Source organism: Vulpes lagopus, chromosome 2 (assembly GCF_018345385.1).
Source record: "Vulpes lagopus strain Blue_001 chromosome 2, ASM1834538v1, whole genome shotgun sequence".
NCBI classification, from domain to species: Eukaryota; Metazoa; Chordata; class Mammalia; order Carnivora; family Canidae; genus Vulpes; species Vulpes lagopus.
In genome coordinates this window covers 54,087,342-54,158,699 of record NC_054825.1, presented here as the reverse complement: position 1 = coordinate 54,158,699, position 71,358 = coordinate 54,087,342, and the positions used below count along the sequence as shown (strand labels likewise).

The 71,358-nt window shown below is 45.4% G+C and overlaps 1 protein-coding gene and 1 long non-coding RNA gene across 19 annotated transcripts; one reads left to right on the top strand and one right to left on the bottom strand.

Moving 5' to 3' along the window:
• Positions 1 to 36,600: 36,600 nt before the first annotated feature.
• On the top strand, positions 36,601 to 64,819 carry TPM1 (tropomyosin 1). 18 transcript variants are annotated; one of them, XM_041736975.1, is made up of 10 exons: positions 36,613 to 36,822; positions 37,616 to 37,741; positions 37,951 to 38,076; positions 50,627 to 50,760; positions 53,014 to 53,131; positions 54,404 to 54,474; positions 55,237 to 55,312; positions 55,775 to 55,837; positions 56,114 to 56,183; positions 63,922 to 64,819. In XM_041736975.1, exons 1-10 carry the CDS (start codon positions 36,709 to 36,711, stop codon positions 64,002 to 64,004), a joined length of 981 nt encoding a protein of 326 aa, XP_041592909.1. In that variant the 5' UTR covers positions 36,613 to 36,708; the 3' UTR covers positions 64,005 to 64,819. The 18 variants fall into 18 exon arrangements, with proteins under 18 accessions (XP_041592851.1, XP_041592793.1, XP_041592833.1 ...); XM_041736893.1 differs by lacking the exons at positions 37,616 to 37,741; positions 55,237 to 55,312; positions 63,922 to 64,819 and adding exons at positions 54,731 to 54,806; positions 57,607 to 57,685; positions 59,095 to 59,293 and having other exon boundaries at positions 36,614 to 36,822; XM_041736867.1 differs by lacking the exons at positions 37,616 to 37,741; positions 63,922 to 64,819 and adding exons at positions 57,607 to 57,685; positions 59,095 to 59,293 and having other exon boundaries at positions 36,616 to 36,822.
• Positions 39,790 to 43,371, bottom strand: LOC121480442. Its single transcript, XR_005984970.1, has 2 exons — positions 42,611 to 43,371; positions 39,790 to 41,384 (listed from the first exon to the last, which is right to left on the bottom strand). It is a non-coding gene; the product is annotated as an uncharacterized LOC121480442 (long non-coding RNA).
• Positions 64,820 to 71,358: the final 6,539 nt, after the last annotated feature.

Genomic DNA, 71,358 nt, shown 5'->3' with positions numbered 1-71,358 from the left:
GACCCTATAATCCAATTGGGTTGAATAGTGTCCCTTCCCCCTACAAAACTCACAACCACCTGAACCTCAGAGTGTGACCTTCTTTAGAAATGTGGTCTTTGCAGATGTAATTAGTTAAGGATCTGGATGAAAAGTGGGGCCTAAATTCAGGGATGGTGGCCTCATGGAAAGAGGGGAGGACACACTGAGGTATAGGGAAGAAGGCTGAGTAGAGGAGGAAGCAGAGATTGGAGCTCTGGGACCACATGCCAAAGAACACCAGGAGCCACCAGGAGCTGGAAGACAAGGAAGGATTCTCCCCTAGAAACTTCAGAGGGAGCATGACCCTGTGGTCACCTTGATTTCAGACTTCCAACCTCCAGAATGTGAGATAATAAATTCTCATTGTGTGTAGCCACCAAGTCTGCAGCAATTTGTTGCAGCAGCTGCCTTGGGAAACGATACACCAACCGTGGGGTGTACAGAGAAGGAAACTGAGTCCCGAGGAGGGTAATCCCTGTCCACCCACAGAAACGTAGCAGCACTGCAGAAGCCACAACCAGTGCCCTGATCCCCATCCAGGGCTCTTCCCTCATTTTAGGGAATCCTCCAAGCCTTGGACAGAAAGCCCTGTTCTGACAGGGCCACTTACCCTACTGTGCGCATGTCCTCCCCAGAGAGTGTGCAGGGAGGGGAACCCACTTCTCCTGAGAATGACTTATCGCTCCCTTGCAGGGAAGAGCTCTGACTGGTTCATCACCCTGAGACTGGTGAGTTTGCTCAACAGCTGGTATAAGACAGAAAATGCCAGAGCGCTCCCTCCTCCTGCTGAAACCAATGGGCAAGAAGTTAATTCCAGAGATTTTGCTGACTACCACATGGTAAGCATTTCATAATAAATGAAAAATAAACAATCACATATGATAAGTATCTATTGAATCAGTAAGTGTTGTTGGATAAATATGCCCAGCTAGTCCTTTAACAGGACACAGAGTTTTCTACTCTGCATGTAAATAATTGCTTCCACTTGTTGAGCACCTACTTCGGGCCAAGTACTCTGCTAAGTTTATCAGTCGGGCTCCACAGGAGGCAGGCTGAACACTCAAATCAGGTCATTTAAGGAGAGCTGGAAAAAGGGGCTATTTACAAAAGTGTGGCCGAATGTGGGGGACCCAAGTAGGAGAATGCAGTGCTCCAAGGTGGATGGCACAGAGCTCCCTGGGCCATGACATGGGGTAAAGGGACACAGCCTACTAATGATGATGGTACCCAAAAGGGAAGTCAACTTTGCCATCTCAGAATCTGACTTGCCTTAGATCATTTAACTTCTCACTGCAGCCCTGTGAGGTAGGCACTTGTATCAGTAGCCCATTTCAGACGTAAAGAAACTAAAGGTAAAAGATAAAGCAACTTCGGTGGGTCAAGACTTGAACCCTAATCTCTCTGACTCCTTGACCCACAGAGATCTTCTGTGCTCATGTGTTGGGCCATACTTTGCTGTGAAATTAGCCAAATGAGGTTTTTTTTAAAAAAAAAAAAAAATTGGGGCAGCCCGGTGGCTCAGCGGTTTAGCACTGCCTTCAGTCCAGGGCATGATCTGGAGACCCAGGATCAAGTCCCACATCGGGGTCCCTGCATGGAGCCTGCTTCTCTCTTTTTTTGTGTCTCTGCCTCTCTCTCTCTCTCTCTCTCTCTCTCTCTCTCTCATAAATAAATAAATCTTTAAAATAATAAAAATTAAAAATTATAAACTTAGATTATCGCTTCGCCTTAGCTTTTAAAATCAAATATATACTTTGTTGTTTGGGGATGGGAAGACTAATCCAAAAAGTAACTGGCGAGCAATGTAAAAATATATTAAGTCACTAAATAGTGGGGACCTGAATGTTCTGTGTGATATTCAGAGAGAAACGAGACAAAGAACAGATGAAGTAAGATGTAGGCTGAGGGCACCAGAATGGATCTCAGTGATCTGCAAGCTCAACCCCCTCCCTGCGTAGGGAAGACCCAAGAGGGCGAGTTGAGAGTCATGAAAGCCATGAGCTAAGACAGCATTTGAACCTCACCTTCCACCAGAGTATACCATGGCCTCACTACATGGAGCAGCCTGTCCCAGGCTTTGGGCTTTGCTCACGTGTTCTCTCTGCTTGAAATGACTGCAAGGAACAAGCGCTAAGGCTGCTCCAAGTGCTGTCCACACCTCTAATTTCATCCCTGAAACGACCTATTAGATAGGTACTATTTCTGGCCTCGGTTGACAGCTGTGGAAAGAGGCACAGAGCAGTTAAGTAACCTGCCTAATACTTCACAGTTAATAAGCAGCAGAGCAGGAATTCCAACCCAAGGAATCTGATCCAAGCCCTTGCTCTTTTCTATTGAATTCTACTTTCTAGAATCCCCTCACCACTTCTTTCCAGCCTCTCTTGAGTTCATTCCTATGGATATCTCCAAGACCTGTAGCTCGAGGATGCTCAAATTTTTCAAAAGACAATGTCAGAGGAGAAGGAATAAGTACTCCTGGAGTCTAGAGCTATAGCTGAAGAGGCTGTCATGGAGGAAAAACCTCTTTGCATCCCCTGTTCTAATTTTAGAATTCATCCAATTTTCTACATAGTGTTTTCATGTGTGTTTATTGGGGGTTTTTTTGCAAGTTTATTTTTTTAAAGATTTTATTCATTTATTCATGAGAGACAGAGAGAGAGAGGCAGAGGCAGAGACACAGGCAGAGGGAGAAGCAGGCTCCATGCAGAAGCCTGACATGGGACTCAATCCTGGGACTCCAGGATCCCACCCTGGGCTGAAGGCAGGCGCCAAACCACTGAGCCACCCAGGAATCCCATGTGTGTTTATTGTTAAGACAATGTTTTTAGTTACTTACCACTGAGTAAGCTGATGCTCTAGAGAGATGCACCAGGTTTATCCTCCGACTTCACCCAGCCTACCACGCAAACCCATACCCTCCAGGAACAGGAAGTCCCCCTTAGCTCCAGCACGGTTTCCTCAGGCAAACCTGCCTTAAGTCTACTCCACCAGGCTGAACTAAGGCCTGTGCTCACCACGCATTCAACACACATCTCTCATTTCTAGAACAACTGTCAACTCTCCCATCCCCTAAGATAGTGACTCAGCCCTTCCTTGAGCAATTAAGGCAACTGCCGTTAAGAGCCGTTAGTTCCAATAGGCACCAGGCAGGACAGGCAAGAAGCCAAGTGCAATCCTGCAAAATGACGTGGCATCCTGAAGAAGGCGGAGGAGTGCCATTCCTGCTGAGGAAACTTTCTCAGTTTCTCAGGCTTCGCTGAGGCCTTTCTCAGCGAAGAGCAGCTAAAAGTTTAGCAACCAGCTGAGTGGGGGGTGGGGAGCCCTGATGGGTGATGCCTGCCACTTGCCATGGTGCAAATATTCCCACCATGGCTGACTTCAAGCTACCCATGTGATGTCACTGAATGTGGAGTGAGATAGTGATGCACAGTAGCACACATGGAGCATCCCACCACACAGAGCCAATAGATGTAAATAACTTCAAGAACACAGATGATTGTAGAGTAAAACAATTAGAAAGTACTAAATATTTATTACATTTGTTTTTAGTATATTTGCTTATGTTTATAAAAGTTACTACTTCGTAATGGCAATGTTTAACAACTGGCTTGCAAAATTCCTAACAATGCATCCACCAGCTCTTGCAAGCCAGGAGGAGCTACCTCCAGCACACTCCTAAATGGCTGGATTTGTCTTGCATGGTTTAAACAATATTATCTCCCAAAATCAATTGTTTTAGGGAGAAATATATATTCATAATATAATAGCTCTATTGGATCACAGAACCCATGTGTTGGCAGCTCACACTGATGGGAATGTTGAACAGAAATCCCAAGAGAAGGATCCTTATCCACTGCTGATCGTGGGCTGCCGGACTTGGAACTTCTCCCACCTTGGTCCTGACTAGTCCCTAGGATTTGAGTGGCCCTGAGAGGGTTTAGAGAAGAGAGGATGGCTAAATGGGAAATACTCCAGAATGAATGTCCCAGGGCAGGCATATCAGGAGGATGGAAGTTAGAAACTTCAAGGGGGGAGAGAGATTCCCAAAGGAGTTAGGTAGAGAGTTGAAGACTAGACTTGCCAAAGCATGGGAGAAACTCCAGGTTTGGTGAAACAGGTCAGGTGTAAACAGATGTCATCAGGGACCCCTGCTTGTGATAAACTTAGTTTTAAGTGCCTCTCCTTTAAGATTCAGGGAAAAGTTTAACAAGAAATTTGGGGTTTTTTCCCCTATATCATAATAGGGGAAGAACCCTTCCATAGAGAACTCAGCTCATGCCTGTTCAGCACGATGTGGCCATTTTAGGAAGCCCAACAAGATGGGGGTAGCAAAGGAAAACTCATCTAGTCACTGGCCTCAGAAAGAGGGACAATTAGGTTCTCAAGTGTCCAGTGGGTGAGTTGGGGTTCACAGAGGCAGACCCACAATACCAGGGGAGGCCCTGAAAGGACAGACAGATGACCCAACCTTCTGCTCACTCCTATAGATGAGTGGATGCTGCCTTCTGAAGGAGGTAGAAGGGGCCCCCATGTCTGCGTGGCACCCCTGACTCTACCCAGCACATGATATGCCATTGTTGCTTTTCTTGCCTGCTCCCTCTCTTAGCTCCTACACTCTTTGAAGGGAAGAGAAGATGCCACTCTTAGCATAGGCTGGTATGCAGCAGGTACTCAATACACTAGAAGAAGGTGCCTTCAGTCTCCTCAGGAGAAGAAAACCCAGAAAAGCTGGACTAGAACCATCTGTGAGGCAGCGATGAGCAAGTCCAATGCTCAGGAGCTCATAACGAAATGTACTAGTCAATGGCCAAATGTCGTGTTAGGCCCCTAATGAGCTCAAGGTCTTGAACTTCGTACTGGGAGAAGACAGAGAAGGAGAGAGTCAATCCTGGCCTTCAGGGAGTTTCTTGAAGAAAGGAACCGTGTACACTTGAGGAGGTCAGACCAGTTCAAGGCAAGCTCATGGGCATCCCTGTGAAGTTGGGTGACACCTAAGGTCTCAGGGGCAGGACAAAGACTCTGCCCAGGTTTCTTGCTCTTTTGCCAGCTCTGGCCTTGCCCCCCTCTCTGGACCAGGCAGGAACGCTGAAGAGAGCTGGCAAGATGCCCTCCAACTGAGGAGGCTTTTAAGACATGCAGGATTGTCCCAGGGCCCTCTGGGGGTGGTGGAGGTAACTGGAGGGGAGAAAGGAGGAAAGGGGGAAGGAGGCAGCCCAGGGGAACCGGAGGCAGGAGAAGAGAAATCATACACAGGGCAGTGCATTGAGGGTCTGGATGGTGCTGCGGGCCAGGTGGGAGACCCACGTGGGTCAACATAGAGAGGAGCCCGGAGCTTGGTAGCCGAGAGCCTCGACTGCCCCACTAAGAACCTGGCACTTCCCAAACCAGTTTCTTCATATGTTTCAGGGGAGGAGCGAGTCAACATGTATTTGTGTCATTATTTAATTAATGTCCATCTCTCATACCACAGTGTGAGCCCCATGGGGGTGGGAGGAGGGCTGTGCTGGTTTTGCTCACCGCTGTACCCCCTATGCCTGGAGAAGGGCCAGGTGTGGAGCAGCCACTTAGTAAGTGTTCATCTAATAAATGTGATTTTCAATTTGTATTTCGTGATACGTTCCAAGGCAGCCTCAGGAGCCGGGGAGGCACTGCCAGGAGGTGCCAAGCCTTGCAGCTATTCCTCCTGCATCCTCTGTATGCAGTAGACACCCCCAGTCACTCATCTGAAGCAAGAGTTCCTTAAGTAAAAATCAGAATAAGTTCAGTACCCACTGGAGCAGTGTCTCCCAAGAACTTCATTGCTCTATCAATTGTGGGCATCACTAGCGGCCATCAGCCAGAGGTCTATGTCATGTTTCTCTGGGCTAGTCTGTCCCTAAAGCTGGTTGGACCAGGACATTTGCCCACTTTGGCACCTTTCTCTAAACTCAGTGCCTAATCCCCAAACTGGGCCTCTCCTCTCCTGTTGCCAGAGACCCCAGGAAAATGATGCTCCAGTCCCTGCTCTACCTCTACAGGCCCACTGTGCTCACCCCCTCAGGCTGGCAGTTGCCCTGGCCCTGCCGGAAGGTCACCCTCAACCATGCCAGCTCCCTGGATTTTTCAGATGTAGACTCAGAGCAGCCAAGTTAGTTGAAAAGAAAAAATTATATATCCTCCCTCCATGCCCAGACTCCTCACACTCGAGCTGGGGAAGTGCCAACAAAAATAGTATGATGTCATCCCCCCTACACCCCCCACACCACTGATCCTGTTAATCCCTTTCTGCCAAATATCGAGTCTTGGTTTTTATTTAAAAGTGATTTTATTGTCAGAGGCTGGTTAGAAGCCTCTGAGGGCTGTGCTGGGAAACCTGGTGGTGTCTTTGATGTGTAGGGTGCTGCAGACCTCAACCCAGTGAGCCCCAACAAGGAAACAAATGGGATTTGCAGAAGGCCCGGAAGCCAGAGGAATGCTGTGTCAGACAGTATGCGTTACCAATGGCATCTGGTTTTGCATTTCACAACCAGTGCACCTCTGTAAGGCAGCCTATGGGAAAGGATTTCTCAGCCTCTAAGGGGCCTGTGTGGAGCACTACGGTTCCACTCTGGACCACCACCTTTCCTGCCCCCATCATGAAAAACATTTCTACCAGGGTGCCCTGCCCCCACTCGCACTCCCATCACCAGGTATCCAAATCCGAACCTATTCTAGAAGGGTTGACTTCAAGAACAGAGGTAAACCAGGAGAGAGGAGGCAGAGGTTTGAGGCTCAGATCTGGGCAACTCTGGGCAATCTCTCTCTCTGTGTCTATAAGAAAGAAAGAAAGAAAGAAAGGAAAGAAAGAAAGAAAGAAAGAAAGAAAGAAAGAAAGAAAGAAAGAAAGAAAGAAAGAAAGAAAAGAAAGAAATCTTAAAAAAAAACAAACTGCTCTAACAGACAGTGTGAGAAGGGACGGTGGCCCCATGGGCTGGAGGGGTGGCCCAACTAGAGACTAGATGAGAGCTGAGGTTCAACCCACCTCCGCCACTCTGTGATCTCATCTTTCCAGTTGTCCCAGGGATGGGCCCCAACTCTGAGCTTGAGGCTGTTGCCATTGCTTGGTTTCTAATTTCAGGTAGCTGTAATAGGCCTGCAAGTGCCTTGACCACAAAATGCTAAAAAAGGAAATGGGTACCCCAACCTTCCCCAGAGGTCTGAGCACAGACACCTGAAGCCCACCCCAGAGGGAATCAGGAGGGGTCTAGACTAATGGAGAGAGGGAACATATAGAAGCTCCTCGTTCTCAGGGCTCACAGCAGACTGTGGAGTTGGAGATCTTCAAGTTGGAGGTAATACTGCCTTTTCTGCTGCAAATAATAACAGCTACTACTTATTGGGCACCTTGTGTATATTAGGCATATAGGCATATTACATGACCTGGCTAATTTCTTTTTTTAAAAAAAGATTTTATTTATTTATTCATGAGAGACACACAGAGAGAGGCAGAGACATAGGCAGAGGGAGAAGCAGGCTCCCTGTGGGGGCCCGATGAAGGATTCAATCCCAGGACCCCAGGGTCACGACCTAAGCCAAAGGCAGACACTCAACCCCTGAGCCACCCAGGCCCCCCCTGGCTCATTTATTCTTCACACCACCTTAGGGAGGTGGTATTCTCATCCTTGTTCTCACAGATGAGAAAGTTGAGGTCCACAGAAATGAGAAATTGGCTAAGTGGTGGGGACTTAACCCCCATGCCACATTGACCTGCTTGCAAAAGATTTTCTTATTCACGGATGAGAAAACTGCAGCTCCATCACAGATGTGGCCTATCCTAGGGCCCTCAGAAGGTCAGGGGCAGAGCAGAACTGATGCTCAGATCTTCTGACTGCCATCCCATAGTTCTCTCCATCCCACCATGCAAAGACCACTTAGAGTATCCGTCTCTTTCCTTATCCAAAGGACACTTCCTACCATGCGTGAGTACTCTTATTTGAGGGGAGATGTGTGGTATCCAGCCTCCAAGACAGTTCACAATGAATCTTGCCTTTAGGTATTCACCCTGTTTGTAGTCCCTCCCTGCCTACTAGGTAGCTAATAGGATGTCATAGAAATGACAGGGTGCTTTCTCTTAGGAAAGTCAGCCACCATGTTGTGGGGACCCTCGAACAACCTGTGGAAAGGCCCATGTGGGGTAGTAGTGAAGCCACCTGTCAACAACCAGCACTGACTTGGTAGCCATGTGAGTGAGCCACGTTATCCAGCCCCAGTCAAGCCTTCAGGTACTACAGCCCCAACATCTTAACCTGATGAAAGACCCTAAGCCAGAAGCTATGTCTGGTATGTTCATCATAAGCATCCTTGCTGCAAGGATTTTTGCCACATAATTAATTAACCATAAGGCAATTTTGATGTAAAAGATAAAATCACAAAAAACAAAAGGGGGCATTCATTAAGAAGGACATAATGAAACATGAAAAGTGAATAAAAAAAAATTTTAACTCCCTTGTGAAATGCAAAACATTGAATACATCTAAAATGTGTATAGATTGGTAGCAATTCTGTACCCAAACAAAAGGTTTTATGTTGTGGATTTTATCTAAACACTTGTCTTCAATGTCTTTCATTCATAACATCATACATTTTGTTTGCTTGTTGATTCATCTTCTTGTTTAGCACACACTTTTTTTTTTTTTTGCTACAATTTCTTTCTCCATTAAGAGACGTATCCATTTCCAAATACTAGGATGTATATTTGTAACTGAGCTTTGAATTGTTTCATGAAAGCCTTCTACTCTCCTGAACTTGTTTGTTCACTGCTGTTACATGTCCGTTGATAGATGGTCTAAAGTTCTATGGGAAATGTAGGTTCAAAACTCTGTGCCACTGTACAAACCATTGTAAGGGCTGAGAGTATCAATGGGAGAATGAAACCAAACTTTCCACTGGTGACAAAACCAACAAACTGTCAACCAATTATTTTTTCTTTTACAGCAAAGTTGCCTTACCACCAATGACTTATGTTGCAAAAATGTTTGTGGCTTACAGTGAAACTTCTAGAATTGCCAGAACAACCAAGCTAAGCCATTCCTAGATTCCTGACCTACAGAAACTGTGAGAGATAATAACTGTTTACTGTTTTGAGGAATCACATCTTGGGGTAATTGTTAAACAGCAACAAGTAACTAACACAGGAGGGCAGACCTTTATTGGCTCACATGTCAGGATTTGGTGAGATCCTCCTTGCTATTTCTACTCTCTTGTCTTGTTGGAAAGTCCTGGTTCTGATAGAGGTAAAGAGAACGATGGTGCTTCCTTGTCTTCTGTAGAGCTGGGAACAGAGACTAGACACCACAGCTGCCTCTCTGGCTCTCAGCTGTGCTAGCCAACAATGGTTTGGCCATTTCTACCAGGAGTCAGCAAAATGTTCTTTAAAGGTCAGAGAGAATGTATTTTAAGCCTTCCAGGCCACATAGGATATTTGCTACAACTACTCAACTCTGCCATTGTAGCACAAAAACAGCATTGGAGGATACACAGACAGGCGTTTTCTAATAAAGCTTTATTTATAAAAACTAATGAGTGATTCATGGGCCATAATATGCTAATCCCTGGTCTACACAGAGGGAAAACATAACACACAAAGGTCTTTGGTCAGGTGGGCTTAGGGAAGGACACTCCCCATAGAGAGAAGGCTATTCCTCAACTGCCTTACCCTGGGCCCTACGAATCCTTACCTTTGTCCCAGGATGCCAAAATATTTGGCAGCTCTTAAAATCACAACTACATATGAAAAACAGATGAGGGAGCCCCAGGTTTGCTGAAAACCTGGGAACCTGTCACAGCTATTACTGAGGAAATGTCCATACCTGCTGGAAGATCCCTTTCAACCCCAGTAAAGACTATGTGCCGTCATTGGTTATTGCTTTCCTACTTATTACCTCCTTTCTTTCTCACCTCTAAATATTGTTTTGTGTAGCAAATTACTCCAAAATTCAATGGCTCACTCATGTGGCTAGTATGTGGCGCTTGAGTGTCCTCACAACATAGCAACTGGCTTACCCCACAGCCATCTATGTAGGAAACCAAGGAAAAAGCTGCAGTGCCTCTGTGACCAAGCTCTGGAAGCCACAAGTTATCACATCTATTGTACTTCATTGTTCACATTGGCCAACCTTGATTCAATGTACCTGGACTATACAAAGAGGCAAAAATCCTTGGGGGCCATCTTGCAGGCTGGCTAGAGTGAGTAGGTCCTGAGGTCAGCACCACACTAGGGGTGGTCACTACAAAAGGTCAACCACTTGAGGCCCCTGGGTGGCTCAGTGGTTGAGCATCTGCCTTGGGTTCAGGTCATGATCCCAGGATCCTGGGATCAAGCCCTGCATCAGGCTTCCCTTGGAGAATCTGCTTCTCTCTCTGCCTGTGTCTCTGCCTCTCTGTCTCTTATGAATAAATAAATAAAATCTTAAAAAAAAAAAACACCTCAACCACTTAAGTTTGGTTGTTGCATGAAGGGGGGCAAATAGAAGGGACACTATCACCTGTTCAAATCTATATAAGTGACTTGTATTTTTAGGCCCTGTATCAAGGTACTAAGGCTCAGGTGCCAATGGTTGTGGGTTTTAGCTATATTTGAGCACATTATTTTCATTGGGGCTCCAATACCACCAACCTTGATGCTCTACCATTTCCAGGAGTCTGAAGTAAGTGTTTACCTCTCTATTTAGCTTCCCAGCATCCAAATACTTTCCCAGAGGAATTTCCCATGTGTAAGTCTTCATAGGGGCAGGTTCCTACCTGGGTCTTCAGCCTTTCTGTCAGTACTTGATTCATCCTATGACTCTCCAATAAACCCCTTTGCTGTTTAAATTAGCTGCACTCAAGGGAAGCTCACTTGATGCCAAAGCCGCTACACCTCTGCTGTTGTTGTGGAAACAGTCACCAAAGTAGAACATCCACTTGAGAGTCAGACAGACCTGGGTTCCAGCCCCAGCCCTGACTTTTTAATGCAATAAATTAATTTACAACAAATTATTTAACATTTCTGAACTTGAGTTGTTTCCCTTACAAAAGCAACTTTTAGCTTGCCAGACTGCTATATAAGGATCAGCACATAGCACCGTGCCTGACACATAGGTGGTGCTTAATGACTGCTCTTCTATAACAAAGACGATGCTAACAATAATGGCACGTGGGTGGTGGTCCCTCCTTACGTGACCCCTTTCAGGTTTCATGAAGAAGCAAAGTGATGACATCTGATGACAGGCCTTTCACACCGAATGACCTGGTCTCTCAGTTATAATTGCTCTTTAGAACTCTCAGAGCTGGCCCTACTTGTGAAGTTGACTCTTCTAACAAGGAACTTGCTAAACCCCCCCCCCACCCCCACCCAGAGACTAATCCAGAGCGTGATCAAGAAACAGCCTACCCCCCTCATCTGCAATGCTTTGCAAATGGAACTCTTCTCGGCCTATCCTGAGACCCTAGAGCATCCAAAATGGGCTACTTTACACCCCATTGTGGTCCTTGCAGTCTGGTTCCAGGTCAACCAGAACTTTGGGCCCCCTGCCTGCTGTAACCACATGGCTGCTCGAGACACATACTAGATGGAAAGCCACACTCTGAGATGCTTTGCCCCTGCAGCAGCTCTTTCCCTTCTCATCCCTTCTTTGAGCTGAGGGAAGCTGTAACATGGTGTGTCACCTTTCCTAAGGATTATCCCAAGCCTAGCGTGTTCGTAAGAAGTGATTTGCAAGTCTCATCCCAGGCTGCTCTAAGAATTACAATCTCATACCCAACTGAGCAAGAGACTATCACCTCTCCTCTGCCCCGTACCCCAAATCCTGGCAATCGGGTGGTGCCACCTATCCTGGTTACGGGGTGTCACTGAAGATAAATGGGCAACTGCAAGGTCAGAGAATCACCCTAACACAGCAAAAACCTCACTTGTTCTCAGATTCCCTCCTAGAATATCCCAGTTGACTCTATGGGGCCCCTCCTTCGCCCTCCAAAGCATTCATTTGACACTTAGGACAGACATTTATTACATTAACAGCTGACCAGCACCCTGTTATCTTTCCCCAACTCGAGTCTAGGCTACTGGGAACAGAGAGCCTTCTCACAGTCTTCCTGTCCCCTGCACACCTGGCATAGCGCCTGGAGATGAATCAGAGCTTAGAAATGTTGCAGTGGCTGCTCCACTGAGGGCACAGAGCACGGGCTGCAGACCCTGCCTCCCAGAGCCCGAAAGAGGCAGCTGCTCACCCTGCTGTGGTGAGTGGGATTTGGGAAGCCAAGGCATTTCTCAGGACAAGTCAGCTGACAGATAAGAACACACCAGCCCATGACGGCCTGAGTGTTTTTCCAAGTTGCAGAGACAGGATGTGTCCTGTGCCTGACCAGCAGGACACAACCATCGTTGAAGCACAGCTGAGCCCCAGCAAGTCTGCTGCTCTCAAAGCTGGTGCTATCCTGCTGAGATTTCAGGCCTGCCAGGATGGGGTCTCAGGTTACATCCCCCTCTGGGACTCCTCAGCTTGTGATGGGAGCTGCCTTAGGACAGGGCCGTCACCACCACCCCATTAGTGCAGGAAATATTTGCCAGAGAGGGTCACTGTCCAGCAGGAGAATGACAACTGAAGAGCTACATTTCATTTGTTCCAGGACTGTTTTAGCCTAGCAGATTCCTTCATCCTCTCTCCTTCCCCATCAGCTCAAAGACCTGCAGACTTTCCATACACTCAGTGTCCCTTTGGAGATTAGAAATCGACCTAACAATAATGCCTCCTTGCAATATTCTTGCAAGTGCTTGCCCCAGTATGCACTACCTGGTGTGTCTGCATGTCAACACTGTGAGGCAGGATGAGGAGATGGTTTGGTTGGGATTAATAGTGGGAATGACTGCAACACCTAACATCGTACTAAATATTTGACAAATACCGTAAGTCAGCCTCAGAACAACCAGATGAGGTGGGAATGCCACTGGCCCCATTTTTAGATGAGTAAACTGAGGCTTAGGGACATTAAGAAATTTCTGAAGTCACCCAACTGGGAAGTGGTAAGACCAGGATTCAAATCCAAGAGTGGCACCAAAGCATAAGCTCTTGACACAGTCCACTTCTGCCCACATGCCCATCATACATCAGTGGCTGTGCTTCACACAGGAAACATAGGGACAATTAAGATACCAACCTGATTCCCAAGTTTTCAAACTAGCCAGGGAAACAAATATTAACATATTATTAAATTATTTATTACAATGTGATATTTGGAATAATAAAAAAATACATATATGAGTGGTTCGAAGGATGATCATTAATCCTGTCTATAAGGGAAGAGGAGAGATTAGCTAAAGCTTCACAAAAGGACACTCAAGAAAATGGAACTTTCTTTAACTGTGGTTCAACTTCTTTTCTACTTTGAATGTGTCATCTTTAGCCAGCATTCACCCACACTGGCATCTCTTAACTGTACCATCCAACATCTGGGCAAGACCCAGGCAAAAGGGACCCCTTCTCTGAGCCCTTGCATTACTGGGTCTCATATGTCACTAACACAGAATAAGTTAATGTATAAAACAACACAAGAGTGCTTCTGTCACTCAGGATCCTGAGCTCAGCATTGCCACAACACAGCCGATAACCCTAAACATCCACTCTCATGAGTAACACCATTCAGGCCCCAGGGAAACATTTCTCCATATCTCTTGGCTTGGGTCTATGAATCAAAAGGAAAATCTGCCCAAATGCCAGGGTTTGTGGGTTATGCTGCTGCCAGCATTGGAGATGGACTCCTCCCTTCAGGGACTGGGCAAGCTTTGAACAGTGGTTGCATAGATAAGAGTAAAGGCAAATTAATTTATTTTCTTCTTCTCTGATATGAACACAACAGATTCATGCAAAGTGAATGTGGTGCTGAGTGTCTGTTTCTTCTACGCTCTCTTGTGTGGTTTGAAGACAAAAATTACTGTAGTATTCACAACAGTTATGCATGATGGCTAGAGAACAAACCATAATATTTTAAACTTGTGTATTTGCAGGCCTATCCATAACATACTGGAAACATGATACTAATTCTTTATGTTGACCACAGGCAGACACTGAAAGGAAGAATTTAAATAGTTTTATTTTTATAAAAGTAATTTTAAAGATTTAACTACATTTTCAAAGGGCTATATAGTAATTTTTACCTAAATATTGATTTTTAAAGTTGACATGAATTTATTATCATTTATACTTTGTCTTTTAATTTCAATAGATTGTTTTGCATGTTTATTTGCGTAACTATTTAGTCACTTGAAAACATTAGATGGGCTCCCTCCCTACTCTCTTATCTCCCATAAGACCCCTCTTGGGCCAGCTAACAGAATTGGAATTGGCCAGTGTGGTCTCATCATCAGCCCTGGTTCAGCAGGAAGCATGTAAAAAGTTCCCTGGCTAAGGCAGGAGAGGCCTCAGTTGCAAGCTAGTTTGCTGTTGCTATATATACTACTCAGTTTCTCACTTTGTCTTGCTTTGACCTTGACCTTCTAACTGTCTCCTGATATCTAAGTATTCACCTGGCTACCTGGTCTACCTCTACTGATAGCTTCAGCCACTGTCTTCCTGAGCCAGGTCCCCATCAATCTTCTTTGGTGATCACATTGCCTGCTTCCTCCCCAGTAAGTACCCCCCATTGACATCCATTGGCCTGGACTGATGCAGTTCACTAATACAAATACATGCTCTAAAGGTAAGTCCTCTTTTTTCCCTCCAAGAATATTCAGAGAATGGGCTTCTCATCACTTATTTCATGTAAATCATTTTACAAACTATCCTGATTTTTGTCTCGCCTTGTCCCCTTCAGAGTGAGTCATATAAATCATTAAATCTCAAAAGGAGGGACTCCTGGGTGGCTCAGCGGTTGAGCCTCTGCCTTTGGCTCGGGGCGTGATCCCAGGGTCCTGGGATCGAGTCCCACATCAGCCTCCCTGCATGGAGCCTGCTTCCCCTTTGCCTGTGTCTCTGCCTCTCTCTCCACGTCTCTCATGAATAAATAAATATAACCTTTAAAAAAATATTTTAACTTAAAAAATAAATTAAAAAATAAATCTAAAAGGAAATCAGCAAAGTCACCACATCCTTTTTATAATTGGAGAAACTGAGGCACAAAAACAGGAAATGACTTGCCCATGATCACAAAGCAAGAAACTCAGATTAGAGGCAGTTCTCCGGTCTCTGAGCCTAGCATCTATTCTCTTGCTCCATACCACCTTTTTGGATAATCATGTGGCATTCCAACAGCACCCCTCTCCACCGACCCCAGTAAATCTCCCCATGACATCCCAAAGGGATGTGAATTGTTACTGCGAATTCCTGAATTTGATGGTGGGTGCACAGAGGAAAAGCAAGAGAGGTCATTTCATAAATGACATAATGGCACTCTCCAAAGTTGAGTTGCAGGGGTTCTGCATGCCTGTCTGGAGACTAAACATTTTCACAGTTCCTTTGGCCCAAGGATTATTTTCTTGTTGGAAAAAATGGAAAATCCTCCTTACAGATGGTAAGAAAACTAACTTCAGCTGAACTAATCCAGAGACAAAGATTCTTGTGAAACTGGAGAAGGATAAGGGAATGAGGGGGAGCAAATATTTACTTTAACTACATACAGAATGATTCTTCTGGGTTTCTTTTTATTTTCTCATGCCCAAGAACCCCTAACTAGCTCATTAAAGAGAGGCTGGGTCGTGTAGGTCATAGGAGGAGCTAGGTGGTCATAAGCCTGCAAGAATCCCAGGCTCACATGGGGTCTCCACCTGGCCAAGACTGTTAGGAGCTGCATTGTATACACCTTGGCTGAGAAGAAGACTATCTTCCAGGGGGAACCTCCCTTCACCCAGATGAACCCCTCCCTAAAGATGGGATTGTCACCAGTCGATGACCCTATTTGTTACTTATCTTCAAAATGTACTTCTTCTTAAACAAAAATCGCCTCTGACACAGAAATTTCAGTTGTTAAAATGCGTTTCTTGATATCAGAATAACTTATGCCCATTTCATTGATTTCATAATATGTTAATTTTTTATCTGATTTTCTCTCAGTTATTTAGCTAAAGAAAAACTAGTTTCTTTAAGGAAAAAAATCCCAGTTTTAATATTTATATTTTACATAGCCCATCTATGACACAAACCTGAAAAGAAAAAAATGCAACTATTGGCAAATGCTGAAAATATCAATAACTTTAGGTATCATGGAAGGGAGATTTCTCTGTGAGACCAAGGAAATCAGCTGGACCTAGCACCTATCCTGAGAGCTCTTACTGCTTTCACAGCACACTTGTAGCTACATTGTCAGGGTGTCTGCAAATGTTGTTAAGAGGGGGTGACCATCTTCTATAATTTGTGTCACAGAGAGACAGTTTGCACCTGGCAAAATGTTTGGAATTGACCTGGAAAAGCCCATGTAAGTGACTGGCCTAAGTGTCTCTAGTTTCACAGTAAATGACCCCATCAACCAGAAAAGGGGGTTGACCCAGCCTCTGCCGGGTCATTTCACCTCTACTTTAAGATACCCACCTCACAGCCCATGCTCATGGACAAAGCCTATGAAACAGGGGTCATGGGCAGCCCAGGTGGCTCAGCAGTTTAGTGCCGCCTTCAGCCCAGGGCATGATCCTGGAGACCCGGGATTGAGCCCCATGTCGGGCTCCCTGCATGGAGCATGTTTCTCCCTCTGCCTGTGTCTCTGCCACTCTCCGTGTGTGTGTGTGTGTGTGTGTGTGTGTGTGTGTGTGTGTCATGAATAAATGAATAAAATCTTTTAAAAAATGAATAAACAAATAAACAGAGGTCACGTCCTAATTGTATAGATGAGTAGAGCATGCGGGAAAGAGCAATAGGTTCGGGACCATGTCTCATCTGATTGGATGATACTTTATGTATCATACAGAAAGTATATTAATAATACTATTAATGCTTCTATAAAATAATATTAATAATACTATCCTTACCTACCTCACAGTGGTGAGGATCAAATTGTATAAGATCGAGAGAAGTACTTTGTAGTTTATAAACTACAAAGCACTTCCTGAAAGCAATGTATATTGTTCATGCAATCATGTGTTCACTAAACGTTTATTGAGTGCCTACTATATGCTAGGCACTACTCCAGCACTGGAGATAAAGCATTAAACAAATGCTATTATCTTTTTAATATATAAAATTGATTCTCTTTCTGGTCTTTAAGCTGAATGGCTTTTTAATATGATGAACAGTCTCCAAGATGACCCGCCAATGATCCTCGCCTGTTATGGGATGTTGTCCCTACCACATTGATTCTGACCTATGTGACCAATAGAATATGGTAGAAGTGCCAGTCTGTGACTTCCAAGCTTAGGTCAAAAAACACAGTACCTCTTCATCCTTGGTCTCTTAGATGACCTGCTCGGAAGGAAGCCAGCCATCTTGTCATGGGGACATTTATGAAGTCACGAACAGGCTCGTGGGAATAAATGTGGTGTTCTTTCAGAATCCAGCACCAAACTGCCAGGTATGCCCCACTTTGGAAGCAAATCCTTCAGCTCCAGCCAAGCCTTCAGATAACTGCAGTCTAGCTGACATCCTGACTACAAGCTAATGAGAACCTCAAGCCACTTGCCCAGCTCGACCACTTCTTAAAATCCAACTCTTAGAAACTGTGACAGATAAGTATTTATTCTTGCTTTAAGCCATTATACTTTGAGGTAATTTGTTATGCAGCAATATCTAACTAATACATTCATCAAATAGTTCTTCCAAAAGGTTAAATGAAGATAATTTCAGATTATATCTCATATTGCTACGAACTGACATTTGTTGCCTATTACGTGTCACTTGTTTGAGGAACTTTGCCCCCATAGCACCAACCATGTAGCCTGAGCCTATGTCCCATAAAGAATTATTTTTTGGCTGCTGAATTATTGATTTTAAAACTGCTTAGCACAACTATGGCTTATAAAGCAGGGGAGAGGTCATCCAAGAGAGGTGACTGGCCAAGACCTACCAAGGCAGGCATGGTGTTCAAGAATGGTCTTAATGACGGGTAATCCTGGAAGTCCAGAGAGGTGGGCTGGTAGTTTGGAAACAATCAGTGGACATCCTGGTGGCTGGCAGAACACAACATTCAGGTAGATCCAGGCTTGAGGGTCTGGACAGAGGAAAGTAATGGACAAGTATAATTTGAAGGAAGGGCAAAGGACAGGTACTGAGACTCCGGGCCAAGACTTCAGACCAAGACTTTGAGGCAGGTTATTGGGGGGTTAGCTAGAGGAACCCAGTCTCAGAGACTTAGGGAGTCAAGGTAGAAATGGTAAGCAAGTCAGAAGCCCACACCCGGTGCTGAGGCCTAGATAAAGCTGACGGGTACAGCAGATTACCGAAGGAATGGCTGCCATGCTGACTCAGTAGGTATTCATAGAACTGTAGCTCCAGATCCCTGCCATTCTCCCTATTGAAGATCCAGCTTGATCCCAGAGCCCAGAACATAGTACAGTGTTCAGAAGAGACGGCTAAAGAGGCTCCTGTCAGGTGAAGTGTAGAGAAAAGAGTGAGTAGACATCAGACTCATCTGTACTTTGGGAGAAAGCTCTGACTAGTATGTACTTCTAGATCTCATTCCTCAGAGTAGAAGCCAAGGAGACATAAACAAACCATGAGTTGAAATGCTTGCTTATTTCAACCTCTGATCTTCCATTAAAACTGTTGTTGTTGTTGTTGTTGTTGTTGTTACCGGTTGGTGGCCAAGGGGACTCTTTCTCTGTGCTTCCTTCTCCCTGGTCACTTTGGGATGGGCGGGGAGGAGGGAGTCAGGTAGACAGATGGATTCAAACATTTGGAGAACAGAGCATAGACAGCAAGCTGGCTAAGAAAAGCACATAGGCATGAAGATGAGTTCCATAGATTCTCAAGGGACGAGAGTGAATGTTCAGCTTCTGGCCCCTGAGGATCAGCACTCTCCTCTGGGGAATGAAGCAGCTACTGAGTGTAATGGGTGCCCTAGCACACCATCTCACTTCACAGATTTGGTCCTGACTACAACTCAGCTTCTTTCCCTCACTCTCCCTCACCTTTCTGCTCCTTCTTCTCTTCCATCTCAGCCACCTTTTGGATTTAACATCCATTATGGTGCCCTTTGGCTTTGACATCCTCCCACTATGATTCTTCATCCTCAACCTTATAAAATATCCTTGAGCTCCTACCCTAAGGAACATCCTTCCCCTCTTACCTGGCACTTGGAACTTCTTACCCAGACCATCTTGCCTTCCCACTAGTAGAGCTCCCACCATATTCACCTTGCTTATATCAAACTCTGATCCTCCATCATACTGGCTCCTAAATCTGAATTCACCCTGATTTAGGATAGGGGACTTTAACACAGTCCTTCCATATCAAAATAGCAGGGGAAGCTGTCTCTCCTTAACCATACCTTCACGATTTCCCCTTTAGTAGACCCTGGATTCCTGGAGCAATAGACAATGTCCAAACAGGTGACAATGACCATCTAGTGATGACACCAGATTGTGAGAGTCTGGTGGGGAACCAGGCAAGAAACTTCACTGACAAAAGAAGGACTTAGTGTTGGAGCTCTGGAGATAAGTGAATGGAAACAAAATATAGAGGAATCAAAGTAAGATCCTCACTTCCCAAAATATCCTTGCTTTCCCCTAACGCTGGATACTCTAACCACAAAATTATAACACAATGTGAAATGATAACCTCAAATCCAAATTCCCTCCTATGGTATCATAGAGACTACCTGTGGTTTTGTAGCATCTCCTAGTTTTTCAAGTATATCAAAGATACAGATTTTCTAGGCATTCGTCCCAAAAGTAAACTCACCAAAAAAAGTTTATCACCCAAAGATTATGCAGATTGATGCTGAGTTCTTTCATGTCAACATCTGCCCTCTCCCAACCTCCACACACAATATTCTGGTCCAGGAGAGTTTTTCTATAGCAATCTCTCTACACAACATTCACCACTATTAGCTTAACTGACATGGATTTTTTTTTTAAAGATGTTATTTATTTATTTATTTATTCATGAGACACACACACACATTGAGAGAGAGAGAGAGAGAGAGAAAGAGGCAGAGACACAGGCAGAGGGAGAAGCAGGCTCCCTGCAGGGACCCGATCCCAGGTCTCCAGGATCATACCCTTGGCTGAAGGCGGCGCTAAACCGCTGAGCCACTCGGGCTGCCCTGACATGAATTTTTGTTCCTTGCTTGAGCTGTAAGAATTGTTCCTGCTGAAATGTTTTTGAATTAAATCAAATCAGGCTCCAGTTCCCGATTAAACCAACCTCAGTGGGAAGTCCCATGTTGATCATGTTTTGTGTCTCCCTGCCCCTTCCCCAGGGCTTTCATGAACCCTGAGAAGATAGGAGCAAGCCCTCCAGTTGTGGTCCATCATGGTTAGTTAGGATCCCTGGTCCAAGCTTATAGGATTCATTCAAAGGAGGGCTGCTCCACAAGCATATCCATCACCACCATACCAAGCTCAGCCATGGGATAGAAGCCAAAACTCCATTAAGTGTAGTGTTTGGGCCATGGTCCTTAAGCATCCACCAACCCATCCAGGAGCCACCCTCAGGAATGAAGGTCTTCCATCCTCTTCCCCACCCAAGCCCTAAGCTTGATCCCTACTCCTCTAGGACAATCAAGCCTTCCTTCTACCTGAACCTAATCCTTCCAAAAAAGCCCTGATGCTTGATGTTTTTCCTCTTGATCTTTTAATCACACACACAGAAAGCTTTTACCAGCCTTCCACCCCAGGCCCCAGGGCAAGTGGTGCAGACTCAAGAACAGGAAGGTTGGTGCCCTATACTATACAGTGAGGCTAGGGGGTTGGGGAGGGGAGTGAGGATTAACTGTTCTGCTGATGAGCCTGTAGCAACAAAAAGGACAAGACCCTCATTTTTTTAATAACTTGATTGTTAATTTATCATCACCTAAACACATTTCAAGTTCTTGATTCCAAAATAATCTATTTCTTTAGAGCAGAAGACCCAGTGTAATAGGACTCTCTCATGGCCAGGCATGAGACCTGGCTTATTCCAATCTCAGGAACTAACTAAGGTAAAGCTCCAAGAAAACTACACCCAAGGACGGGCATGCCATGGATAAATATGCCTTACTAAGAATTTTTCCATTTTGTTTTTTGAGACAATTTGTTGTGTGTTTATCAGGCACTGTCAAAGATTAAAAGAAGAAGATGACATGGCCCCTACTCCCCCAAAGACTGTGATTTTCTAATTGGGGAGGTATGCACCCATGAGAAGACTGAAGCTTAATAATAGTATAAAATAACAATGAAAGTAATGTCATGAGACAAATTGGCACATCTCATTGGTTTCTTGCAGCAATCCTGAGTGGTGTTATGACCTCCCATTTTGTAGATGAGGAAACTGAGACTCAGGAAAGGGATCCTGCCCTCCCAATAAACCAGATTTCTAGCAGTGGAAACTAACATGGGACCAGAGAGCTGTTACAGCCCCCCACCACTCCTCACCAGCTTGCTCCCCACCCGCCCTGACCTGCAAACTTCCCAGCACTTATACACACAACCTGCCTCTACCTTATGGTGCAACTGACTCTGCAACAGTCTATAAAAGTTTTATTGTTCCTTCTTTTAGAAAGTTGCTGGACCTCCCCAGCACTTGTAAATAATATGGCGCTGTACCCCTGCCCCCACCCCATCCCTAACCACAGGCACCCAGGGAAGTTGAAGAAACATGGCCAGGGAATTCTGAGATCACAGACCTCCACCTGTAGGTTGTTGACACACTGTCCCATCTGCTCCCACCTGTCAGAATATTCCCACTGTTTCTCCTTCTCCCCAGGCTCTGGCTCATGTCCTTCCCTCCCAGAGAACACTTCCTTCAAATTATGCCTGTCCCAGTAAAACTCTGTATATGAACTCACCAGTCTCTGAAACACCCAAGTTTTACCAGGATCATTCGAAGGCATGCTTCCCCATCTGCTGCAGCTTAGTCATCTGTGGATTTGCCGTAGGGGATGGAAGTCTGAGCTCTGAATCTGTGTCCCCCCTCTGCAACATATGACCTATAGAAAATTGGGAAACTGAGCCAAAAGAAGTTCATCCACAAAATGGGGTGTCTCAAGGATGAAATGAGATAATTGGGAAGAAAACATTTTGTTAATGGTAACAGGTTTTACTTGTGTTATGCGTAACCACTCTCTGCCCCAGTTTCCATATTCAGAAAATTGAAGAGTAGGAATAGTGTCTCCCTCTTGGATTTGCAGCACGGATTAAACGGGCTCTCGTCTGTAAAGCAAACTGAGCACAGTTCCCTGCCCCCATCTCGGTTCCACCCATGCTATAAGCAGAGCTGGACCCATAAACCCAGCATTATGCTCTTCAGTCTGACCACGAGGTTATGCAGGATTCAGGACGCCTTTGCAAACACCCCTCCACATGGGTGACTTTTGGCATCTGGGCAGGAATTCCAATGCTGTGCAATAATCATCATCATCATAAACAGTTGGTGGTCCCTGCATCTAGGAAATTAGTTTTTAGGGGCCAGGTCTGGCTGTGATAGAACACGCACCCCACCCCCCAGAGGAGAGACTGCAGAGCATGTGTGTCTATAAAACCACAGCTGATCCTCAGGGCGAGATGAAAGAGCCGCCATCCTGAGTGGCTGGCCCCTGCATCAGAGCCAGACGTGCTCCCCCAAATGAGAGTTTGGAGAGCATCCGCCTTAGTCCTCCATGAGCATTGTTCTCTCTGAAGTGCTCCAGTTCAAATTTGGTACAGAAAGTGAATAAATCAGTTTGGACTTTGGGTCAAGGATCTGTATATGAGAAGGAAAAGAAATCATAGACTATCAGAGCTGCAAGGGGCTAGTTTGGACCATGGTCCTTGTTGAGAACCTGAGCCAAGCCCCTCCCCCTTCCTCAACAGCACTCCCTCTTTTCAGGGATGGTTCCCTAACTGTCTAGCTACAGTTGGTGTAACCAAGAGTGGGCCAAGCTAGGCCAACCAGATACTTGTCCTGGAATTCTGGAGTTAGAAATCAGACACACTGGTAGGTTTCCATTGGGACCTTTACCAAAAAAGACTCACTTCCACGGATAGAATATAGAGTGAACGCCAGACAAGAGAGAAGAGTATGGGGAACTTGGACCTCATTCTGGAGAGAAACAGCTCAGGGAGGTGGCCCTATGCAAGGAAGATTGCAAAAATCACTCTCCAAAGACACAATTACTTTTGCCTCACTGCTTTAGTTAATTAACACGTGTCTTGCATGTAGTCGCTGCTGAATAAAAGCTTGCTGACACTTGAATTAATAATCAAAAACACAGGACGCCTGGGTGGCTCAGCGGTTGAGCCTCTGCCTTTGGCTCAGGGCGTGATCTCAGGGTCCCAGAGTCAAGTCCTGTATAGGGCTCCCTGGATGGAGCCTGCTTCTCCCTCTGCCTCTCTCTCTCTTTGTGTCTCTCATGAATAAATAAATAGAATCTTTTTTAAAAAAAATAATCAAAAACAGGTGGAAATCTAATCACAGGGTAGATTTTGAGGAGAAACAAATAGGCACTGAGCAGCTCATAATCGAGACAGATTTATATGAAGTTCAAACCCAGGAAACAGCTAATTAGGATAGTGGTTATCCTTAGATAGTATATGGAAGGAGCACAAGGGGCTTCTGGAATGTTCTGATTCCCAATCTGGGTGCTGGTTACACAGGTGTGCTGAGTTTGTGAGAATTCAGTGAGCTGTTTATGATCTATGTACATCTCGGTATGTATAGTACATGTCAATACAACATTTAAAAATAAAATAAATAAGGGTCAGGTCTTGACTTGCCCCCAGAGCCTACCTGATACAGCCCTGGCAGGACTTCAAGGATCCACCTCCCTAGTATTTCATGCAAGTGATTAAAAGCATAGGAATCAGAAGGCCAAGTCACAGAAGAGCAGCTTTGTTCTCAGAAGAGTTTGGGGTGAAGAGCTCATGCTAGGAAGCCAAACCCAAATTGGTGTGATAGCAATGTGTTTAATAGCAAATGTGTGATGGCTAATGTTTTATAAACAGACCAACAAACACACATATATGTGTGAGCATATGCCTTGGACCTTTTGATAATTTCAAAATAATTATGAAAGTAGTACTTATTAAACCTTTCTAGATGGCAGGCACTTGTGGTTTACATTCGCTAAATAGTTGAAGTATCACAACAATCTGATGAAGTATCATTATTTATCCTCATTTTTCAGATGAGGAGACTGAGGCACAGACAGGTTTTAGTGACTTGATTAAAGTCAAAAGCTAATAAATGGCAAAATCAGGTTGGTCTAATTCCAAAACCTATATTTTTAAAAGAATAATTCCCACCCCCTAAAAAGGTATAAACAATGGTTTGTACGCTTGACTTCTCCATGTAAAATATAAGAGAAGAAATAGTTTCAGGGCAGCTGGGTGGCTCAGTCAGTTTAAGCGTCGGCCTTCGACTCAGGTCATGATCTCAGGGTCCTGGGTTTGAGCTCCTGCATCGGGCTCCCTGCTCAGTGGGGAGCCTGCTTCTCCCTCTGCCCCCCGCCCCCCACTCATGCTTATGCTCGCTCTCTCTGAAATAAATAAAATCTCAAAAAAAATACTTTCACTTATCAATGCCTTTTACTGAAGGCACATCTGATAGCAAGATCAGTGAGCTTGTTTGTTTCAAGGAGTAAATAGGAAATCATTAATTTGCTGGTCATTTTTCCATATGTGAAAGTCAGTAGGGAAGCAACAGACACAGTGGTTCTGTTCTCACACTTACTCCTCCTAACAAATTTATGAGGTGGGTGTTATGGTCTCTAGTTTGTAGGAGAAACTGAGGCTGGGAAAGATTAAGGACCTTTATCCTCATTCAGACTCCTGCCTGGATGGCTCCAAGCCCAAGAAGGCATCCCCCTTCCCCCAAACACGGCAGTCTACATCCTTGTGTTGATCTCTTAACTGGACTCTCTCGGTTGGTGTGTGGGACAGGACGGTTAGTGTGTGGCCTGGCCTTGCACTAGACTAAGTATGCTCCAAGGCTGGGCTCTTACCTCTTGGCTTCTATTTGTCTCTAGCAGTACCAGGAGACCCAGGTCCATTGGCTCAGCAAGCACCAACGAGAAAGGATCACACCAAGGAGCAAACTAACAATGGGTTTGCTGGAGTGGATGGACCCAGAGAGCAATCACCAGCACTCATACCTTGGAAGAATCTGGTGGATGACTGAGAAGAACCCAAGTAGCAGCTTCCACACTAACCACACACCTGGGAGAAGCACATCATTCCCAGCCATTAGTTCACCCTCCTCGCTCAGACTTCCAGGCTGACAGAGAATGAGCAGAGGTGAAAACAAGCTCCAGTGAGCTTTGCTTTCTCTCTTCTCTTGGCTGAGAAGATCCTGGCTGTTGGCTTTCCTGTTGTCATTAATGACGTGACTGCACTTTTTTTAATGCACACACGGAACATTTGTTCATTTTATAAACATATGTTGCAGGCATATTCCCGGCAAACATTAGGAGGCGGGATACAGTCTAGCAGTCAAGAAAGGGAATTCTGGTGCCTGTCTGAAATGAGTTCAAGTCCTAGCCTTGTTCAGTCCCGGTCTAGTGAGAGTCTGCTGCTATACTTACTCCTGTTACTACTCAGTGGAAGTCCTAAGCTGGGTGCTGGTGGGGAGAGGGACAGTACTCAAGGAGCATTCCTGCTAGAAGAGGCATTAAGACAAGTACACAAATAGCCCACGATTGTGAAATAGGAAAGATGCAGAATATGACAGGTAACCTAATAGGCTATTTAGAATTATAAGCACTGTCTCTTTCAAGACTGTTCCTTGGGGAGGCCTCATATTTACATATAAAGCATTGCTGCTATGGTTATAGGAGCTTTTAAACATTTATTGCTTTATCATTATTATAAAAGTAAAACATATTCATTTTTTACTTTTTTTTTAAGTAATCTCTACCCACAAGGTGAGGCTCGACTTCATGACCCCTAGATCAAGAGTCACATGCTCTACCTACTGAGCCAGCCATATTCATTTTTTAAACTTTGGAAAGTACAGAAAGTATTTCAGAAATGTCTCATAATCCCATCATCCAAGAAACTATAGTCAATATTGTGCATATGTTCTTTTATTTGAATTTTTTCCAGAAGTCGTCTTGAGCTCCACGTTTAGAGCCTCTATTCCCTTAGACTCTGTAGCACATTCTTTTGACTTTGCCTAGTAAAACAGATCTTTATCCTTTGAAGGTAGGTTGCGTTTTGGAAACATTCGTAAGTCATCAGGAGCCAGGTGCGGCGAATTTGATGTGATCAAGCCAAGGGCACGTTGCTTTGGGTCCAGACACAAGATGATAGAGTAATGAAACTAATTTTATTGGGGGGCTTGTAAAATAGTACTGACGGCAGTTCCAGTGAATTGCTTGAAATTTGAGTTTGCCACAAGCAGTGATTTAGAAATAAAAGATCTTGAGGAAGGTCAGAATGTTGGGTTGTTCATTTTTAATTTCTAGTGCCCAGTGTTATGCCTGACAAATAACAGGTATTAAAAACAGTTGGGTGCCCTGATGGAGCTCCACCACTTTATTTTTTAATTGATTTTTAATTGCTGTTTGGCTCTGGCTAGCATTCTTTCCTCTAAGAGACTCAGGCAATTATAAACCCTCCAGAATTTTCCTTAACATACTCAAGAATATGTATATATTTTGAAAGAAAGGTAAAGGGAAAATAAGAGATTGTTAACACTTTAATTATATTATTCATAAAAATATCTCATAAAAATGAAACCTTAAATATATGGCTATAGTCCCTTTTGGCTACCATATTCAATCTTATTCCCCCCCCCCAACTCCTCAGAGGAAATGAATTCAGTTAACAGATTGATATGCAATTTTGCAATTATTTTATGTTTGTGTATGTATCCATATATGATGTGTATTACATAAAGCATACCTATTATTTTTTACTAACTTGTATCACTGCATGTATGATTCACTGCTTACACTTTTTAGCCAAGTGAATTAAAACTGACCACTTTAAAGGGGACAAAATCCATTTAAATATGTAAGTTCTGGTTCACTTCCTTTGGAAATAAGCTCTTGACTTCATAACCAAGCCTTCTAAGGCATCTGGGAGAATTTAGAGAAGGCCAAGATGTCAACAGATGGACATAAGAACTTACCCCACAGGCTAGCCCTAGAATTTATCAACACAGTACTGTACATGTGACAGGCACTGAGGAATGTGGTGGATAACATGGGCTGATGTCAAACTCCAGAATTAGAGACCTCCTAAGACTTCCTCATCGTCCTTCATGACCCATGATGCATCTGTCCTCCACAAATGTATCAGGCTCCTTGAGAACATATTTCTATTTCCAGCTTGCACCATCTTTAGGGGGATAATGAGCTCAATGAGCTCTCTCTGCAATAAGAAAGATGTTTGCATCCCCATCATCATCATCATCTGATCTAGAGCATTAGCTGGACTTTGTCTCTCATCTTCACATATTTTCATGGATAGCAAAAGAGGATTTTGCTTCAGGGAAATATGTGTTGAGAGTCTTGTTGCCTCTGTCTGGCAATAACAGTAGGGAAAAACTGAAGATGGGAGTCAAGAGTAGACTCATTATAACTAAACTGGCTGCCATCAAGGTAGACAGATCCAATGGTTTTCTCCAACCTCTTCCCAAGGCATATGTCACACATCTGGCCAGGATCTGTAATAGCCGTAGTTTGGGGAGGAATAAGAAAAGGAATGGAGCTAGAAATGGAAATGGCTCTTGCAAGAAAAGCCTCCCATGGGTGATATTTTAGGACATTAGCTCAGGCTGCCTTGTCCTCAGTCATCTTGCTAGCATTTAAGTAGCCCCTTGGGTTACAGATCACGGCAGGTGCTGGGAAGGAAAGAAGGCCGTGCTAAAAATAACCAGCCTCTTCTGGAACTCTGCCTGCCACCGGGAACTCCCTCCTCAAGCTGCAGCACCTCAGAAAAAGAACAGAGTTTCCTCCATCTCAAGCAGTAAGAAAGGTCTGGCTCTTTCCTCTATTGAAGTTACTGAGGTGGAAATGGTCCTCTGGAGAACATACACTCAAAGAAGCATTTCTACTGAGAAATAGTGATTTCTATTAAATTAAGAAAATGGGCTCTCTTAAGGAGAAGCCAGGGGCCCAGTAGAAAGTGCTGGGGAAGGGCTTTGCTAGTCAGTCAAGAAAGGGTCCTTACAGGGATGCTTGAGTGGCTCAGTGGTTTAGCACCTGCCTTCAGCCCAGGGTGTGATCCTGGAGTCTCAGGATCGAGTCTCATGTCGGGCTCCCTGCATGAAGCCTGCTTCTCCCTCTGCCTGTGTCTCTGCCTCTCTCTTTCTCCCTCTCTCTCTCTCTCTCTCTCTCTGTGTCTTTCATAAATAAATAAATGAAATCTTTAAAAAAAAGAAAAGAAAAGAAAGAAAGGGTCCTTAAAAAACAAGGAAGTCCGCTGCTTCTTTTCAGTAACCTGGGCCCACCCACAGGCCTCCAAACAAAATAATCTCAACTGAAAATTAAGCTGTTAGCAATGAGTATGGCCAAGTCACAGGAACAAAAAATTTTAGAGATCCCAGGTTTGAGCATGCCTAACACAGCGGCCCTCCGAGAACCTGGATGAGTGGTAGCTAGACGTCAGCTAGGGCAGGAGGCACTGGCTTGCCCACCTCCACAGGTACTTTTTGCATCAGATTTCACGGTCTGCAAAGTAAGAGTGGAGTTCCGCCTGCCACTCGGGAGGCTGCAAGGGTCACTTTCACATATGTTCCTGTTAAGGACATCAGGGGAAACTTGAGAACCAAGTATAAAAATATAAAAATGAACAGGTGGCATCCAATACGAAAAGAATGCGGGGTTTGCCGGGAAGTAATGATTAAAACCATTCCGAAGCTGAAATGTGGCCCTTGAGGCTGGCTCAAGTCTCTGGACTGCAAAGTCTGCCGATGCTTTTTTCTGCACAGTCTGGGGCTTGAGGAAGCACTAGCTGCTGTCCTGACCGCATATTTTGTCTTCGTTTCCCCCCAAACATACTACTTGGATTGACTGATGGCTCATTCCTTTGTCAACCCAAGGGTTTTGAAAGAAGTAGGTGTCGATTCCTAACGATTACCTCCAACTCTTCCCTGAAGCTACTAGGAACAAAATTAATGTACCTGCCTCTCTCTCTTCATGAAGATGTCCTTCCTGTCCCATCCTGAGCCATAAATGTGAGAGCCGGGAAAGGTCTACTGGGCCCAGCCACACCTCTTCACCAGGTTCTCCCAGCAACCGAGGGTGCAGGAGCTGGGGCTGCTGTACGGAGGCTGGCCCATAAAACATAACACACCCTTTTAGTCCCAGCCTTGTTACTGTCACTTGTTAACCATGGTCATAAGCAGAAAGGACCTCTGGTGGCCCTCTGTTCTCTCTTCATCTTGTAATGTGTTGCTTTGAAATATGACATTGAATATTCATATAAACATGGCTGGGGAAGGGTTAATGGAAAGAGCACCATTGCTGGGAGCTGGGACATCCATGTTCTTGTCCCTGCACTGCCACCTCCCAGCTGGGTGATCCTGATATTCTAATCTGTAGAATGGGAATAAAAGTCCTTATCCTGATGCTGTCATAAGCTGTAAGGAGATGATAAACATGAAAGTGCTTTTTAAACTGTACAGACATAGGGAATATCGCCGTGCTGGAGACTGCTAAATTCCACAAGTCAGGCTTGATTAATCCTATACAGAGTTGTAAGGAGAGAAGATGTAAGGCAGGAAAAGCCATATGCCCTTTTTCGTCCTGGGAGAACCATCTTGCCTATGCAAGCCCTCCAGGTAGTGAGTGCACTCAGAGGGCCTCTCAGAGTTCACTCAACAAAAGGAAGGAAGCATCCACAGAGCTTGAACCCCTCCTGGAAGCTGAGCATGTTCTCCTTGGGTCCTTGGTGGTAGCATCACAAGCCCTTGAGAAAAAACACTCCCTCCCCTGTGGATGAGGAGAACATGCTGTATCTTGTTCCGTGAGACAATGAGCCATGAGCATAATAACACACTGCATTCCAAAATCCAGTAGAAGAAGCAATTGTCTCTTGGGTTAATTATAGATTCTTCACTTTCCCTTAATTGCTTGAGTCAGCACTGTTGACTCTAGGGCAGTCGCCATACACAGGTAGAGCTATTGCTGTGAAACAAGGTGTGACTATTAGGTAATGAGGTTTTTGTTTTATATTGTGTTTTTAGATAAACAAACCCACATGTACATATCCAAGTAAGTGTTCCCGTTAAAGGTGTCCCGGTAGCAAGCTTTGCTTATGTTAACTCTCTTTTTTGACCAAATATTGGGAAATGTAGTGTGGCAAGTATGGGTGCTCTTATGGGGGTAAAGGGACAGTATATGTAATATTAAAGTTCTCTTAGAAAACCTAAGATAAAAAAAAAAAGAAAGAAAGAAAACCTAAGATATGTGATCCTCATAGCTATAGGGGGCTCAGATAGCATTTGGGAAATTGGTAGTAACATCATTGGAAATACACATTAAATGACTCCCAGAGAAAGGAGAGAAAATGAGTGGGAAATATCAGAGATGGTGACAAAACATGAGAGACTCCTAACTCTGGGAAATGAACAAGGGGTGGTAGAAGGGGAGGTGGGCAGGGGGATGGGGTGACTGGGTGACGGGCACTGAGGGGGTCACTTGATGGGATGAGCACTGGGTGTTACACTATATGTTGGCAAATCGAACTCCAATAAAATAATAAAATAAAATAAAAATAAACATCGTTAAGATTTGTGTGGAATCAGAAAAGACCCCGAATAGCCAGGGGAATTTTAAAAAAGAAAACCTTAGCTGGGGGCATCACAATGCCAGATTTCAGGTTGTATTACAAAGCTGTGGTCATCAAGACAGTGTGGTACTGGCACAAAAACAGACACATAGATCAATGGAACAGAATAGAGAACCCAGAAGTGGACCCTGAAATGTACGGCCATCTAATATTCGATAAAGGAGGAAAGACTATCCATTGGAAGAAAGACAGTCTCTTCAATAAATGGTGCTGGGAAAATTGGACATCCACATGCAGAAGAATGAAACTGGACCACTCTCTTTCACCATACACAAAGATAAACTCAAAATGGATCAGAGATCTAAATGTGAGACAAGATTCCATCAAAATCCTAGAGGAGAACACAGGCAACACCCTTTTTGAACTTGGCCACAGTAACTTCTTGCAAGATACATCCACGAAGGCAAAAGAAACAAAAGCAAAAATGAACTATTGGGACTTCATCAAGATAAGAAGCTTTTGCACAGCAAAGGATACAGTCAACAAAACTAAAAGACAACCTACAGAATGGGAGAAGATATTTGCAAATGACATATCAGATAAAGGGCTAGTTTCCAAAATCTATAAAGAACTTATTAAACTCAACACCAAAGAAACAAACAATCCAATCATGAAATGGGCAAAAGACATGAAGAGAAATCTCACAGAGGAAGACATGGACATGGCCAACATGCACATGAGAAAATGCTCTGCATCACTTGCCATCAGGGAAATACAAATCAAAACCACAATGAGATACCACCTCACACCAGTGAGAATGGGGAAAATTAACAAGGCAGGAAACAACAAATGTTGGAGAGGATGCGGAGAAAAGGGAACCCTCTTACACTGTTGGTGGGAATGTGAACTGGTGCAGCCACTCTGGAAAACTGTGTGGAGGTTCCTCAAAGAGTTAAAAATAGACCTGCCCTACGACCCAGCAATTGCACTGTTGGGGATTTACCCCAAAGATCCAGATGCAATGAAACGTCGGGACACCTGCACCCCGATGTTTCTAGCAGCAATGGCCACAATAGCCAAACTGTGGAAGGAGCCTCGGTGTCCATCGAAAGATGAATGGATAAAGAAGATGTGGTTTATGTATACAATGGAATATTACTCAGCAATTAGAAACGACAAATACCCACCATTTGCTTCAACGTGGATGGAACTGGAGGGTATTATGCTGAGTGAAATAAGTCAATCGGAGAAGGACAAACAGTGTATGTTCTCATTCATTTGGGGAATATGAATAATAGTGAAAGGGAATATAAAGGAAGGGAAAAGAAATGTTGGGAAATATCAGGAAGGGAGACAGAACATAAAGACTCCTAACTCGGGGAAACGAACTAGGGGTGGTGGAAGGGGAGGAGGGCGGGTGTTGGAGGGGAATGGGTGACGGGCACTGAGGTGGACACTTGACGGGATGAGCACTGGGTGTTTTTCTGTATGTTGGTAAATTAAACACCAATAAAAGTTAATTAAAAAATAAATAAATAAATAAACATCGCCTACCAAAAATAAATAAATAAATAAATGACCCCCCAGAGAGAGGGTTTTTTATCTGCAACATACATATTTTCCTGGAGGAAAAAAAATCCATGTCTCTTATCTACCTTCCCTGACCTTGTAAACTTTAGTTAAATGCCCTGCACACCAAAGTGTTCCATAAATATTTGAGGGACATCGGTCCTATTCTATCACAATAATGATATTTATTCTTCCAAAAATAAACCATGGAGTCCATGTATTCAATGGAAATAAATCTTTTTGCACCTAGTTTTGTTATCTTTCCTTCCCGGTATTGTGTCTCCTACTTATTCATATGACTAAGAGCCAATAAACAGTCATTCAGCAAACATTTACTGAGAAATGACTGATACCAAGCTCTGGAGAAATCTGGAAATTCCGCGGACGTTCTTAGTGTCCACACAGAAGCTTGGGGCCAAGGATCTTGTGCAGGCTTCTACACCAGCATGATTTGGTCAGCTTTTTTACTTCCAAAGAACACAGATTCTCTCATGTACCCCAGGAAAGAAGGAGAGTTATTATAAGGACCCTTGAACTGAAATGTGATCAGATTCTCCCAGTCACTTTCTCTCAATGGTCTGTTTATCTTGATATGTCTGTTCCATTCTTTCTCCATAACCAAATTTCTCTGCTTCCTCATAATTTAGAGGATGCATCAAGAGAAGCTAGTTATGCTCCAGGAGACTCCGATCTCAGTGGCCAAAGGTAGCAAAGGTTTATATCTCACTCGAGCTACTTGTTCACCAAGGGTTAGTTGGGAGAGAGGAGGAATTCCTCTTATCATAGCAACTTGGGAACCCAGAATGACAGAGCAGTGACAGTCTTTAAAAAAAAGAAATGAGGATGCATGTGCTCTTAAAGTGCCCACCTTATGTCAATTCTGCTCACATTTCCTTGGCCAAAACAAATCAATGACCACAACTAACTTAGCTGGGTGGGGATGTGCAAGCCTACCAAGACCTTGATTGGAGAGAAAGCCCAAATATGCCTCAATAGCCTTAATCACCCTCATTCAAGGCATCTCCAGCCCAAGACTGCAAACCACTTTTGTTTCAGCAGCCACAGCTAATGATTCATATTTTCCATGTTCCTTCATTCCAAGTACAGTAAGAGAGAAGCTGAGTGGCCTGCAACCTAGGTCCCTGGTTAGCCTATGGATCTTTGTGTCATGGCCAATCTGCTGGGAACAGGCATGTACACGGTATTACATGACTGTCTAGCCCAATCCTCTTGATCCTCTCCAGCCACCAGAAGACCTGTCCAGTACAGTCATGATGTTTGAAAAAAAAAAAAAGTCATGATGTTTGTTTGTCCTAGCTCTTGATGACAGAGAGGCCATGAATGGTACAGTCCATTAAGCTGGGTGGGGTCTGGCTGTCAGGCTGTTTATGGGGCAAACTCAACAGCCCCATATGACTGAGCCCAGGGACCTGCTATGTTAGCCCACCAGTCTAGAGATCAATGATGTGGTACTACAGGATTTTTAAAAGTTGGTTCTATGCAGCTCTATTGCCACACTTGGACACAGTCTTCCTCCTCTGAACACAGACTTAGGTGGGAAGGGCAGACGGGGGGAGCAGAAGTGAGTGGCTTCAACCCACACAAGACGACCTGAATGTGTGAACCCAAAATCAAGTTCCATATGCCCCCTCATCTATCTTTCCAGTCTCATGTCCCAGTTCACCCCCAAATAAACCTTCTGTCCAACTACTGTCAAACATTCCTTGTTCTTTTTTTGGCTCATTCAATACCCTCCTCTCTAAATGCTACCCTTCCTCTAAAATCAGTTTTAAAACTACCACTTTGGGATTCCCGGGTGTCTTAGTGGTTGAGGGTCTGCTTTTGGCTCAGGGCTTGATCCCGGGATTCTGAGATGGAGTCCTACAACAGGCTTCCTGTGGGGATCCTGCTTCTCCCTCTGCCTATGTCTCTGCCTCTGTGTGTGTGTCTCTCGTGAATAAATAAAATCTTTTTTTTTTTTTTTAAAGCCACCACTTTTCAGGAAAGTGTTTCTCTGACGGCTATGACCTGTGGTCCTTTCTAGATCTTCCTCCTCTGAATTCTTGTGCCCCTGCTCATGCTGAACACCTGGAGGGCATGAACGTGTCTTACTCATTTTGGAATCCCAGAGCTTAGTGTCTGCCTAGTACATAGCAGGTGCTCACCAACTATGTGTTTAATGAATTCTCTGTAGCACCAGACATTTAAGGAAACTGTAACCAGTTCCTCTGCTATATTAGGCACAGTGGAGAAAAGTCGGTAATAGATGATCTCTCCAGGAGTTTCACTAGTTCAGTAGCCTGGTTTCATAGATGAGAAAATTGAGTTCCAGAGAGGAGAAATGATTTGCTGTCTGCCACCCAAAAAGCCCCTATCGACCAAGCACTTCGCTATGTGCGAGACAAATGCTTTTCACTCTTTATCTCATTTTCATCCTTGTGACAACCCTTAAAAGGAAGACTTTTTACACTTACTTTTACAGAAGAAGAAATGGAGGCTTAAAGAAGTTGTAACCTGGCCAGGGCATTTGAAAACGTACGGTCCAACTCCTGAGTCCCTACTCTTGCCCCCTGCACTGAGCCCCACGCTATGGAGTCAGTTCCCTGTGGCCCATGAAGGTGCGTATTGCCCGGAGGGCTTGAACCTTTTCTGTGCTCCAGTGGCTGGGTTGACATAAGGTGATTAAAGGATCCTGGTGAATTTCTGTGCCACCAGGTCCCGTGCACACCGGTCTAACGTTCTGACCATTAGGTCAGGGTATTTCTTCCCACCTGGGCAGTCGGGTTAGTGGAAGAAACCCGATAAAATCCTGGAGAGGAACTTGATCATCCTCTGAAGGACTTACAAGTTGTTTGGCCTGCCTAATCTGCTCCGACACCGTCTGGGGAATATTCGGTATCCATGTAGTACAGGTTGTGAATTACTCTGTGGGGACTGTTAACAAGACCCTCACCAACTCCGCCTTGGCCAGTGTCAGACAGGGCCCTAGGGCGGCCCCCTTTCTTCTCCTCCCACCAAAGTTCTAGAAAAGAATAGGCTTCCCTCCCCTCCCCTTGGGGGCAGGGAGGAGTGAGAGATGGAGGGGAAATCCATCTGCCTCCAAGCAGAGCTCACTCTACACAGCTGGACCTGATCCCTCCTCAGAGCCAAGGCTGTGGATACAATGACTTAGCTGGGATAACACTCAGCCAGCGTTCTGGCAACCTGGTATCTGAGTACCCAAACATGGAAAGAGGCCGACTCCCTAAAATCAGTGCAAGAATAATGACAGGGAGTTAGATTTGGAGGCACCGCAGGATCATCCACCCCCTGGATTTAAAGATACTGAAGCTAAGTTACTTGTCAAGGTCGCACAGCTCCTGGCCTTAGAGAGGAAGACCACGGTGCCTCAGTCTAAACTCAAAGTCCCCTTTCCTTCAACTCCCACCCAGCCACCCACACAAGCCCACCCTTTGCCATATCGCCACACACAGGCCCAGCACACCTAAGCCGACCGGGTCCTGTGTTCCTGAGGCTTTGACTGTCCCTTCCCTGGGGAGAAGCTCACGCAGAAGACAGAGCCCCCTCCCCCGGACCCGCACTAGCAGGAAAGTCTCAGGAGGAGCTCCCCCAGGCCTTGCTCTCAACGCTCCCTTCCCTCTTCCAGAAAGGGAGCCCCCAGATGACACCTGGCCGGCTGGGAGCTGCGGGGGAAGGACCTGGAGGGTGCAGGGAAGGCGCAGGCCTGGGGTCGGGCACGGCGGCTGCCGCCCCCCCACCCCGCACCCCCCGCACCCCTCGCCCCGGGCCGGATGCTGAGAGCGCAGGGGTCTTGGGGCTCCCTCCGGGCCACGCGCACCCACTACCTGGCCCGCTCCCCGGGCCTCCTGGGGCTCGGGCGGGCCCGGCTGCGGTCCCGGAAGGTGGGGGGCGCGCGGGGCGCGCGGGGCGCACGCGGCAGGGGTCAGCGCCGCCCGGCCCGGCCCCAGCGAGGCCTCGGCGCCCTCTCCCTGGCGCGCAGGTTTGGGAACAGGGCGGCCTCGGCGGGCCGCCGCCTCGGCGCTCGGGTCCCCATATATAGTCATATCCACCGTCAACTGGGAGGCCGGCAGGCGGCAGCGAATGGGCGCGCGGCCCCCGCGGGAAGGCGCGGGGAGGGGGCAGGGGCGGAGGGAGGAGAGGGGGGAAGGGGCAGGAGAAAAGAGCTTTTCCAAAAAAGTATTGGCTGTCTCGAGGAATGCGGTCGCCCCCTTGGGAAAGTACATATCTGGGAGCAGCAGGCGGCTCCGCGCCCGCACTCCGCCTCGGCCGCCCCGCCGCGCGCTCGCCTCGCCGCTCCCGCCGCAGCCGCAGGGCCCCCAGCCGCCGCCACCATGGACGCCATCAAGAAGAAGATGCAGATGCTCAAGCTCGACAAGGAGAACGCCTTGGATCGAGCCGAGCAGGCGGAGGCCGATAAGAAGGCGGCGGAGGACAGGAGCAAGCAGGTCTGCGCCTCCCCGGCTCTGCGCCCGCGCCGGCGCCCCCGAGCCCTGGGCGCCCCGCGCTCCCCCTCGCGCTGCCCCTCGCGCTGCCCCCGGGGCTCCCCCCGGGGCTCCCCCCGGGCCGCCCCCCTCCAGCCCCGGCGGCGGGGCCGCGCAGCTCGCAAGGCGGAGGGGGCAGCGAGCGAGACTCCGGCTCATTCTAACTTTTTTGGTCTCCTCGGGGGACGTTTATTTCCCTCCTCCGCTTCCCAGAGCCCTCGAAGTCCACTCAAGTCCTAGAGGCACTTGATCCTCAGGATCGGGGATCACGGGGGGGGGGGGGGGGGTCAGTCCCGAAAGTGCTAGTGGTTCTTCTGGACTTTAGGCTGGAGAGAAGAAAAGCTTCACCTGGGTTAGAGGCTGGGCGGGGAGAGGGGAGGGTCGGGGAGTTTTGTTTTTGGTTTGGGTTTTGGGTTTTGGGTTTTTTGGGGTTTTTTTCCCCTAAGAACAAAGATGGAACAGAATAGAGAGTAGGGCCCGAAGGCCAGGGAGACAGCGGCGTGTTTCTGCACCCCCAGGTGTGGAGCCTTGTCCCCGCGGGGGTGGGGGTGCAGGGTGGGCCGCCCCTGCAGCGCGGTTCCAGCTTCGGGGGAGAAGCGGCTACCGAGGGTCCCCCGAACCCCGAGTCGGCGGCGCCCCGAGCCCCGGGGCCGCAGCCAACCAGGCGCTCGTGTGTGTGTGTGTGTGTGTGTGTGTGTGTGTGTGTCTAACACCCGGTCCGTGCCGGCCGCCCGCGCCCGCCCGCCGCTGCCCCCAGCTGGAGGAGGACATCGCGGCCAAGGAGAAGCTGCTGCGGGCGTCGGAGGACGAGCGGGACCGGGTGCTGGAGGAGCTGCACTCGGCGGAGGACAGCCTCCTGGCCGCGGATGAGGCCGCCGCCAAGGTACCCGGGGCGCGCGGCGCGGCGCGGCGCACGAATGGCTAACTCTGTCTCTCTCTCTCTCCCTCTCCCTCCCTGTCTTTCCCTCTCTCTCTCCCGCTGTCCCTGTCCTTCTGGTTCTGTGCACCCACACCCCTCCCCTGCGGGATCACGCTGCCTGCTGCACCCCCACCCCACCCCACCCCTCCCCGTCCCCCACGGCCAACTCCCAGCTGGAAGATGAGCTGGTGTCGCTGCAAAAGAAACTCAAGGGCACCGAAGATGAGCTGGACAAATACTCCGAGGCTCTCAAAGATGCCCAGGAGAAGTTGGAGCTGGCGGAGAAAAAGGCCACTGACGTAAGTGCACGCTCACACTACCTCCCTCACCTCCTGCCCGGTGGCCACTCTGCGGTCACCACAATGGCCAAGGAGCAATGGAGGAGGGTCGCCTCCTCCTGCTGGACACCCGCACACAGCCCTGACATGGCCCAGAGCACTGGATGCTGCCTCAGACTTCTGTTGCACACATTCACTTATATTTCATCCACTCCTCTTTCTTTTTCTCTTTCTTTCCCCCACTCCTGGGGGGTGGAGGTGGGTGGGTGAGAAGCTGGGAGTGGAGTGGCTGAAATTGGATGCTGGAGGTGAACCTTGCCTCCCTGGTGGCAGAAGACCTCTGAGGTGTCATCTCATCAAGGTTTGTGCAAACAGAATACCTCGGTTTCTTTCCTTTCCTTTGCCGCCTCTGATGGGTGGGAATGCCTGGTTTTCCATGGTGAGTCTGGTCAGAGTACCCAGGGCCCAGTCTCTGAATCGAAGGAAGGACATGGTGCTACTACTTTTACTTAGAAGGCTGAGCTTGATGCTGGGGTGCAGAGACACTTGAGGCCTCCTTTCTTACTAGGGGAACCTTAATCCAGCCCTTAAGATCTGCCTGGGAAGATGATACTTGCTTGGGTCTGCAGTCTGACAGCACTAGATCCTGAAAGTACCCTGGGAGTTATATATAGCTCAGTGCTTTATATGGTATAGTGAGCTAACTGCCCCCTGCCCCTCCTGCTTGCCCCACCCCCACCTGTCAGCCTTCTGACAACCACCACATAGTTTCGGGGGTGATGCACACACTGCAAAAACTCTACCAGCACTTTGTCCCCTGCACTTTGGAATCTTTTTAGCCGAAGAGCTTGCCTTGTCTGCTCCCTAAGTCAAGCCAAGCATTAGATTTCCAAAGGAACGACTTCTTTTCACACTGTTGGATTCCATTGTAGAAGCTCATTAAGGCTGGAGGCCCAATTAGGAAAGAATTCCTTGGGAAGTTAGTAACAATTCCAAGAATGTATGAGCACCGGGGAAAGCTGTGCCCAGAAGTTGAACTACCAAGCACAATGGCAGAATTTCTTGTAGGAGAGTAAGATGCAAATTGCTGGAGGGTCTTGGGTTCTTGAAACCAGTAAAGGCTTTTTGTGGCACGAAAGGCTTAAAATGTAATCTCCAGGCATGCTTTATAAATGAGAAATCCAGACATCGGGCATTTAGAATCAACAAAAATACTCCAATGGCCGTCAAGATTACTGGAAAAGGGGTTCACAGAAGCACTGACTTAGCTAAAACATTAAAGCTACAAACTACCTGGCTTTAGAAAAAGAGCCAAAAAACACATACAACTGCGCCTGCTTTGTATAATGTAGATCAGATGTCTGCTCCGTATAAGGTTAAATGGAGGATGTCTGTCTCCCCCAAATTGTCCAGCAGGACGTTTATTTGGCTTTTTCAAAAGAGCCGCTGATAGATCAAGGAGAGATAGTCCTTATAAGGAAAAGAATGCAGAGAATTTGAAAATAGCCCTGTAAGACTGAAGGCAAGAGAAGGAGAAAAAAGCTACTACAATTCTTAGAGGGGAAAAAAGATCATAATTATTGTAACTATGCAGCGCTATCATGTCTTTATTGAAAAGTCTTGTTTAAGGGAATGCTGGTATGAGGTGGGGCAGAAATGGAAATGAGGATATTTAAAGCCACCTTGGGCAGGGGCGTGGTTAACAGGGGAGGGGAATTTTTGAAACTGTTTTGGTTCTTTTTTTCTACCGGAAAACTATGCTTAATATGGCACTTTTTTTTGGGGGGGGGGGGTAGTATATATTGATCATCTTCCCTTTTAAGACCTTTTAGGTTGTTTAGAAACTGTAGGGATGTTGAAGAAGAACATTTGCGAAGAAATGCTATGTTTAAAGTGATTCCCAACTAGTAAAAATAGTCAAGACTTAAGGAGGAAGAGACTGATAACACTAGAGAAAGAGGGAGGTAGGTAGGAGGTCAGCTTCCTGAAGTAGAATCGTATTACATTTGGAATTAGGACACTTCGCTGTCATTACTCAGCAGTGTAAAAGCATTTCCATATTTTCCTACTACTAAAAACATTTTTCTACTTATTTACCAACATACTTTGTAAATCTTATTCCAGACGTAGGGGTCTTCCTAGCTTAAAAGATTGTGATTTACAAGGTAGCACCCTGATGGTTTTGGTCTGAAATTTTTTTGGTGTTCTACCTAAATGAGGCTGAACGTTTTCTATCTGGCCTCCCACCGCTGCCCCAATAATTGTGATGTGTCAGTTATCTGCAGAATGTGAGTCTTTAGTCCTTGTAGGTCTTTGCTTCCTACATCAGCGATTCTCAACCTTATGTAAACAGAATCTCCTAGGGAAGTTTTAAAACCCTAGAATCCAGGCTGCACCCCAGCTCAATTAAAGCAGAATCTCTGGGAGTGGAACCCACGCATTAGTATTTTTTAAATGTGCAGCCAAGGTTGAGAACTGTCCTAAACTCTTGTGTAGTGACATCAGCATGAAAATGAACTCACCTGAAACTGTCTTTCCCAGGTGTTTGAAAAGCAGGACATTAAGTCATTAGTTGGCTGCGGAGAGCACTTGCAAATGTCCAGCAGTTTCCCTGGCTCCTCCGGGACGTCCCCAGACGCCCCCATCCTCCACTTTCAAAGTTGGAGTCTCACTGTGTACTCTAGGGGAAAAGTTGTAACCTCCCGCCGGACTAGATGAACTGTGTTGGAAACAAAGCAGGAGGCTCCACCTACAGGACGTGGGGGCACCTGCAGAGGTTTCTGAGACTCAGTAGAGACCGTGACAAAGTCCAAAGATAATGAGTCTGGAGAGCACAGGAGGTTCGTTGTTAGGGCTTTGGAGGAGGAGGAGGAGGAGGAGGAGAGGGTCCTCAAGTATGTTTTTTCTTCATTATTCCCACACTTAAACACATCAGAAATTGACTTGAAGGGCTTCCTGCGAGAAAGGTGAGGAAGAAAGCCATGACACATAGAAAGCATTTATTCTTTTTAAAGATTTTATTCATAACAGAGAGAGAGAGGCAGAGACACAGGCAGAGGGAGCCCAATGGGGCCTCCATCCGAGGACCCCGGGATCACGACCTAAGCCTAAGGCAGACGCTCAACCACTGAGCCACCCGGGTGCCCCTAGGAAGTTCTTAAACACATGGCCCAGTGGAAGAATTGGCTGAGGATGGTTCCCAGAAACTGGGTTTTCATCCAGCTGGAGCCAGAGGCTCTATTAGGGTTCTGCAGCCTTCACGCTTGTGCCTTTTAAAGACCTCCCAGTCCAGCCCAGAATTGGTCAGATTCCAGATCTTTGAGGCTGACCTAAAACCAGAGAAGTTTGTAAGTATAAGGGATCCTCGAGATGATTGTTTTTACAGAAAACGAGCCCCAGAGAGGCTCGGGGCCCTGAGAACACAGCCGGGTGTGCGCCCCGCCTGAATCTTAAGCCAGTGCCTGCATTTTTTTATTCACTTAAAGCCATTTAACTATGTACAACGTATTGTGTTAAGCGCTTTGTATTTCATGACCCTCACCACTGCCCTATGAGGAAAGTACTCCTGTTAACCCATGCTTACAGATGAAGCCCAGAAAAGTCCAGTTATTTGGCCAAAGTCAACAGCCAGGAGAGACCTAGGAGCGGATTCGAACCCAGGAAGCCCGCACTTGGCAGGTCTAACCACAATGCAGTATGTTAGTGGTTTTCGCTTCGTGAGCGCGGCGAGGGAGGCAGGTTGCTGTGGCTCGGCTCGGGCGTGCTGGGCTTCTTGGCAGCGAGGCACGGCCCTTTGGGGACGCGTCTCAGGCCCCAAACCTCTCGCTCCGCTTCTCTCCCTCTCGGGCGAGGGCACCCAGAACTCCCGAGCGCCGTGCTCCCGTCGCCGGCAGGCGGCACCGCCGCGCTCCGCAGCCAGGTCCGCTCCCCCGCGTCGCCGCGGAGCCGGGGAGGGGCGCGGGGAGCCCCAAGTCCTCCCTCCCGGCCGTGCGCGGCTCCGCAGGCGGCCCCCGGCTCGCGCAGCACCTCCGCGGGCCCCGCCGCCGCGAGCATGCGCAGTGTCTCCCGCGGCGCGCGCCCCGCCCCGCCCCGCCCCCGGCGCTCGCGCACCGGCCCGCGGTTCGCCTGCGCCGCCCGGGAGCCCGCCACTTCCGGGCTGCTCCTGGGCCGCTGGGGGCGCCGCGGTCGCGCGGCGCGGCCTGGGCGGGGCGGGGCGCCGGGCGCTCGGGAGTGCGGCCGCGGCGGCGGGAGCGCAGCACCGGCCTCTGCCCGCGCAGCCCGCCGCCGCCCCGAGCCATGGCCGGGAGCAGCTCGCTGGAGGCGGTGCGGCGGAAGATCCGGAGCCTGCAGGAGCAGGCGGACGCGGCGGAGGAGCGCGCGGGCAGCCTGCAGCGCGAGCTGGACTACGAGAGGAAGCTGAGGGAGACCGTAAGGGGCCCACGCATCCCGCCCCCGCCCCGCCCGCCCCGCCCCGCCCGCCGGCCCCCGCGCGGTGCGGGGCCTCCCGGAGCCCACCTGCCCCTGCCCCACGCCCGCGGGGGCGCACCTGGCGCACCTGGGGCAGCCGGCTTCTGGCTCTGGGGAGCGGCCCCGCCTGTTCTTTGCAGCCCTTCCTTTGCATCTCAGCTGCTTTAAAGTAGAAGCCCCAAGGGAAAGCAGCAGTTGTCTTGAGAAGGTTCTGGAAGCAGCAGTTTCCCAGAAAAGGCTCTACTCTGGATTCGGCCCCGGTGTCTGGGGTCCCCCGGGATGTGCACTTTGCGCTGCTGGCAGTATTTACTCCGAGGGTGGGGAGGGAAGAGGGAAAACCTTGCGGAAATCTGTCCCTTTGGGAAAGGGGCGCCGACCGGGCGAGTCTGGGGTGCTGCTAGACTTTGGGGCCTGGGGATGCTTAAGTCCATCCCCAGTGACCATTGGTTTTCTGGAAGCCTGTTTCTTTGTGGTGGTGGAGACCTTGACAGCGCCGGGTTCAGACGAGAGTATGTGACCCGTTCACCTTTTCCCTTTGTATCAGCCATCCCTCCTCCCTAGTGGTCTTCTACAGACATTCCTTTGTTGCCGAGTATTGAAAAAAGTTGGCTGAATGTCAGCGATTATTGGGTGTATTCTCCTGCCGGCTTCCCCCTCCCCCATGGTGAATGTAATACCTGGCTTCCTTCCTTTCTCCTAAGGCAAACGTATCCAACAAACAGGAATAGGATTTCAGAGGTAGTCCAGGCATTTACTATTTGTTGGTTTTTGAGCCTGTGTTTTAAATCAGGATGCTCAAACACCTTGGGAATTTTACAACAAACATAATAGGGTGCCCAGCTGTGCTTAATATGGACCCATTCAGAGTTGAGTAAATTGCATTCGTTAGGTGTTTGTAACTGCAATATGGCTGGCTGCAGAAACTTCAAGACCTGTTTTGCATAAAATGCCGGGAAGCAATGGATTCTCTTAGGAGGAAGGCCTAGCTGGAGGAGATTTCAGATGAAATGCAGACGGGAATCAGGAAATCAATCAGCAAAAGATAATTTTCTTGAGAACAGGTCAGCAGAGACCGCATAGATACGTCTGAATTTGGCAGGGCAATAAATTGATTCCAGGGCCCTCTCTGACTGGCTCACAGCTGTCCTTGAACTATTAAAGCTAATAGAACAAGATGGATAAGAATGAGAACTCTGGACCCAGACTGCCAGAACTTGAATTCTGGCTTCTGCTATTTACTACCTGTGAGACACTGGGCACATTAACTTCTCAGTCTCTCAGATCCCTAACTTTAAAATGTGGGTAATACTAGTACCTGCCGGTTAAGGTAACGAGAGGAATTAGTATGTGTAAAGAAGGTACAGCAGTGTCTGGGCAACAGATTAAGTACTAGGTGTCAGCTGGTGTTAAAATTGCACAGCACTTGGCTTTGCCCCTTTGCCTTCATCTATCAGAGGGTCTTAAAAATGGCCTGCACGTTTCACTGCATTTTAAAACGCTCCATGTAAATGCTTTTTTTTTTTAATCAATTTTTTTTTCTTTTGGAACTTGAATGGAGAGAGGACATGGACAGACTGGAGGAAACATTTGGTTGAAGTGGCATTAGTGGCAGAAGTCAGTAGAACTCCCCTCACCGTCCTAAGAAAGGAAATATGTGGTCCTATACAGGAGAGCCTTGCATTAACTTCTGTCCCAGTGACTGATGTTAGACACAGAAGATTTAATTTTTATGAAGGGCATGTTGTTACTCTTCTACTCCTCTGCATCATTTTCATAACCGTAGTCTTCCTGTGTCTGTTGGCTAGAGATGATGCTTTCATTCTTTTCAAAGTTCTGTGCTTAAAGTGGTTTAATTGGGCCGGGTTTTTAAAAGTAATTTGGAAAACACTCCATCCAAGTGACTGGACACAGAACCTTTTAAGATATTAGTTTGAGAACTGAATCAGACCATTAAAGAGACCACTTCAGATTGAGAGTTGCTCTGACTTCTGCAGCTGGACCTTGGAAGTAGCTTATTGAAGCCAGCCTCTTGGTAGTTGTCAGACGGAGCTGTGAGGTAAGCTAGTAGTCACAGTTTCTCTTGGCAGCAAAGATACAGGTTTAGAGTCAGAATCATGAGCCACTGCAAAAAATATTTGACTGGAGAGTTGGCCCTAAGTTCTTATTCTCAAAAGTTCAGACATGCTGTAGTTAATTGGCCCTATTATGGCAGCACTTACCTTGGAAAGTTTGGCTATCACTTATTTCCTACTGGTTTGTTTTTCCAAGGTGTGTGGGCCCTTGAAACGGTTGGAATGAGGATACTTTGCTTGATAGAATGATTGACTCTAGGTCTTGTGACCCACCAGGGTTTTGTATGTTTGTTGTCATTATCAAAGGAAAAAGTAGCAAGAAGGAGCCAGTCTTTCCTCCTTTGTGGATAGCAGTCCAGTAAACAAGGAGACTTAAAGTTGTAGCCTATAGGTTTTGAACTGATAGTTTTATTAAATTGTGGGAAATAACCAATTTATAAAAATCCCCTGCCCTCTTCCAATTCCAAGTTGGTAAATATCTCTGGGACCAGGAAGCTTGAGAGTGTGCTTTGTGCTCACACTGGCACCCCCAGTTACTGGCAGTAACTGGAATATACACTCATGATGTCTGTTTTGATATGTAGGCAAGGCAAGGGCACTACAATGCCCTGTTCTTGTCCGTTCTCCCTCATTATACAAATATGCCTCATAAATTATAGGCTTTGGCACAGATAGAGGAGGTTGTGTTTATCTGTTATCCATGGGAGTGCCCCTCAATGTCCTCAGTGGTTTTTTTCCTCTTTCCTTACCATATAAGGGCATAAGTTTAACTTGGCCGTAGTCACTTGGTCTTACACAGCAAGTTGGGTGAAACCTTCTCTGTATAACTACAGTTTCGCATGAAATAAAAATGCTTGACCTTTGATCATCCCATGTTCCACCGCTGGTTCAGGCAGGACTTTGAAAACATATTCCAGAGGATCACTTTTTAGGATAGAATATTATTTGTTATTCTCCTACAGTTATTTTTTTCTTAATAGTCTTAACTAGAATGCTTTTTTTTTTTTTTTTAATTATTTATTTGTTCATGAGAGACAGAGGCAGAGACACAGGCAGAGGGAGAAGCAGGCTCCATGCAGGGAGCCCAACACGGGACTCGATCCCAGGACTCCAGAATCACGCCCTGGGCTGAAGGCAGGCACTAAACCGCTGAGCCACCCAGGGATCGCCTAGAATGCTTTTTTAAAGTAAACATCATTGCTGGGTTTTTTTGTTTTGTTTTTAGTTGTGTTGGCTGTAACATCTGGATTTCATGAAAATCTAGGCCTAAAAGTTTTCTTTCAAATCTGATTTGGAGTAATATTTTGCTGTATTGAGGTGGCCGTACCCTTGATTTCTGTGTAGTACCGTACTGTATTGGGTGGGGGGCAGTTGTGTACCTACCCTTGTTTTCTGTGTGGGCAGCTAGTACCTTCGGGTTGGGTGAGGGGACAGGGCAGGCACAACTGCAAAGTGTCTGGTGGTTGTTTAACAACAGATCTGCAGGAAGATAATTGGTAGCCTTTACTAATATAGCAGTCTCTTCTGAGTAGCTCATTACACGTTGGGACACAATAGCACTTTTGAAATAAAAGAAACTAGCATCCCAAACTGAAAGACTCCACCAGCAGTGTCAACACACAGCCGTTGTTAGAAGAAGCTAACCCAGCACACTGAGGGTGATTTCCATGCCTGGAAATAATTTGCGTCTTGGGTCTTGACCCTTCCCAAATGCCTTATTTATATGTGCTTTTAAAATAACAGCTACTCATGTGGCTGTGGGCTTGTACTGACAGAGGTAAACACAGGCTAAATCTTCAGTAGACTGCCCAGGTTCTGTGATGAAAGGAACCTTAGAGAATACCTAAATAAACCTCAAAACTTAAAAAAAACACCAGGAATAAAAGCCATTAAAGGTGAGGGGGGCCTTTTGTTTTTTATTTATTTTTTTAATTTATTTTATTTTATTCATGAGAGACCCAGAGAGAGAGGCAGAGACATAGAGGGAGGAGCCGGCTTCTTGTAGGGAGCCTGATGCGGAACTCGATCCATGGACCGAGATCATGCCCTGAGCCAAAGGCAGATGCTCTACCGCTCAGCCACCCAGGCGCCCCACGTAGGGGCCTTCTGAACAAAGGGCATAATCCCAAATACATACACACAAAAAATTTGAAAGAAGTACCCTTAATTTATTGGTGGAATTAAACTTCATTTGAATTCTAGGGACCCAAACAACATTGCAACCATACCAATATGGTAGGGCTTGAGAAGCTGGTAAGAGTCCAGATTTTTCCCAGAGAAGGCTTTCATGGGGACAGATGTACCCCGAGACACTGCTCTCAGATCCCAGCTGTAGCCTATAAGCACCTTAGCCTGTCCTGGGAAACCCCAGGAGCAGCAGGCATTGATTTCCTGGCTTGAGAGCAAATGCCCTGTGTCCCTATAGGAGGTGTCACTCACCCATGAGTGCTGCGTGATGAAGTTATTTCTGAAAGGACTGAGAGGACTTAAGAGGATGGCGTTCAATATAGTAACTTCTCTAGTCCTGGCCATCCTCTGTTGCGGAAGCCTTGCTTTTGTGTGGGTAGTTGTGTTAGTGGAGGCTGTAGAGGATCTCCCACTCTGATTTAGGAAGACAGAAGGCACCCGGGGTAAGAACCACCAATCCAGCGCTGTCGTGAGATTCCTGGAGAAGTAACAGAGTCCACACATGAGGACCCAGGCAACTGGGGTTCTAGTCTTGTTCTCCCACTGATGGCTGTACGGCCTGAGCATAGTCAGCCCTCTATCAAAAATCCTCTATCAAAATCCTCTATCAAAAATTCTTTTGAACAGAGAGCTCAGAGAGTAGTTCCCAAAAGATTTGCCAGCTGCTGTGGATGGTGGGGCAGGGAAGGTGCAGGAATGGAACAGGTTGCTTATATTGCAGATGCCTGCCCTCCCCTCTGACCTCCTGAATTAGAATCTCTGGGGATGGGGCCTGAAAGTTTGGCATTGTTAACGCGCACCTCCTAGTGGATTCCGGTACTCAGCCAGTTGTGGGAACTGCTGAATGATGCCTAGGGACCTTTAAAACAATTGAGACCCCATTTTGTGAACCACCCACAGGTGTAATCTCTCTAGTGCTGGCTCCTAGAATGGACCTCCATTCCCAGCTGTTGCTTGGGTGCCCTGGATGAGGCCCTCTTGGGCGGTATTCCTGCAAGACCCAACCCATAATGTCAGGAAGTCTAAGTAGTTCTGCAAAATGCTCCCAGGGAAACAGTGAGTGACATTTACAAAACAGGGTCCAGGACTAAAGGAAGAATGGTTAGAGTTAGAGGCAATAAGAGGGAAGATAGAGATTGATGAGGAGAACCTTTCAGGTCAAGAAATCTTGTGTAGAGTGGCAAGAACAAGCATTGGTCTTTCCCCTCTGGTGCCCCAGCTGGGTGAGAAGCCAGGGACCTAGGTTGCCCTGTCACCCTGAATGTCGTTTCCCTAGAGCATAAACAGGCTTCTTCCTGTGAGTACAAAGTCCTCAAGGTTGGGGCCCAGATGAAACAGAAAGCAGAAATTTAAAATGTGGTGGCTACAAGAAAACATTTTAGAGAAAATCTTGTTGACATTTCTCTGGCCACAGCACTTGTAACAAGGATACTTGCCTTCATATTAAAATAATAATTATGAAAGAAGGGGAGGAGACTAATACTTTTGAGTACATGACATAGACATACTACAGTATTTGTGGTTTTGCTCTTTGTTTTTTCAGCTTTCAGACTCGCTTATCTCCCTCTACCCCTCATTCATAAAGGACATAGAATCTTACTAGAAATGGAAAATACAGAAAAGTGACCAAAGCAGATCTGACCCAAAAGTCGACCCTTTTAATGTATACTTCCTTCCAATTTTGAAAAAATAAGGTTGAGAAGACAGTTGCTTCTACATAAGAAATTTATCGTCCCGGGATCCCTGGGTGGCGCAGCAGTTTGGCGCCTGCCTTTGGCCCAGGGCGCAATCCTGGAGACCCGGGATCGAATCCCACGTCGGGCTCCCGGTTCATGGAGCCTGCTTCTCCCTCTGCCTGTGTCTCTGCCTCTCTCTCTCTCTCTGTGACTATCATAAATAAAATTAAAAAAAAAGATTAAAAAAAAGAAAGAAAGAAATGTATCGTCCCTATTACCCTCCCCCCTCCTCTAGAAAAAACCCATACTCACCTGCCCATTAGATTTAGCAAAACCCATTACTAGCTGTGCACTGGGAAGGATTTACCGTGTAGGCCAGTGTGGTTGTAAACTGTCGTCCTTGGATCCATTTCCCTCTTCCCCATGCCCTGTCTCGTCAGCCAGTTATTATTACATAGTTAATTTTTGACAAGATAAAAGTATATTTGAATTTTTTTTTTTTGTAAAGTCCTTCACCCCAGTTGGAGGTGCCCTAATCACCTCTTCCCTAGACAAAACTTGGCATTTAAAATTTTACAAATCCTGATGGGCAAATGGTTGAATGTTCTCGTATTAATTTCATTCAAGGCCGTAATCACAGATTCTAACTATATGGGTCTTTCAGACTTTGTACATCGTGGGTCCCTGAGCTAAGAAAGTTTCTTTTGTTTAAATTAGGTTGGTTTTACTTGTTTTATTCAGTAGACATTTACTGAGCCCATATTGTGTGCAGAGAACTGTGACTCCCTACATGTAAGGAGCTTCCTGTTGAGTAAAGAAGATGGGAATATAGATAGAACTAGCATGGGTGCTTAAGTATGTATCTTAGTTTTTAGAAATCTCTCAAGTGTCCTGAAAACTTGATCACTCCATGATACCCGCATATTCAAAGTGGAATTGGTTGAGGAAATGGAACCTGATTAGTAAGTCCTAGCTTTGACTTCCACGCGTAGTATTTAAACAGACACCAATGCAAGTGTCTGCAGTGGACCATCACAGTCCTACAAGTGTTCTGAAGCTCATAATAGCAAGTGTTTATAATAGTAAGCAATCATTGCATCCCCGAAAAAGAAACATCTTAATTCGGATACAGATATCAATAAAAATAGTCTCTGTACTGCTTTCCTCCTTAAGGAGTTTGAAACTTTTCTTGTAGCAACCTTGTAAGAAATGCCAGTAAGCTTATCTCAAAAACACTTGGGAAATTTGTCTTGGCCCTGTTCTAGGGTGGCCGAGTTCTTTTACACCGGTTGCTGAAAAGAGGGGGGGGCGGGGTTACTAGATTTCCTTGCATCTGTAGGGTGTATAGTATAGAATGGCTGAATTTGGGCAGCCTGGGTGGCTTAGAGTTTAGTGCCGCCTTCAGCCCAGGGTGTGATCCTGGAGACCCGGGATCGAGTCCCATGTCAGGCTCCCTGCATGGAGCCTGCTTCTCCCTCTGCCTGTGTCTCTGCCTCTCTCTCTCTCTCTCTCTCTCTCTCTCTATCTCATGAATAAATAAATACAATCTTTAAAAATGGGGGGAGGGGCGCCTGACTGGCTCGGTTGGTAGAGTATGTGACTCTTGATCTTGGCTTCATGAGTTCAAGCCCCACATTGAGTACAGAAATAAATAAATATTTTTTAAAAATGGCTGAATTTTTAATTATTTTAGTTCCTTTATAAGACTCCTTTGAACCAATGGCCAGGAGAAGGGGGAATGCAGACTCCTGAGTCTGGTTTCTGGCTGTCATGCTCTTATCTTGTGTGGCCGAGCCCGGGTAAGTGCTGCCTCTGTTCGGCCCCCACCCCGTCACCCCTCTGTGAGTGAGGTGGCCACAGTGGCAGTCAGGGTCAGTGTGGAAGTTCCAAGGAAGAAAAGAACCCAGTGAGAGAGTGCGCTCGTTCACAGTCCCTCTGTCCACTGAAAACTGTATGTGCAGACTTGTAAACACACCAGTTCATTGTATCAAATCATCATAGCCTTGCAGAACTCCAGAGTTGACCAGGGCAGGTGGTGCCCTTGGAGGTAGGTCCCCACGGGGCCAGGCTTCCTGTCTGAAATCTGTGTTGCAGGCTCCACCACTTCCTGAAGGCACTCCCCTCACTTTTCTCTCCCAGCCTGAAATGCCTTTCATTCTCTCTGCCTAGGCTGAAGCCGATGTAGCTTCTCTGAACAGACGCATCCAGCTGGTTGAGGAAGAGTTGGATCGTGCCCAGGAGCGACTGGCAACAGCTTTGCAGAAGCTGGAGGAGGCTGAGAAGGCAGCGGATGAGAGCGAGAGGTGAGGGTGCCTCTCCCAGCCCATCTTTCTGCACAGGCCTCCCTTCCGGGTGCGACAGGGAGGCTTCTCTGATCTGGGGCTTAGGAGTTTTACAGTCCCTTGGGGGAATCATTTCCTCGTTCAATCCCAGATATAACTTTACTGGGTTTGTTTGTTTAACATTAGTGGGATACCTGTGTGCCAAGCACTATTTTTAAACCCCGAGGTTACAAAGAAGAAAAAAATCCTATTCCTGCCCTCATGCAGCTCCCTGTCCAGCAAAGGAGATGGACATTTAAACCAGACATTCTAGGGATGCCTCTTGGTTCATTCAGCTCCTGCTGACCACAGAGCAATTAGGCATTTTTTAAAAGATAAACTTTATTTTAAAATACACAGCGGAGACTGGGCCTCGATAAATGAACCAGGGACTCTCAATTGTCAAATAACCCTAAAAATAAGTGGAAGAGGAAGCACAGATAAAACAGTAATATGATCTGTGACAGTAAATTGTTTTGGACTTAGTACTGCTGATAAGACACTGATGCACATGTAAATACAGAAGATACCTGTGTATTCTGAGCCCGCTCCGTGTAACGAGGCTCTTCCTGACTTACTACTCCAAGATTCAGCTTTGTGGTAGTAAAGGAAAACCATGGCCGTATAGACGCACAACTCCATGTATCCTAGAAGGTATTCTTTCTTATGCTCAACCATTCAAATTCATATATTCCTATTACATAGAAGCATTCCAAGCATGACTCATTGAGACTAGAGAGTTCTGCTAGAAGGATGAGAGAGTGGTGTGGTGGTTCAGAACCCGGGGAGAGTGTATCTGTGCTGTGACCTGGGCAGGTGAATGCCATCAGCCATTCTTTCCATTTCTCCCTCTAAGATAGAAGTGAGTTTCTGCTCCCTGTCACCAGGGATAGAGAGTAATTTCAGACTTGAAGATTAAAGAAGCTTTTAAGTTGAAGTTTCCAGTTCATTATTCACTGTTGCTTATTGTTTCTTCTCTAATGGAGAGTGTTGGAATTCCTTAAGATGACTCATCATCTCTTGCAGTGCACACATACCAGTGGTTTTGTGGCTGATCCTTCCTGAAATATACTTGTTAGTGAGCCTAAAAGACAGTCTGGCAATGTTAGAGTTTGTAGGAAAAAGGAATTTAGAGATGACTTACCCCATCCCTTCGTTTTACAAAGGAGAAAACGAGGACTCGTCGGTTAATGCGACCCATCCAAAGTCTCACAACGAATTTATGGCTAAGCCAAGACGCGAATCTTGGTTTCCTAATATATACCATAGTACTTCATCCAAAATTACTGGTTTATTTATCTGAACTGTCTTGCTCAGATTTTATTAAATGAATCCCGTTTTAACATGACTTATGCCTTGGGCAGCCCAGGTGGCTCAGCGGTTTAGCGCCGCCTTCAGCCCAGGGCCTGATCCTGGAGACCTGGGATCGAGTCCCATGACAGGCTTCCTGCTTGGAGCCTGTTTCTCCCTCTGTGTGTGTCTCTGCCCCCTCCCCCCATGAATAAATAAAATCTTTAAAAAAAAATGACTTATGCCATAAAATGAACATATTACGGAACAATTCACGTTTTCCAAAACTTAACACCAAACATATGTGTTCAGCGTAGACAACGGTATCAGTGTGTCTCAACACCTCTATGGTGAAAGAATTCTATTAAAGGCAGAATTCATAGTTTCTTATCTAAAGTATCTGTTGACCCATAGGAAATTGCCATTTTTACAGATCTGATGCAGTCAAGTATCAGCAGTTTCCTATGGTTCAGTCACATTTGTAGCTAATGGGGTAAGAACAGCTACCTTCTTAATAAGGAAGAAGAACATGAAGACAAAATTTGTTTTTGTTAAAACTTTGGTCTATTTTCAAGCTGAAGCTTCTCACCAGGAAAAAGAAGAAATCCCGTGATTTATATAGCAAGTAAAGCATGTTGGTGTTTCCTGTTTCTGTGCCTCCCAGTTTCAAACGGGATCCTGACTTCGCACCTTTCATTTAACATTAGATCCCTGGACGGTTTTCACCAGTATTGAAAGTGTGAGGTTTCATTCACAAAAAACAGAGATGTGAATGTCTTTTTCTGCCTTGAGCTCTGGAAACTCTTACTTCATGGTTTGGAAAATAAGAGCAGCTCTGTGCTCTATTTTGGTCTACCGGTTACACCAAGCCTCACAGACCAGTGAAGTGTGGGCCTATGGCGATCTCCTCTAAACCTTGGATCTTCCTGCTTGTCTCCTTTTCAGAGGCATGAAAGTCATTGAAAGCCGAGCCCAAAAGGATGAGGAGAAAATGGAAATTCAGGAGATCCAACTGAAAGAGGCCAAGCACATTGCTGAAGATGCCGACCGCAAGTATGAAGAGGTCAGATCTTGGGACCCAAAGCCTCATGACTTGCCAGCAGTGGCCTTGGTGGGGGCTGGGGAACCGTGCTTATGAGCCTTGGGTTCTTTCGTGAAACACTGCTGTATTGGTGGAAATGGGTGGTTTTGAGAAACAGAGTTCCCTTGTCTCCAGAAAATAGTTCTGATTTGATCCTGCTAGGGGATCCCAGGCTTTATCATAAAGCCAATCCATAGCATTGCGAAAGACCAAAGTTTCCCCCAGGATCCCCGCCCCCCACCTTTGCAGCAGCCAGACCAGGAGAAAAGGCAGTTGGGCCTCTTGTCACTTGCGGAAAGAGCCTCTCATATTGTCACCACGCAGGCAGCTCTTCCTGGTGTGACTCACCTAGCACCATCCACTTCAGGCAGCATGGAGACACAGTCCATTGCGCTAAAGTCCGTGTAGATTCAAAAGGCTTTTTTCAGTCTGTCCTCTCTTTTCCAGTTGATAGAATCCCATTGTCAAGAGAGGTTCACAGGTGAATCAACTTCTGGTCCTGTCCCCATGAGCACAACCTCCTGTGATAACAAAGCTAATGATTTGTTTTAGTTTTCCCTTAATGTATCATGGCTATCTTGAAATGGTATTGACACTCCTTTTTTTCTACTTTTTAAAATTATTTTATGACCACCATTATTACCACTCTGGTTACCCTATACCCACTACTTGAAATGCTTCAGAGGATCCCTTCTCTCAGGTTCTTTCCTCCACTGAATCGAGAGCTTGATTAGTCATCTTACCAGTTCATCTTATGTTAGCTTCTGTTGCTATTCTGTTGTCATTTTTAACATCCTCCACAAAGAGAAGGTTGAGGTACAGGGCTCTAAATTGGTAGAGTTCTCAGGATTATTTTCAGTGTGTTTTGGCAGCCCCTACCTTTACAGCATCAAATGGATCATGTCTCATCGTGCTGCTATTTTTGAGATTGTAAATTTTGTATCTCTCCCTCCTTCCACACTTAGGCTGGCTATGTAATTATAGGAACTTCACCTGGGTTAGACTTAAAATGAGACTGCCTACTCAAAACCAACCATTCTGGATCTTTGTGAGCCGAAGCCTCTGGTCTACTCTCCATTGGCCCTCCCAGTAGAGAGTTACTTCTTTCCAGTCCATGGGAAAGAGAGTCATCTTATTTGTCTATAAGAACTACTAGGGGCTGGTAGATCCGTTCCCCACCTCTATGCCCATGCCTTGCCCCCTTACTCAAAGCTTGCCACCCTCATGATGTGTGTATGTGTGTCTGTTCTACAGGTGGCCCGTAAGCTGGTCATCATTGAGAGCGACCTGGAACGCGCAGAAGAACGGGCTGAGCTCTCAGAAAGGTAAGTAGGCCTGGTGCCGGTCTGCTGTGTGTGGGATGCTACAGAGCAGTGACTAAACAGCATGACCTTCTGGCAGCTGCACATTTACCTGTTTCAGCTCCGGGCTCCTTCTGTGCTCATCTGCCGTGGATGAGCTGCGAGTACGGAACACAGAGGGCTTGTGTGGGGTGTCTGTGTGAATGCGTGTATCACTGCATGCCTTACCTGCACACTGATTTTGAGAATGGCCTTGTGCATTTCCTGTGTCCACTAACAGCCAAGTTCGACAGCTGGAAGAACAATTAAGAATAATGGATCAGACCTTGAAAGCATTAATGGCTGCAGAGGATAAGGTACTGATGGCTCATGTATGGTTTTAGGTTTAACTGCAACGCAGACGTCTTTCAGCTTCCAGTGTCTACTGGTTCGTTTGGTATAACGACACCCTCTGCTGTCTTCTATCTTGCTTTAAGTGCTTTCTTTGGGTCCTTTATACTCCTTTGTTTTTCCTTCATAAATGCTCTTTGGTGCAGCCAAAAAAGAAGCCAAATTATCACACTTCAGAATTGTTGGATTTTGTCACCCTGCCTTTCTGCTGTTGCAGGGTTGGGGGGCAGTGTCCTTGGCAAAATTGAGCATTTTACTACCTGACGATTTGGCTACTTTAAGGCAGCCCTTTGTTCTCTAGGACTCAGTTCTCACTTTTTCCCATCCCTCTCCTTTTTCTCTCCTCCTTCCTTGGGCTTGTCTCCCACCCTTTCTGCCTCTGATCGAAAACATTAGCAAATGTGCCGAGCTTGAAGAAGAATTGAAAACTGTGACGAACAACTTGAAGTCACTGGAGGCTCAGGCTGAGAAGGTAGGCCAGGAGCATGGTGTGGGGGAAAGGCATCTCTCATAAGAGCTGCTCAAAAAACACGTACTTTTTCTCATCTGAGGCCCCGCCGATGAAAGCAACAGTCCCTTAGGCGTTTTATTTAGCAAATGGCATCATTTTGAGGTGATGTCCTGATGGTTATTGGATAACATGTTTTTTTTTTTAATAGGGAAAATATTTTATGTTGAATATGTGAATCGTCTGTAACAATTTAATTTAAACCAAGCACCACATGGCTAAGTTATCTTGTTCTTAACCCATGTAAAACAATAGGCAAGAAAACAGAGAATGTATTGTAGCATGCCATTTGATATCAGAGGCTCCATTACCTCCTAAGAGATCCTCAACATCTGTTGGCTGGGCTGGCACTTTCTTTGTATTAGAAGACCTGAGTATAGAGTGAGCTCTATAGCCTGACATCTGGAATGCTCTTTCTAATTACAGTACTCGCAGAAGGAAGACAAATATGAGGAAGAGATCAAGGTTCTTTCTGACAAGCTGAAGGAGGTAATATGAGTGTTTTAGAATGAAGCCAACTGGATTTTAACTGAGCCCCATTCTTATGGAGCTGAAGTATGGTAATCCAAGAAGTATGGTAATCCAAGTCAGGAATGTTCAAAGGCAGTCCTGGCGTTAATGTGCTATGCTAGCGACTGACAGGTCCTTCTAGATCCATATTACGGGTGCTGTGCTTCATTTTCATGCTCTAGGGTTCCCTATATTTGTAGCTACTAGTGACATAAAGCTTCCCAATTTTGACTGAAATAAATGGAATCATTGCAGGCCGAGACTCGGGCTGAGTTTGCGGAGAGGTCAGTAACTAAATTGGAGAAAAGCATTGATGACTTAGAAGGTAAGATCTTAAGGTTTGTTTTTAATTTAGTCCTATAGTTGCATACTGACCTTGCAAACAGTTCTCCAATCCAAGTGCATCCTCCTTGATACACTTTTTTGCTCTTGCATATTCTTCCTATCTGTCCTTTGGGGTTTTCATTCTGTGACTCTTAAAACTCTTGGACCTGAGTCCTGTGCTCACCAGATGACTCAAGCCACCAGAAGAGGCCCGTTTCTCTCTAATGGCAGATGCCATCCAGCTTTATGTCACACTCTGGAGAAGTATGGCAGGTTTATTTGTCATTGTGGGTGAGGTGGTTGTAGGGTGATAGCAACTAGCTTATTTTCTGCTATTAATACCTCCTAATTGTCAGAGTGGCATGGATTTGTTTTTAGACACAATTCATCTTCTAAGTAAGAATCCAACGTAAGGGTGGGGTTTAAGTCCTTAATGTCCTCGAGATGCTCCACATTTTGAAAGGGGTGTGGGGATAATAGGACTTTTCTTTTTTTTGAGATTATACTTAAGCCTTTCTCCCCTAAGGTACGTAGGTTTTGTTTTAGGAACACCCACCTTAATCGCACAGAAATGCTAAATGTGGAACTCTGAGTCGTGAGAAGGGTCAGCTATGAAAAAGAAAGGGAAATACTTAAATTCAAGAAAGGCAGAAGGGGCTGGCAAAGGCCCCAAAGGTTGGTGCAGACAATAACCAAGCTAGAGAGGAAGAGTGGGTGACAGATGGTTGCAGAACAATCTGCCTAAGTGCAGAAGTATGAAATCTTCATCATTACAAAGACTAAATTGCAGATTTGGCACAGCACCACCATAAATGTGTAGCTCTCCTTCTCAAGCCTCCTGGGCCAGGAGCAGGGTGGCTTAGAGAGAAGACTTCACAAGGCAGCTTCCAGGGTGCCCAGAAACCCATAACCCAGAAGTCCATTTTGGTCAGGAAGTCAGTGGTTTGAAGGTGGAGCCAGATAAGAATGACAGACAAGAGTCACAAGTTGTCCTTCCAAAACACTGTCCTTGGATATTTTTCCCACTGTTTATAGTCGCAGGTGGCTGACCGTGCCAGCACCATTAAAATACAGCTATAGACAGGAAAAGTGTTCTATCACCTACCCAGGAGACAGCCTTCTGTGGTCTCATTTAGGACTTAACATGGTGTACTGACATACCAACCACATTTGTGATGATTTTCATATTTGGTCTTCTTGTTTTATTTTCTAATGGCTTTTGTTCTTTTTGTTTTTGTTTCAATTCATTTAAAAACAAAACGCACGCCTCCTGCATTGGCCACCTGCTGCGATACCACTTCCTTCATGCACTGCCCTTTCCTTGCTGCTGTGTCGGGATGGCGTCCGCGCCACCCACCCCCACCCTCCATCTCTTGATCACTCTCCATGCCCTTGCATCTCTGCCTTCCACTTCCTGGTCATAGACGAGCTGTACGCTCAGAAACTGAAGTACAAAGCCATCAGCGAGGAGCTGGACCACGCTCTCAACGATATGACTTCCATGTAAATGTTCATCCACCCTGCCTGCTCACATCCGTGCCCTCACGCTAATATGATAAACTCACCGCTGCTCCCTTCTCTACCTCCAGAAGCTCCATCTTTACGCTTTTCTGTTTATTCTTTGCATAACCTTAGGATAGTTATTGTTTGTTCACAGTCTACTAATATAAAAGCCAAGCAGATTAAGTCTAGCTATAGAAATCATTTTCCTTTCAGAATCTGTTTATTTCACAATCTCTGAGCTAGATTTTTTTCCCACCAAGCAGTGAATTGAAGTATGAACGATTGGAGCACTACCCTCTTAACGAACTTAAACCAGGTTCAAGTAAACTTAGAAGGCTATGGAATTGTGCGGGAACTTCCCCAGAAGTATCAAAAATTGGCTTCCTGAGACTCAATTAAATACAATATAATTTTTGTAAAAGAAATTAAGGAACCCTAAAGTGTCCAGTTACTGATGATCTGAGAGGAAATTGATCCAGTACAGCCTAAGGAATGATGCTGTGAGGGATCATCTCTTCCTTGCTTTTAAGAATTCTGGAAAGAAATGGTTCATCTCCTGGATACCAGAGCCTTTAATTTTCTGTGTTTAGGTAAAAGAAATACTTACATTGAACACCCTAATTGGTGTCAAAGTATTGGGAAATAAAACACTGATGACATAGTATGAGTTTGGGAGTTAATGGCCCACCTTTAACTGTGTGAGACAGTGAGCATTGGAGTAGATCCCTCATTCTCATGAGAACTTTGAGCAGACACAACTAATCCGCATATGGTTAACCATACCTTAGCATTACACTTCTGCCTCTTTGAATTCTAACCTCCAGTGTTCCACAGAGGGTTCTCTTCATTCTAATAATAAGGCACTGAATTCTGTATAAGCTAGGAATTTCCCCACCCACCCATGCAAGAAATTGGTAGCCTGAAGAGTGTGGCATGTCCCTGCTGCCTTCCAGGTTATAGAATCTCCACATCACCATTAGAGACAGTGACTGTCACCATGGAAAGTAGAATTGCATCCTCTCCTCCCTCATTTGTCAATGTGGGAGTAAATCAGAACGTCTGTCTCTAAGGAGTTTTCCAGTGCTAAAATGTGGTGATTCTATGGGGAAAACTTATAGCATCAGGTATGGATTGAATATCCTAAAAGGTGGGTTAGCTTAAAATCTATTTTTGAACTCTGTTCTTGGGTCGTCTTGGCCACGGCCCCTCCCCTAGAGGGACTTGCACTAGCCCTGGGTCCAGACGCTGGTGGGTGAGGATGGACATGCTCCTGCAGGTGCAGCTGGCAGAGGGTTTTGCATGTGTGCTTTCTGGCCTGTGTTTCAAGGGCTGCTCTCATCTGTTTGGTTTTCCTTTATTCCATTGTGCCACTTTGTTTTCTTTCTCTCCCACCTTTTCTCCTCATGCAGATAAGTTTCTTTGCTTCACTCCTCCTGAGACCCCTTCATCAAGCTGGCTGTCCCACCTCTCTGAGCTCTACAGGTGGCTGTATGTTCCCCAGCTGCCGTGGCTCGCTCTTTTAGCACCCTGCCCAAGAGCCAGGCACACCGCTTTCCATTGTACAGAAGCTCCTCATTTCAGTGTCAAATAAACACTGCATAAGCTCTCTCTGTTTGCCATTCTTTTTACTTCTTACTTCCTGACATTTTAGTTTCAACGCTGAATAAAATGATAAATCTATTTCACACACATGAGGATTAGTTTTTGGCCACTACCTTTTTTTTTTTTTTTCATTCTCAACATTAATGTTAAACATTCCTAAACCAGTAGTAGTTCCTTACGGAACTTTCAAAAAATATTCACTCATGGTTCCCTCATAGAGTTTTGGTTTGCAAAGGTTAGAGTGAGGCCTGGGTATCTGCGTAGGGGGGTTTGTTTTGTATTGTATTTTTGAGGTGGTGGTGGTACTGGTATGTAGTCCTCATTGAGAACCTCTGCACATTTGCTTGCTTGAGTGAGAAGATGTGCCTTGAGCAGTGTCTTCCCCTGCCAGAGGTTTGGCATTGGACACGGAGAGCCCTCTATGTTGATGTTGAGGTGGTCCTACTTGTAGGGACGTGGCTAACTAGCATCCCACACTGCCGGGAATTCACATAATTGGAATCGTGAAAAAGAACTTGTATTCAACAGCGATAGTTGAGGTTACTGTCAATCATCCTTTCAAGGCACAAAGAACAGTTAGAGCATTTTAAAAGTATATTCATTACTCAGCCACCTTCATTTGGATCAGGAAAGACATCATAAGTTTTCTAAATATGATAATGTTTAGGTCCAGATTCATTTTTGTGCCCTTAAGGACATCACATATTTATTAGGAAGGGATAGATAGATAGGTAGATATAGATGATACAGATATAGATCTATGTGTATAGATATATAGATATCACAAAGAATATATATTCTTTGTGATAACGGGTTTTTTCCTTCATTTGTAGACATTTTTGAAGTATAGTCATTAGAGTTAATTCTTTTTTTCTCTCTGAAAGTGTAGTTAGTAGTAGTTGTTCAGAATACAGTTCTATTTTATGTAGGCTTCACTAGTTCACTCCAAAAACAAGAGCTAAGTGATTTTAAAAGAGAAACACATTGCAAAATTAGAACTTTAAAATGGTATGAACTTTTGTTTCTTAATTCCCAGCATTTCTGCATCCTCAACAATCTGGCTGTATTTCTCCTGTGTTTTAAATGTGGGTGATTTTCATCTGTTTTTGTTAGACTGAGAGGGTTGATATGTACCACTATACTCAACTTAGACAAACTGAAAATAATGTCAATCACACTATAAAGACTTCAGAGCAAAGGAAAAATACTTTTTTTAAGAGGACCACAAATTAAAGTATTTCAATAGTGATATAGTAGACTTTCTAAAATTTAGAATCAACATCTCTCTCTTGAGAGTGTAAAGACTTCTAAAATTTCATGGATTTTTTTTCCCCCCTAAGGCTTTTTGGGTCTGCTTTTGACTGATTCCAAACCCCCCTCCCTTTTTTTTTTTTTTTTTTTTTTTTTAGCTCCTAGTGATTGAAGTGAGCCCTTCTTTGAGTGACCCTGCTTCCTACTAGAGACAAAATGATGAGTTTAAAAGTTCTGCTGAGCAGATATGCAGTTAATTCTAGAGGCACATCTTTTTTTCTTTTTTTTTTTTTTAAACCAGAGACTTTCACACTTTTTCTAATACATTCTAAAGGGGAAATGGGAAACTGATGGTTTGGAAAGGCAAATCTAGAATAGCCCAAGAAGGTAAGGGTTCACGAGTGGATAAATAACAACTTGATTCTGTCAAGAAATTGTTGGGATCCAGGTTTCTAGTTTAGAGGGCCAGACCATGGCTGCTCCTACTGCAAGAATCTGGTAGGACCAAACAGAAAGCATTGCTCAGTTTGGGGGCTAGAGGTTCCAGATATCTGGGAGGTAGGAAAGGAGGAGAAAATACTCCTAAATGTATGACTGTTTCTGGTCCCTGCCCTCAGGCCACCCAGGCAAACCAGCTCCATGGTAGCTGAGTGGAGCAGGTCCAAAGGGGGATGTGGTAGGGACAACTGTCATTTAAGCTGAGTTCACGTTGACTGGGTTCTTTAGGGTTTCTCTAAAGTTATTTCATCCCAGTTTGGCCAGACAACTGGCTCAGCAAACTGAGACATCCTGCCTATGGCGATTGCCCCACATGTAGTAGTGTGAATATACAGGTAGGGTTTAAATTTGCAACCCCGGAGCATGTGCCTTACACAGGACACTGTAGAAGGCAGTGGAGATGTGAAGAGATGAGCCAGAAATGCTCTTTGCCCTTGATGAGCTGGCCATCTTGCTGGAAGGTAGAGAAGTGAAGTGTGTCTGAACCTATAGATGGGTATACATTTGGAGCTACCTGGAGAAGGTGACATTTGGCTAGGGTTTTGAATATCTAGAGGATATGGTTGAGCAAAGAGGATAAGTAGCAGATACTCTGAGCTAGAAAGCATAGTGTATATGGCATCTTCCCCATCACCTACCACGTAGGAGGGAAAGCCAAAATAAGAATTGATCAGTTTCCCAACACATGCCAGTCTGGAGGCTGATCGTGCATTCTCTCCAGGGATGGGATTGTCAGCCTTTCAAAATCAGTACGTAGAATTTCTAGGTCCAGGTTGTCACTGTCATTTGAACCAATTTTATATCCTCCAGCTATTTATGGTAAGTGCCAGGTTCTTATCATTTGGGGAGCATCCCTTGGACCATCAGATACAGCCTGATGACCCCTCTGGTTGACCGCCCTGCCATGTGAGCAGATTATATGCCAATGTGTAAAATTCATCTTGCACTAGTCTCCCTGTGGAAGTTTGAGATTTTGTTCACTCGGTACACCTCCATCTCACACCACCATGAATGTCATTCTCTTCAACTAGTAAGCGAATGAATTTTAAGTCAGTTTCCTTTGGAAATGAGTGCCTGTTGTGTTACTCTTTGAGCAAGGTAGCACCCTGTATGGTGGTGATAGGGAGAGGCACAGGGAGCTTAGTTCTGCAAAACTGCATGAAGCAGCCACTGGGGGTCCCTCTTGGTACTGCCTGAAAGGAAAGCTCTAGCCACAGGAGTGCAAGTGAAAGGGGTTCTGGGAAGAGGTGGGCAAAATGGGCAGGTTGAGGTTTCAATGTAATATCTCCACTGTGATGCTCTGCCTCGGTTCCTCAGGCTGTTGCCAGAAACTGCATGTGGTTCTGTTCATGCAGCGGTTTTAGTAAGGTATAAAAGGAACATCCCCCTCCTCCTCTCTCTTCCTTACCCCTGTCACTCCCTTTCCCTCCCCGGTCACCAAGAGAGAAATCCTGGCGGCTCCTAAGTCTGCCAGGCCTTTCCCGCCCACCCTTCCTGGGCATGGGACAGATGACCACCGGGGAAGGGTGAGCTGCTCGGCAGGTGACCTGAGGTATCTCTGTGTGCTGTTAACTCCTTTACCAAGTCTGGCTAACCTCTCTTCCTTCTGCCTCTCTTCTGCTAACCTGCTTGCTGACCTGTACAGATCAACTCTACCAGCAACTTGAGCAAAACCGCCGCCTAACTAACCAACTAAAGCTGGCCCTGAATGAGGATTAAACTTAGGAAAGAGCTTGGGCTGAATTCTAGGAATGGAGCCCATGGGCAGGAAATCTTATGACTGCCGTACCTTCAACCAGTAGGGCTGACAACACTTGCTTTCTGCAGAATTGTACATGGAAGGAATTAGCTAAAAAGCTGGCTTCACCTGCATTTTCCTCTATATCTGGAATAATTAAGTTCTCTTTAAACCCCCAAACTGCTTTTATGGTAAAATTACATATATGTATATGGATTAAATACTTAGAACAATTCAGCAACTGCAGGTCCTCTTGTTTGAACTGATACATAATGAGGACCAAAAATTGTTTTGTATTTCCTACAGAGAACTGAGTCCTGCTTTAAGTTAGAAAGCCAAAGCAGAGGAGTGACTATATACATATATATATATATATTATATTGCATCGTATATATAATATATATATATACCCACATAGCTATTACATATTCATATTCCTGACTTCTTAATATCTGGTATAGTGTTTGATTAAATGTACCTATGCTTGGGCAAAATAGCTTTTGAAAACAGGAGCTCATGTCAGAAGTCCCTGATTGTCTGAAAGGTATGCTTTTATTCCGTCTAATGGTGTTGTTGGAATCTGGTGAGAATGTCATGCTAATAATAAATAGAACTATAAGAATAGCAAGAAAATGTCCTACTGAAGTGTGCATGAAATATGTTGATAATTCATTTTTTTAACGAGCAACAGAAATAAATCGTTTTAAAAGTTGCCAGAAAACCTACTTACGTCCTCTTTGTCTTCTGTGAGATTGTGTTACAACACAGCTCCCAGACCTTTAACTGCCTGTAACTCAGAAACATCTGCTGTATTAACTTCAGTGCTGCTGGCACCCCTCCCTGTCCCTACAGCATAGGGCCAGCAGACCTTCGCCAAGCGCCACCTGTGCTTTTTTTCTGAGTGAACGTTTGGTGAAAGTTTACCTGACCGCCCTGTGAGACCCTGCTGTGCCTGTAGCTCCTTCAGGTCAAAGACGTCTTCCCCCTTTGTAGGTCCTTGTCTGGAAATGAGTAATATCTTACCAGCATGCCTTGTCCTAATCATCTCATCCTTGTTTGTGACTGATGTTTGCCTGCCTAAATGTGCAAACCGCCACTGTGTCCAGAGTGCAGCTATTTATGACTTAATTTTCTAATCCCACCACAGAGAAAGTGGCTCATGCCAAAGAAGAAAACCTTAGTATGCATCAGATGCTGGATCAGACTTTACTGGAGTTAAACAACATGTGAAAACCTCCTTAGCTGCGACCACATTCTTTCATGTTGTTTTGTTGTTTTTTTTTGTTTTGTTTTGTTTTGTTTTGTTTTGTAACACCATGCTTACCATGAACCCCCCCCCCCTTAAACGCATTTTTATTTACTTTTACACTGTCACAGAAAACATCCACAAGATACCAGCTAGATCAGGGGATGGGGAAAACACATACACACACACACACACACACACACACAAAGGCAAGCCCATGGCAGGGCCGTAATGACTTAAATGTGCCATTTCCCAGGTTGACGTTGCCACACTTCATAGACAGTTTTGCAACACCGCGTACTCCGCCAGTCTAGCGATCCTCACTAAAGCAGAAAGATTTCCATTCAAAGTGCCAACGATGTATTCAACAGGCAGATTAATGTTGAAAATGCAATCAGGTGTGGTTTGGTGCTACTTTAAACAAAAAGTCCCACTGTGGTCTTTCGTTCAATATTGTTCAATTTAGAATTCTGTCCAACACTAATTTATTTTGTCTTGAGTTTTACTACAAGATGAGACTGTGGGTCCTGTATGCCCGAATTCACTAAAGCCAAGAGTTTGTAAGGCACGCTGCTCCTGTAAGACTTCTAGCCTCCTCATTGGCACATTTGCAGCTCATTACAACTTATAGGATAGCATTCGATGTGGATTTCCACTCTCCATTTCTCTATGTTAAAGTGAAAGATTTAGGCACTATGTACAATTGGTAAAGAAGAAACATTTTCATAAGAGTTATAACTATATGTAAACATTGTATAATGGTATGGAATAAAATGCACATTGTAGGACATTTTCTAAATTTGGTGGTCCTGTCATTTGTATGTTTTTACTTTGTGAACTTTGGATGGTGTGGTCGACCTACCTTCCCTTGTGAATGGTTTCTTAAAACAGTGTCCCAAAGATTAGGGGGCAAGTGGGTTTTGTGCATCATCCTCCCCACTCTCTTAAGGCAGCATCCCTTTGGTCTGTTAATGTTATAACCCAGCAGGAAAGACTCTTTTCCAAAGACCTTTCTCCATGTTCCAAGTGTATATCTGCACATTCATACAGGCTTTTGCAGTGGTTGTGCTGCTTTGAGGATTTTCACCCAAGTTAGCTAAGTCGTCTTCAGCAGTGACATATACATCAGCACATTGTGGGTGAAGGCACCAAGTGTGCTCTCCTCTTCTAGCTGTGTGACTACTGAAAAGTATTGCTCGAAAGGGTCTTCGTGATTTCCTGTTTTCTCACTCATGCTGAGTTCGAAATTCCAATACATCTTCATTTTCTCAGACTTAGAAATGGAAAATAACACAGGTCACTCCTGAAGACTTGAAGCAAACGAAAGTAGATTACAAACATGAGTTGGCCAAACTTGAGCTGCATGGGGGAAAAGGACATTCTCTTGAAAAGCAAACATGATAGAATGGAAATGAAAACTCCTCTGTGACAGATGACATAGTATTTTCATTGAAAAGTATTAAATATATCTGTAGCTGTTCTCCAAGCCCTTTGATCAGGTATTTTCTCTCCACAGAGAGGAAGGGCATGGAAGGCAAAGAAGAAGCCTGGAGGCCAGGCTTCTGGTTCACACTTCTAAAAAGCTGTCCCCCCTTGCTCAAGGTGAAGAAATGTCCTGGGTGTCCCACCCACCCCCCCCCCACCCCCACCCCCGTCTTCACTGCCCCTGGGCTCGCTGCTGCTGGTCCTCAGCTAGGCCAGGACTGGTCTCTGCCTCACTACAGTGACAGGGGCCTTTCCCAAGCCAGCACTCTTTCCCGTGGGGAGCCAGCTCTGGCTTTACCTTTACTAGCTGCCTAGCCAGTCAAGTCTAAATCTGAGATTCTTCAGTTATGAAATGAGGATGAGATTAGCACCTAGCTCCTAAGGCAGTACCATGGGACTGGAACGTATCGCCCACATCCTAAAGTACATAGTGCTGCACCCAGGACACGCCTGCTAACCATTAACTGCTGCTGTCCTCCTCACGCCACATGTGCTCCAGAGAGCACCGCAGGGGATTGAATTCCTGACTTCTAAAAGTGGAACAACACTAACTTCGCCCCAGATGATGATGGCTGTTAATACTCTTCTCAGATATCCTATGCCAGAACCTATAAGTGCCTTAAAGAAGTATTATTTCAGTTCTCCATCATTCGCTGTTGTATTTACACAGAAACCGAGGCTCAGGGAATCCGTGAAACTACTCACAGTCCCGTGGCTCACAGGGAGTGGGGTCGGCCTTCAGATCCAGGCCTGTGTGACGCCACAGCCCTGTTCAGGTTCTCTCACCTGTTTCAGATGTTTTGCATCAGAAGAAAAGCCACTGCTGGAGATAGTTAAAAACATGATGCCGCAAATACAGTTCGGGGAGGACACCGGGAAGATGTAGGTGGAGTCAGCTTTGCGGCTGACATGACTGCCAGTGACTGGCTTACCACCTGACTTCCTGGGTTCCAGGGATCTGGTAGAAATAATGAATTCATGAAGTATCATGCCAGTTTGAAGAGTTATTACCTGATCTTTCTGATAGGAAGGAACACCCTGTCTCCTCATGGCACACGCCTTGGGGCTGCTCCAATGTGATAATCTCTAAACATGCCACCGCTGTGAGGTCAGGAGAAAGATAAGGGCTCTTCCAAGTGGAAGCACAGAGGCTGGAAGCTGATACAGTCACCGTTTAGAAAATCATGAAGTACATAGAAATAGTTCAAGATTCATACCCCAAATTCCATTAGCAGGCCCAGATTTCAGAATGAGCAGCTGAAGAAGCTGCCATGTATAGAGTAAAATATTCAGGCCCTCCAGAGAGGAAGGGTACAAGTGAGAAATAAGCATTTCCCCAAAATGTTTCAATTTATGATAAGAGTTCCATAATCTCTCTGGAGGAAAAAAAGAAAAGCACTTCCTGGATACATTCTGAACTTTTTGAGACTGGCATTGAGAACAAATCCTCTACTTACTGCCCCTGGTGAGGTCATTAGCAGAAAGAAAATTAATTTTTGTGTATGCTGGTATGTATCCAGAGTTTAATACTTTTGACCTAATTTTTTTTTTTTCTCCAGGAAGGAAAAAAATGTCTTGAACAAATATTTGAGTGTATGTTAACCATTTTTTCAACTTGTCGACACTACTTGTAGATGTGATTTTTTTTTAAATCTGCAGTCAAATGTACATACAGGGGGGAAAAAATCCGAATTCTCCAACCAAAACAAAAAGCACTGAGGTGCTCAGGGAGCCATCATTTCCAGAATTGGAGACAGGGTTTTGGGGGAAAAAATTAGAAATGTCAGGCAATGGAAGAAGTGTTCCTTCCATTATATATACTTTTTGACATTGAGAATTTTCAGAGCTACATTCCTCCAACAGCTGTCATAAATTTTATGTGTCAAACAACGAATGAAGCTAAGTTGAGGGTTCACTAATATGAATGCAACTTTTGCCAAATTTTTGACAAATGGGCATCAACCTAGAGGCTAAGACCAGTTTCTGCTGCCTGTGAGAGTTTTATTTCCATCTGTTTCCAAGGCCATGGAGAACAAAGAGTCAAGTCAAGGCCTTACCAGGCCTGCCAAGGCTGATGCCCTAACCAAAATGCTGATTCACAGCCGAGCTGGAAGGAGGTTTATAATCAAGGCCCGGAGAGGTTCGATGGCTTGCTCAAGGTCTTTCAGCTAGTGGAGTTGAGCACTCCTGCAGGGCCTAGAAACCAGATGGGCAAGCTCTGAAGCCTGTTCCACCACTCACCTCTGTTAATTTTCCCATTTCAAGCAGCAGTGTCTTCAGCCTTGAGGGAGAAGTTTTGCCTCTTCACGTCTTCTGCACTTCTCACAAGCCTGGGAAATAAACGAGGTGGTGTGGTGATGCTCCCACCACCTTCAGTCCTGTTTCCGCTCCTCAGCCTGAGCCTTTTCCCCCCTTCCTTGGGGGCCCTTAGGGAAACAAAGAAGTAACTTGGTTCCTTTTAAAGTGAAAATCTCCAGGACCCCTTCCTCACCCCCATTGGTTGCATGGCCCTGGTACCACACATAAAAGGCATTCAGAATACGTTTGTGGATTGAACAAATGGCCCAGACACAAATGCTCAAGTAACAATTCTGGAGTCCTTACCCACCCAAGCAAAGAAAGTAAAGAATATTTCAAAGCAACAGATTCAAATTTCATTTTTAAGCACAACACTGGCCTTTGAAAATGAGTTTCTGTTGCTGGGCTCTCAAACTGCATTTGGACATGCTACAGAGTGAAGCAGACAGTAGGAATACTGCCCAGAGCCCCTGGACCAGATGTGAATGAAGGTAGGCAGCCCTGGTTCATTCTTGAGCAGCCACTGGGCAGGACCACCGTGGAATCCACTCCTCCAGAAGAAAGCTAGTGAAGACAAAACAAGCCCTTTGTGTGTGTGTGACCTAGGATTGATTGTTCTGTCTCCCAAGGGCCCTCCTGGGCCTTATTTGGGCCAACACTCCTCTGGGTGGATGCTACATGATGGTCGGAAGGTAAGAGGGAAGCACACTTCATGATGGAAAGTCCTGATCTGTTTTCAACTTTGGAATGCTAGGTGCTCAGGAATTGGAATTCTTGTTCCTTAGACTCATAAATTGGATAGTAAACACTCAGGTACATGCAGGTAGATGGTATAGTTCTGTGGCTTTCCAGTGAGCTAGGTTTTGATGAGCTGGCCACATTTTGCATCAGCACCCTCCACTCTATCCCAAGCCCACTTCCTCTATGAAAACCATTTTTCACGTTAAAACAATTTGCCAAATAACTACTTGAATCATGCAGTGGTCAATGACAGCATTACCTGAAGCAAGCCCAGTCACTATCCCAGAAGGGTTTATTTAGTACAGGTGCTAAAATCCCAGAGAATATATTAGAAGTATGAGCCAGCACCCAGGCAATAGGGTTTTTCATTTTTTCTCTTAAAGGACTGCTATAGAACCCAAATGGGAAATAATGAATTACTGTTTTTTTCACTTCGAGGACTGCCATTCCCATGATTTGTCTTCTTCCTTTGTTCTCACAAAGTACTCCTTTCTGGGATTCTCCAGGGTTGTCCATCTTACCACCTTCACAAGAAATTAAAAAGGAACAAGTCAGGGGATCCCTGGGTGGCTCAGCGGTTTGGCGCCTGCCTTTGGCCCAGGGCGCGATCCTGGAGTCCTGGGATCGAGTCCTGCGTCGGGCTCCTGGCATGGAGCCAGCTTCTCTCTCTGCCTCTCTCTCTCTCTCTCTCTCTCTCTCTGTCTCTCTATCATAAATAAATCTTTAAAAAAAAAAAAAAAAAGGAACAAGTCACAATAACTTGTCTAGGAATAGGAATATAATAAATCTAAAGAAAATGTGCCTCAGTGAAGTGTTTCTAGACTCAAATCCTGGCAAAACCATTCACATCTCTTCAGTTATTAGTCCTATACTTGAAAGTTCCTGTTTCTGGCTTGTTATCTCCCCTCTTCCAGCTGCAGTTTTCTTACTACACTAATCTCTTGTTCTGCTCACTTTCTCTTAAACACAGAAATGACTCCCATATTGTCTTCTAGAGAATATATGATATATGGAAATTAAGGTTATGCATGATTTGGCCTATGGGACTAAAAAAATCACACCTAAGAAGCATGCACATCATTTTAGGAACTATAGGTTGGGGGGTTGTAGAACAGTATAGAAAAGGCATAAAATAGACTCCTTCTAAAATAGACTTGCCCTCAGAGTCTATAGAAGAACCAGTGCACACACACTAAAAAATAATGGGATGTGATTACATGGCAAATTGAGAGTAAGTGATACAGGAGTCCATTGAAAACGGGCATCATGCCTCCTCCTTCCTGGAAGATTGTTAACCACCTAAACAGTGGAAGAGGCCGGGCCCTCCTGGGCCTGCTGCATCATTTTCTTAGAAGTGCTCTCGTCACAGGCAGTTCATGATTCAACCTAACCTCTCAAACCTTAGAAACAAGACCTCCACTTTTTCACAGATGCTTTGGTTTTGCTCTTTGCTCAGGCCACCAAGTTTGTTTTTCATTGTAGTTTTTCTACCAGACTTTAACTGAAAAATTCTCCCTTCTTAACCACCTTCCTACTCTTTGTTTTATGCTGTTTAACTTGTTTTTAATTAATCTTGGTTTTGGTCTTAACATACCTTTGCTTTTATCCAAGAGCATCTCAATCTTTAGAGGAAAGACTAGAGTACAAATAAATTATTATATAGACTCTTAGAGACTATAAACTCAGCATTCTATGCCAATAGGGAAATTTGCAGGGAGATTTTGATTTCTGGAAAAACAAATGGATGACAGATGCCATGAACACACCTTTCTTCCATGGGAAGATTCCCCAGCACTGTTTCTTATAGCCCTTAGAGAAGACAGTGACCTGATCTGCTGGGGTTGCCAGACTTCAACCTTCCTAATAGGTGAATTACCCGAGTGTCTCCAGGTAATTCATTTTCCAACTTTCATGGAAAGATGAAAAGTAAGGTGATGTGTGAGAGAAAGTTGAATTTCACTACTGTTATTGATAGGAACTGCTGGGAGGTGGGATCTCTTCTTTTGCTCTTCTAGTTTCCTACTCAAAAAAGGTAAGTGCTAGGGATAAATATGGCATAGCTAAATTTGGGTGACAAAGACTCTAACCCAAGGAATTACTCCCAATTTGTATAACAGCAATGGATGTGTATTATGTATTTAAAGGAATATGTAAATTTCATGCAGCAATTTGCAAGTTCAAATGAAAAGCTCTGCCATATTTGGATACGAGGTTGCAAGATAAGGAGGGCCAAAATATATACGTAAGGTACAAGCCGCCATATAATTATATACACTTGGAATTTTTCATTTGTCACATGCTATTAAAACTATAGAAAATCCATAAAGGAATAGTCATTTGTTATCTCACCAGCACTTTTAAAAAATAATTATTTTTCATAGGTTGTGCCTGTGTTTAACTTGTTTTAAATTAATCTTGGTTTTGGTCTTAACATACCTTTGTTAATTTTAATTTTCAAAACTTCGTATTTTTTATTACAAAAAGTTTTGCACAGGTATCTACCTCCTGTTACTAACCTAGCCTTCATGGTATTATTATTATATGCTGCTGCATCTGGTCTATCTGCTGTAATTTGTTTTTTTTTTAAGATTTTATTTATTTATTCACTAGAGACACACACTCAGAGACAGACAGAGAGAGGCAGAGACACAGGCAGAGGGAGAAGCAGGCCCCATGCAAGGAGGCTGACGCGGGACTCGATCCTGCGATCCCAAGATCACGCACTGGGCCGAAGGCAGGCGCTAAACCACTGAGCCACCGAAGGATCCCCAATTTGTTATTCTTCTATTTTTGATCATTTGGAATATTTCTGAT

Bases quoted from the DNA above. Each gene is read 5' to 3' on its own strand.
- TPM1 (XM_041736975.1), top strand. From the start codon at position 36,709: ATGGACGCCATCAAGAAGAAGATGCAGATGCTCAAGCTCGACAAGGAG. The intron at 37,742-37,950 runs GTACCCGGGGCG...GCCAACTCCCAG, and splicing joins CGGATGAGGCCGCCGCCAAG to CTGGAAGATGAGCTGGTGTC. The intron at 53,132-54,403 runs GTCAGATCTTGG...TCTGTTCTACAG, and splicing joins CCGACCGCAAGTATGAAGAG to GTGGCCCGTAAGCTGGTCAT.